Source organism: Emys orbicularis, chromosome 4 (assembly GCF_028017835.1).
Source record: "Emys orbicularis isolate rEmyOrb1 chromosome 4, rEmyOrb1.hap1, whole genome shotgun sequence".
Lineage (NCBI taxonomy): Eukaryota > Metazoa > Chordata > Testudines > Emydidae > Emys > Emys orbicularis.
Genome location: NC_088686.1, coordinates 129,200,830 through 129,271,035, shown reverse-complemented (window position 1 = coordinate 129,271,035; position 70,206 = coordinate 129,200,830). Strand labels below are relative to the sequence as shown.

Below are 70,206 nucleotides of genomic sequence, written 5' to 3'. Positions count from 1 at the left end.
CACCTCCTCATCCTTGCCAGCCTCCTTGCTCCCCACACATGCTCTCCCCTCTGCTACCAGGTGATCACTCCCTGTCACATACAGACTATGCCCGTTACTGTCCCCCTACGCCCTCTGCATCTCCTGCTCAGCAGCTCTAGCCAAAAGCAGGAGAAACCAAAGAACAGCTGGAAATGGATTCTGCGTGTGAGGGGGCAGCAGGGCCGGCTTTAGGCCGATTCCCCCGATTCCCCGGAATCGGGCCCCACAGGTAAGAGGGCCCTGCGCCTTAGGCTCACCCAGCGGTGGTCCGCTCTGGGGTCTTCGGCGGCATTTCGGCGGCGGGGGGATCCTTTAGTGCCGCAGAAGACGCAGAGCGGACCCCCTGCTGCCGAAGTGCCGCCGAAGACCCGGACCACCACCGGGTATTTGAATCGGGCCCCGCAGGTCCTAAAGCCGGCTCTGGGGGGCAGGACTTTTTATTGTGTCTGTTTAGGGAACCCCCCCCCCAGAACCTCAACTTTCTTGTTGATCAGTAACAGGAAATGGGGGGGGGGGCAGAAAAGATGTGTCCAGTGAAGATCTGAAATGAACCCAGTGCAGAGACAGGGCCAGGAGCTGCAGAGCAGAGTCCAGATGGCTCTTGCTCCAGGTGGCAGTTAGCTGCAGAGTTGGAGACTCTTGCATCAGTGCTGGGGATACTGTATGGGAGCATAGAGAGGAGAGGGGCCAGCACAGGAGTAGGAGAGAGGAGGAGCTTGGATTTAGGGGCAGGCAACCCAGGGGGTGCTGGGCTCGGGCGGCTGATTTTCTTTTTAGCGACAAAAGGGAAAAAAGAAGGTTTGAGGTGACATGTTTCAGGTGTTCCATAGGTGGAGTCATTTGTCACTAACCTCCTAGAATGTAGAATCTCATGGAACCTTCCAGACTTCGAGAACTACATTTTCCTTGAACCTCCTAGAACGTCGCAGGTAGATAAGGGGTGGGGCGTCGCCAGCCAGTGAGATGTAAGAATGAAGAGACATGAAGTGAGAGCCCCGCTGTGATATTGTGTGAACCTTGTTTGATTGTGCAATTGTGAAAGTGTACTTGTGTTTTAAGACTTGGTGTAAATAGTGACTAATAAAGGACATATTTAATGAGATGCCAGAGATCCCTATCGAACCCCTGTCTACACAACAATATAAAAGAAATACTGTTACTTCTTTTGCCCTGCTTAACACATAATGTATGATGACTCTCTAAGACTGCGGAGGAGTGTGTGTGTGTAAGATGTTCCTCGCCTGGGGTGCCATTTAGTCTAGGGCCGGCCTTGGCCGCTCTAGTCATATTGATGCTGATGAAGTCACATCCATTTACCTCAGCTGAAGATCTGGCCCCAGGTCTGGGAGGTGGGCTGGAGTGAGTCCATGAAGGGGTTTAAACAACAGGGGGCCAAAATTACTGCCTGGTGAAACTCCACTGAAGACAGTGTTGTCACCCCTGAGAGAAGAATGGCAACTCTGAATAGGGCCCTGCAATGACGTAGGGGAGGGGCATTTGGGGAGGCCAAGAATTACTCATGGGGGGAGGGGGCTGAAAATTGCAAGATCCTGCTATTAATGTCTGTAGTATAATGAGCTCACTGGTGTGTCACCGCTGTTCTCTGCTGGATGGATTCAGAACTGCTCAGCTGGGGGTCATAAGCACTATACTGCTAACAGCTAATGGAGATTCTCCTTTAGCTCCCCTGCTTAGCATTAGAGCTAAAGTTCCAGGCACAGACAGAGCTACAGCTGAAGGGGTGGGAGGGGGTCCTGCCTGCAGTAAACTGGCCTCCGGCAGTAGCCCAGAGCCTCCCCTGGCAGGACTCCATGGCAGGCAGAGCGCCCTGGCTAGGACAGCCTGTCTCCGTGACTGTATTTTCTACCAGCAGGAGCATTTAGTCCGGGCCTTGCTCCATTCCTAGATTTAACACAAAGCCTGCTTTCTTCTCCCCACGCAGTGGGAGGCTCATCCGCTGCTTCCCAGGCAGCCTGCCCCTGCTAGCCTCCTGCCTCCCGGGCAGCGACAGGGCAGGATCAGCATGGCCTCAGGTAGGGCGAGGGGTGCTCGGGCTGGGAGAGAGCAGGGCGGGGGCTGAGACCTTCTGTATCAGTGTCTCCCCCACCCCCGCTTTACTTCCCTTTCCGCTCTGTGTTACTCTGAAGCTGCCATTGGTGGCCCCCCTTCCTCCTCTCTTAATCGACCAGATGATCCGCCCTCCCTGTCTCTCTCTGCTCACGGGGCTTGCTGCTGTTCGATCCCCTCCCACGCAGGGCGCATAGGTTGCAGAGCCCAGCGGCGGCTTTGCAGCCCGGGGGGGCGCTGCCGCGGGGGCCGGGCTGCGGTCGGACTCCCCTCCGGAGGAAGATCCGGCGCTCGGCTCCTGTAGCACAAAGGCTGATTGTTTGGTTCCTCTTTGTCTTTCCGCCTCGCTTGTTCGCTGACCCCCCCCCCCCCCCTGGTTATCTGCAGCTCCCCGGTTAAGAATTGAGGCGCTAACATCCTGGGCCCTGGGGGGAGGGGCGGGGGCAGGGAAAGGGTCTGTGCGGGGGGAGGGGCCGTGTTAATCCCACTGACTCCGCTGGGACCTTGGTTTGGATCCAGCTCAACCCATGCGGTAACGGTTCCCTTTGGAGGCACAGCTGGTGTTTACTACACACGCTATGCAGCATAACATGCAGGGACATTACAGGCAGCCGGGGGGGCAGGGCTCTCACCCGGGGCAAGGGTAGGGGGCTGCCCAGTACCCAGGGGTTTGTGTGTCACGTTTCCTGCTCCTCGATCACACTTCGCTGGGAATAATCTGCAATTCTCCTGCAACTGGTTGGAAATCGCAGGCGCTCTTTGCTCCAGCCAAAGGCCCTGGCCTGACTCCGCCCCTGCTCGGGGTTTAACACAAGGGCTGCGAAGGTTTTCTTTTCTGAAATGTGCAAATAGAAACATTTCCCCCTGGGGCACCAAGGTTCCTAGTACAGCTGAGCAGAGCCTAGCTACTGGCAATTCCCCAAGCCAAAGGTGACGCAACCAGCTGTTGTGAAATCTCCAAGCCCCAGGCTGGAGCCAGAATCAGCATCTAGAGGGAGCTCCGGATTCTTCCTTTTATTGTTATTTCTGTGAGGGCAGCGTGACGCTTTTTGGGGTGACCTGAGGTGTCTGGGGCAAATCACTGCCCTCTGCTTACAGGGGGTGAGGGCCTTGTCTGTGCCCACCAGGGGAAAGTCTCCCAGTTCTGGTGGCTACTGGTACCGCAAGCAGTGGGCTGTGGGCTCTGGGCTCCCTGAGCCCCACTCCGTCAATGGGCTAGCAATTAACATATCCCACTCCGTTACACTTGAGAGCCCGATTCCTTTGCCTTCTGGATACCCGCAAGGCACATCGATCCACTGCCTCCTTGGATGCAGGATGCCTGGTTCCCCAGCTGCTCCTCAGCTCAGTACTCTCCTTAACTCACAGCACTTAGATGTGTAGAACCAAACAGGTTTATTTAACAGAACTTGAGTTAAAGATTCAAATAAAAGGACACATGGGGTAAAAGGAAAAGGTAATGTGCAGTCTAGAGCCCACATGTATTAACAACTAACAAGCCCCTTTCCTGGAATAAGGTATTCCTCAACCAATGCTCAGTGCTTGTTCAGTTCACAAAGCTGAGATCCACCTTTCATAAGATGCTCCAGCTGGCAGAGTGTCTCCTCCATAATGGATAACCACTGGGGCTCTTCATCTCCAGCACAGTTACAGACTGTCTCTTCCCCCAGAGGTCCCCTGTTCAGAGACATTTCTTGGGGTTCTTTTGTCTCTGTAAAGCTTCAAGCTTGCACCCGGTCCAGACAGTAAACACAGGGCTGGCTCCCCTGATGTCCATTGTTCTCAGTGTTGTTGATTGAGTTTGCCCCGAGACCCGCCTCACCTCAGGTGACAAGTTTCATTTCAACAGGCCTGAAACCCAGCACCCTGCAGGTTACATGCTCTAAAACTCTCTCCCATACAAACATCCTGCAATAACCCAGAAATCAGCCAGTGCTCGGCACCCGATCCCCTTCAGTGAAATAGCGAGAGGATGGTCAGACCCAGGGGTAATATATCTGCCTGGGCATGTCTGTGTCACAGGTGGTGCCAGGTGCAGCACACACACAGCAACAGACAGTCCTTGCTTGCCCCAAAGAGCCGACAGTCTAAATCAGTGGTCCCCAAACTTTTAAGGATCGCACCCCCCCTTGCCCCTGTCCACACCCATTCGGACAGAGGTAAGGGGGCTGCAGCTGGGGGTGGGTCTAGGGCTGGGGGCGGAGCTGCAGCTGGGCTGTGGTGGGGACCTGCGGCCAGCGGTGAGGCTTGGGGCTGGTGCAGGGCCATTAATGGAGCTGCACTGAGGCTGGGGATGCAGCTGTGAGCAGGACTGGAGCACAGCTGGGGGTGGAGAAGGGATAGGTGGCACTCCCCCCCTACCCTTGTGGGGGCTGACCCGGGTCCTGCTGCACTCCCCCAGACTTTCCTCTGCACCCCCTTAGGGGAGTGTGCCACACACTTGGGGGACCTCTGGTCTAAATAGATATGACAGGCAAAGTGTGTGTGGGGGGGGGGGGGGGGAGGGGAGACTGAGGCAGAAATTGGTGAAGTGTTGCCCGAGGTCACCCAGCAGCAGAGTCAGCAATTTAACTCCTAGTTCAGTGCTTTCTCCACTAGGCCATGCTGCCTTTTTCAGAGTATTTTTACTGATGATAATGCAGGTGGGGAGGACCTGTCCCAGCTGTGCTGTTCCTATTCCACAGTGGATCCCCTTTTCATGACTCTTGTTCTAGCACTGCTCGGAGCAGAATGTGTGGGACAGGGCTGACGCCCTCTGAAAATACTGTTTGGGGGAAAGTAGAACGTAAAGCAGTGTAAAGCTTTGCCTGGCCTGCAGATCAGGATGGGAGTGCGACTCTGTGGTTAGCGCAGGGGGTGGAGGTGGCAGGATGACTGGGTTCTGATTCCGGCTCTGATACCGATGTACTGCTGTGTGTGACCTCTCTGCTTCCCCAGGGAACAGAGCCTAGCAGGGTGGGTTGGAAAGCGCAATGGCTGTGGAGCACACCAGGATCCTTAGAGGAAACATGCTGTGCAGCACAGCATGGGATCATCACCCGGTGCCTGTTCTGTGGGGAGACCCCTGGCAGGGGGGCCTGGATTGCTCCTCTCCTGCTCCAATCCCTGTCTAAATGCAGAGGTGAGAGGGTAGATCTGCCTGTAAGTGCCACTGTGGGCACAGATACATCCCTGAGGCATGTGTTTGTGGAGGTGGGCAGGCACCAGGGTGGGGTGGGAGGCAGGTCTGTCTGTCTGCCCCATCTTGTGCCAGGAGCCCCCATATTCCATAACTGCCCCTTGCAGGGTTCTTTCTCCTCTCCTCTGAAGCTGCTGGCCCTGGCTTCTGGCAAAGACCGGAGACTGGGCTACAGGGACCCCTGGCCTCAGGGGGTCTGGAAACAGCTGTGATTAGACAGGCCTGGTTGGGGAAGCTAGGGTGAGCCCCCCCCAAGGGTGCTGCTGATGGAAACCCTGTATTTGGTGTCTGTTATTACTACTTCAGCACCCCTAGTTCCAGCACCAGTGCCCCCCCCCATTTCTATCCATGCATTGCTCCAGCCCATGCACCTCCCCGCCCCTTCGCCTGGGAGCAGGGGGTCGCCCTTTCTCGGTCCCCGGGGCCTGAGGCGCGCGGGTTTGCCACCAGGGCAGGCAGCCTGGGACTTCGGTCCAGCCCCGAGCTCGCTGCATCAATCATCAACCAGGGGAGGGGCCGAGCGGGCCGCGCAAGCTCTAGGACTCTGCTGCAGGAAGAGCCCCCGGCCGCCGCCGGCTCCTTAGCTCCGAGTCCCCGGCCGCACACGGAAGCGAAATGTCAGCGGGCGCCGCGGCCCCCCGGGGCAAGCACCCCTTCCAGAAGCGGGGCAGCCTGCAGGCCCCCGGCGCCGCAGGTGAACGCCGGCCGGCCCCCAAGCTCGCGGGTGGCGCTGCCTTTGCTCCGCGCGGGGGGCCGGGGCTCTCCGCTCGCCCCGCGCCCAGGGGCCCCGGGGACGGGCGGACTATGGGGGGGGGGCGGGTTGCTGGTTCCCCTCGTGGCCATGTGGGCCCAGGCGGCGCCGCTGTGCGGGATGCTGGTGATCGCGGGCGTCTGGCTGGGGGCGCTGCTGCGGGGAGGGGAGCAGCGGTGGCAAAGGCAAGGGATGGATCGGGCTGGGGGGAGGAAAAGGGGACCCCCCGCACCCCGCCTTGCACGCGAGTGTGAGGCCGGGAGCTCTGCACGCGAGTGTGTACCATGGACATGTGGCACTGCATGCGGGGGGAGCGAGCAGGAGAAGGCAGTGACTTTAGTGGTTAGAGCTGGGGGCTGGGGTGCCTGGGTTCCCTGCCTGGCTCTGGGCAGGAGTGTGTTGTCATCGTTAGAGCTGGGGTCTGGGGTGCCTCGGTTCTTTCCGTTCCTAGCTTTGAGCCACCCCCAATGAATTAATGGCTGTTTCCCCATTTGTGAAATGGGGGTGATGCTCCTCGCCTGCCTTCAGCGAGTGCTTTGAGATCCCGGGCTGAAAGCTGCTGTGGAAGAGCCACATGTTGTTATATCCCTGTGTGCCCTAGCTGGTCGGGGGGGGGGGGGCATGGATCTGTGGGCACAGAATGCATGGACCAAACCAAAATTTGGGGTCATCTCCCAGGCCTGGAACACAGCCGCCACCCCCTTTGAGGGCCACACAACATTCTCCCTCCACTGTATTCTAGGTCCCCCAGCATGCAAAGGCAGGTTGCTGCAGAGATGCCAAGCCTTGGGGGACCTGGTCACTGGCTTTGATGTCAGCTCTGCAGGCCAGGTAACCCGGGGCCCTGTTCTCTGGCCACAGGATACTAGTGATGCCTGTTCTAGTCAGTGGGGGCTGCTTGTATCTTGCGGTGTGAGAATCATGCCACTTAAGCACAGACTTCAAAACTTGACCTCTAGGGGGGCTGTGAATGTTGGGTGGGTCTCTGACACCTTTGGGGGTGCTGTGCACCCGGCTCGTCAGGTGTGGGTGCATGTGCCCCACAGCGAATGCCATACTAGGTTAGATGGAATCCCGCTTAATACTGGATCTGGCCACTGTGCCATCTATTCACTGTCCAATATCAGTCTCGGGCACTGTGGTATCTGAGCATCTAGGCAGCTGGTACCCTGATGTGTCAGAGGCAGGCGGGGAGGGAAAAGCCCATAATGCACCTAGCTAATCTGCGTGTGGGTGTTGTGTTGTGCACTCATGGAGCTGTGTTGCATGGACACATTATTCTTATTCATTTATTTATCATCCGTGTTACCATAGAGCAGGGGTCGGCAACCTTTCAGAAGTGGTGTGCCGAGTCTTCATTTAGTCTCTCTAATTTAAGGTTTCGCGTGCCAGTAATACATTTTAACGTTTTTAGAAGGTCTCTTTCTCTAAGTCTATAATATATAACTAAACTATTGTTGTATGTAAAGTAAATAAGGTTTTTAAAATGTTTAAGAAGCTTCATTTAAAATTAAATTAAAATGCAGAGCCCCGCGGACCGGTGGCCAGGACCCGGGCAGTGTGAGTGCCACTGAAAATCAGCTTACGTGCCGCAGGTTGCCTACCCCTGCCATAGAGCCTAGAAGCCCAGCTGATGCTGATAAGCATGCTGTGTACTTGGGGAAGTGTGTATTTGTGTGGCTGTGTCGGATGGACATGCTGATGCTAACGTGTGTGTGTGTGTGTGCCCTGGACACATGGGGATAAAGGGGTGTGCAATTCTGCATGTGGCTCAATATCTTGTTTTTCTTGCCTGCAATTATAATTCCTGAAATGGGTAGCAGACTCCTTAGTAACCTGCCTGGCGGGCCCCAGCTCGACAGTGCTTGGTGAGGCACGTCACTGCATTCCCCGCTGTGCGCTCCTTCGCATGGGGAGGTCAGGTTACAGAACCCACACGGCTCCCGCAAGGCAGAGCCACCTGGGCCAAGGGAGTGGAGAGGCCGACTAGAGGAGGAGGAGGAGGTCAGGGCAGACAGGATTCCAGCAGAGTAAGAGTCACTGGGTTGCACCATCCCTCTAGGGTGTGAGATGAGGAAGGTGGTGAAATCAGCATCTCTGTGTGATGCAGCTGGTTCCGGGAGTCAGAGCTGATATTGACAGGGCACTGCTCACGCTGCCGAGAGCCTACTGCCAAGGACACACTTTGCCTCATGCAGATAGCTGAGGTGGGTGCTGTGAGTCCCAGGGGCTGTGGGAGGCATCCTGCAGACAGGCAGCTGACTCGGGCTTGCTGGGTTGTAGATGTTCAGGCTTGGGCTGGAGCCCAGGCTCTAGGACCCTGTGAAGTGGTCCTGTGTCTACACTACAGTTAAACAGCCCTTTAGCCTGAACCCTGTGAGCCTGGAGTCAGCTGGCACAGGCCAGCTACCGGTGTCCAACTGCAGTGTAGACACACCCCGAGGGGATTACAGCTTGGCTACACCTTGGTGTGAAGCTGAGACCTGCAGCCCAGGGATGCTGGGCTTGGGCAGAAGTCACATGAGCTCCAGGGTAACTGAGAAGATGGGGTGAGGGCTGATCACTGACCCAGGTCCTTGGGGCACCCATTTGATATTTGCCGGCAGGGTTCCCGGAGAGTCAGTGCCCAGGTGCTATTTGTTCCCGTGCATTGCTGCGTGGATCTGTGGCCCCTGCTCCCCAAGGACGTAGAAGTAGAGCTGTGTCACCTGCTGCCTGGACTCTGCCCTACGCCCACCCCAGCCTGGGGAAGTGTGGGTTTGAGCAGGGCCTGCACAGCCAGGGCCCAGGGAGCCTGCTGGTTTCTGCTGAGCAGATGGTGGGGTCTAGCCCCACATTTGTGGTTGTTCTTAAATACAGGCTTCTTGGGGCCAATTCACCCTTCAGGACCCTAAATCTGACCCTCCCCCACCTCCAAGCCGAGCATCTCCTTGTCCTGCCCCTGTGCTCCCCTGAGATCCCTTCCCTGCCACCCACCTGCCATACTGCAGTCTCTGGCAAGCATTGCTCCTTGCCAGATTCCATCCCCTCCCCTCCCTTCACTGCCACTGCTGCTTCCCAGCATGAGATCTGAGGCAGGGTGGGGTGGGGGAAGATGCAGCAGGGAGTACATGGGTGGGGGCAGGTATGAGGGGATGGGAGCTGCACTGTTGCCCACTGGTCAGAGATGCCAGCCCTCACCCTAGGACAATGACTGCCCTTTGAGGTGTACAATGCCTTAGGCAAAGGCATTTTACGAAGGGTTAAGGCCATTGGTTACTGACACAGCCTGGATTAGTAGAGAATTCTTTGCCGCATTCCCAGTAAGCGAACCCCGCTGGATGGTAATTATTCCAGGAACTGTTAATCAGATGCTGCCAGCGTTCTAGAAAGCGTGGGCTCCCGAGAGCAGGAGCACGCTAATATCACAGCTACCTGCTCGCCAGCTTGGGTTAAAGGTGCCGATGGGAAGCTCCCATGAGAAGACATCCTGGGGTTTCTGGGACTTGAATCCTGTAACCATAAGAATGTTTAGCACTTATCCACTTCTCAGATGCAGATCTCAAAGCACTATGCAAATAGTAGGCAAGTAGCACTGCCCCCATGTTTTCCCGGTAGGGAAACTGAGGCACGGGGAAGCAATTCACCCTAGGACTCACAGGTAGTTTGGAGCAGGGCCAGGAGTTGAACCCAGGGACCTGATTCTTGGTTGCCCTACAGATCATGCAGACACTGGCTGTAGAACATTACTGTTCTGATTCACACTTATGTTACACTGGTATAAATGATGGCACAAGGGAAGTGGGAATAATTGGGCAGATGGTCTTGTGACTAGTAGTGGATAGGGTGTGGGCTAGTCACATCCTGTGATACCCGAATGCTGCAGAGATGCTTTCAAGAGTCCCATAAACCCATCACAGGCAATTCCAGCTATCCCAGATCAGCCTACTGGGGAAATCTCATATCTTACACACACGGTGCATGGGGACCCTACTGAAAGGCCTGTGGTGAACTTGCTCTGGTACAATAAGCCTTTTGACTTGATTGGCCTATTGCTACGCTTCTGTGTTAGAAGGTTTTTCTCCCTGTCAGGAGGGCACATTAGTAGCTACATAGGCAGTGCAGCCCAACAGTTAGTAACAAGGAACTGGAATCCAGGACTCCCGGCTCTGTCACTGGCTTGCGATGTGACTGGGCGAGTCGCTCATCTGTGCCTCAATTTCTCCATGTGTTCAGTGACTTGCCTACCTCCCAATGATGATGTCATCGAGGAAGAAAACAATTGGAAAATGAAAAAAAAAAGTCTATCTGACAATGTCACTTGCAATGCTGCCAAAGGGAGACAGAACATTAAGACCTGGGGTCAGGTCCTGGTTTGTTTGTGAAGTGGGCAGTGAAAGTTTGATGATCACACTTCAGTTCCGCTTGCAGCCATTTACTTGGCCAATGTTTTTCCACTGACTCTAGGGCTGGAAAAGACCTCCTCAGGCTTCCCTGCTCCAGGATAGTCTTCTATAGCCTAGGTTTCAGAGTGGTAGCTGTGTTAGTCTGTATCAGCAAAAAGAACGAGGAGTCCTTATGGCACCTTACAGATTAAGCTTTTGTGGGCTTTTGTCGTCAGATGAAGTGGGTTTTAGCCCACGAAAACTTATGCTCAAATAAATTTGTTCGTCTCTAAGATGCCACAAAGACTCCTCGTTCTTTTTCCTATGGCCTAGCCGCCCAGTGGGCTGGAAGGGGAAGGGGAGGGGTAATTAGCTGTGTAGGATTTGGACTGTAGAAATGCAGCTACAGCCCTGGCCGCCAGCAGAGGTGTTAAGGGCAACGGCTGACTGCACCTGAAAGGGGACTAGATTTTAGTTCTTTTAGGATTGGGGGGATTATTGGATATTCTCCCCATCCCCAGCTGTGAAAGCTACAATGGTTCACAGCTGCCCCCTTTGTCCCCTCTAGCCCTTTTCTGAGACAAGGTGGGATTCAATCTTGGGATGTTGAGCAAGTCACGTCCCTCCTCTGGGCCTCAGTTTCCCCATCTGTGCCATGGGGATGGCTACACTGGCTCTTCTTTGTAAAGGGCTGTGGGACCACTGGCTGAAAGACCCTGTAGAAAGGCAAAATATACATGGAGCCTTCCTGGTTGTTGCTAGCACAGTGTCAACTGTAGCATGGATAGGAGGCAGGAAGGGGATAATTCTGACTCCCTGAGCCGGAGCACTGCAGAGCGGCCTTTGAGGAACCCGACCTTGTGCAAGGGGCTGTAGCAGGAGGTTGCAGCCGGGTTGCTTAAGCGGGCTCCTTCCCCACGCTCTTTCGCAGGGGAAGATTTACGTGTGTGCTGCAAGCAGCCGCTCCGGAGCTTGGGGCCCCTGCCGGCTGGGCCCAGAGGCCAGTGAAAGAATCTGCTGAGAGAGGAAGAGGGGAATAGCGCAGGGGGACTGGGGTGGGGAGGGAGAGTGGGCATCTCCCATCAGGGGAACCCTCCTGGAAAGGAGGGCTTGGAGGGTGCCCCAAGGTGACTCTCATAAGGAGACGGGTTTGGCTCGAGGACACTAACAGGGTCAGAATGGGAGCAGGGTTCAGCTGTAGGTTGGAGCGAGAGGGAGGAGCTGGCAACTGAGGGCTCCTGGTGCAGCAGAGAGGCGTAGGATTTGTGATGCGCCCCTTTGCTGGTGGTGCGCTGCGGCCCCGCGGCTAGGCTCCAGGCAGGCTGCTCCTCAGCGCCAGCCTGTTCCGTCTCTGGGGACAGAAGCTGTTGTCTTTAATCCCCTGCATGGAGTAGGAAATAAACCAGCCATCTGGGAGCAGAGCCGAGGCCGCGATTGCAGCGACGCGGTCCCAGCCAGGGCTCCAAACGGCGGTGCTGGGTCCGGAGGGCCTCAGGAGCTGGGAGCCCAACTGCAGTCACCAGAAAAGGGCCCGATCGTCACAAAAGCTGAACACCTGCAACTCCGGTGCTCACTCCCTGGGACACCTGGGCCCTTTATGGTGTCCCCAGCTGGGCACCCCAAATACATTGGGGGAGCTGTGTTAGCAGTGGCTGCCACCCGCTTCCAGCTATCAGGGTCCCCCCAGACCTCTGTTTGTTCTGTGAAGCTATGGCTAGAGCTGGGGCGTGGCTGCCAGGGTCCAGGGTGGGGAGGGGAGGGGGAATTCCCATCTGTGACTCATTTCTTGCACCCCAATGCCGATGGCCAAACTTGTTTGCCAGGATGTGAGGCACTAATCTCACCTCACAGGTGCTGAGCCTGGGGTTATCCCAGCTGGTGCTTCCTCAGGGCTGCCCATTCTCTCTGGCATGTCTGCCTCAGTTTCCCCATGTGTTCAGTGACTTGCCTACCTCCCAGTGAAGGCTGCAATGAATGAATGTTTATGAAACCGTGTGAGAGCCTTGCAGTAGTTAAGAGAAGGGCAGAGTATTATTTTAATAGCATCTTTTCGCACAAAATGATGATGCCATTTTGATGATGTCATTGTCAGGGGTGCCAGGTCCCCTGACCTGAGGGCAGTATCTTGGCATGGCTGCCACCTCCCGCTCTCCCAGCCCTGGCTGCCTCCCCTCCCCGCTGTCTTGTTAATAAGCAAGCAACAGTGGCATGCTTGAGGGACAAACCTAAAGGCAGGGCCTGAGGCCAAGTGCAACCTGATCTAGGGCGTTCAGACCCCACTCAGGGTGCAGAGAGCGAAGGGATGAATCTGTCCTGATATTTATTTGCCCTGGATATTGGGTGGATCATCTGATCCCAGCCCAGCCACTTCTCACCAATCCCCTGCCCCCTGCTTGGCTCAATAGATGCTAAATTAGAGCCAAATGCTGAGCACCTGAGACTCCCATCAGCTGAGCCTGAGCTCCCCGGAGCTGAGCCTCCATTCTTCCCTGGCTGTAACAGGTGGGGGGTCCAGCCAGGCTTAGGAGCTGTTGCCAGGTGCTGGGAGCAAGCAGTGGTGGGGTGCTGTGTCATTGGGGTGCCCCTGAGGCCTCCCTCTCGCCATCCGGGGTCCCTCTCGCCATCCGGAGTCCAGCCTGGCTGCGGGTGAGCATGGAGCTGTGTAATGAAAGGCCTGTCACTAGCTCCTCTGTAGCTTTCCATCTCAGGGATGGGGAGTGTGGGCTGGGCACGTCCATTCCCTCCACAGGGAGGGAGGAAGCAGCTGCTCCTTCTAGGTCAGTGTGAGTGTCTCATTGATCCGGGGCTGCAGCACCAAGAGCCAGCCCTGGTAGCCAACCTCACCCAGCAGTAGCCCCCACCCCCTTCAGCTGCTGGGCCTCAGCCCTGCAAGGAGAGCATTAAACCACACAACCAGAGTGAGATTTAACCTCCTTCCTCACCCTAGCCCTGCCCTTGGCTTGTCCACCACTTCCCTCAGTAACTCCAAGCCCCCCAGGGGCAGGGGGGAGCCAGTGAGGTCAGACTTTGCCTTCTTCTGACTTGGGAGGGGAGTGGAGTCTAATGGTGGGGGGGCTGGGAGCCAGGACTCCTGGGTTCTGTTCCCAGCTCTGGGCAGAGGAGGGTCTAATGGTCAGAGCAGGGCGGGGCTGGGAGCCAGGACTTCTGGATGCTGCTCCCAGCTCTGGGAGAGAGGTGGGGTCTAGTGCATCAGAGCAAGGGAGCTGGGAGTCAGGATTCCTGGCTCTTTGCTCTGGCTACAGGTAGGGTTTGGGGGTCAGATCATGCTGTGAGTTGCACACCCACCACTGGAAGAGAGATGCTCAGGCCGGCATGTGTGTCTGTGCTGGAGTAGCATGTTCTTGTGCGCCAGGCCTGGCTCTGGCCGAGGCCTGGCCCAGCCCTCCCGCCTGGGTAGCCTTGGCCAAATGGGGACGCAGAGCCGCACAGGCTGAGCCAGATGCTCCGGCGCTGGGTGCTGCTGGGCTGGTGATAGATGAGCTGAGCTGGTGCCATGGGCTCAGGGCAGCAACCTTGGCGCTGGCAGGAGGGCTCCCTGGGCATTGATGCTACCTTGTGGGTGAGCCTGGCCCTGCGTGCTGGCTCTGTGCCCAGTTCACGATCCAGTGCTTCCACCGCCTCGGGAGATGATGTCTCAGGGCTTTGTCTGCCTCTTGTATGGGGCTGAAATATTTCTGGTCTCCGCCCCCCGGCGCGTGGCTACGGTTGGTACAGCCCAAGCCGGCTTCAGAGCTGGAATCCTGTGGGATTGCAGCTGCACGGAGGAGGCTGTGAAACGCCGGCAGCAGCCACGGCCAGAGCCGTGTCCAGCCTATCGCCCCTCGTCTGTGCAAGGCTCCCCCTGGGGCCCGCGCTTGCTGCAGCCGCGCCTGATTGGCCCCCCGGGGGCTGTCCCCCGTGAGCCGTGCTCAGGTAGGAGACAATGGGATGCTCTGTTGGGAAGCAGTGGCTCAGAGAGGCCCTGACGTCGCAGCTCTGGGTTGCGTCTGAGCAGAGGAGCCTGCAGGTTTTGGGGGGTACCAGGTGTGAGGAGGGATGGGAGATGAAGCCCTGCGGGGGCACTGTGCCGTGGATGCTAGGGAGGAAGCCCTTCTAGCAGACCCAGCAATATTGGCAAAGGGGCGCGGGTGGGGGGCTGGGGTCTAGGAGTGGGGTATTTGCAGGGGCAGTAAGTCCCATGTGGGGGAGAGGCTCTGTTCAGTGTCATTGCATGGGTGGTGTCAGGCTTCTGGAGCTGGACAATTATTTTTGGAGGGTGGTGGGGGCAGCCCGTCCTTCCCAAGGGGTGGGGGTGGAGCAGGCAGCAGCTGACAGACCCAGCAGCATTGGCTGCTGGAAGCCAGGGGCGCTTCTTGCGTGGAGCAGGTCTGGGCTGGGGGAGGCCTGCACCCCGCAGCCGTGAGGGCCGAAGGACTCTAGAGGTGCTCAGCAAAGGCAGCTCCTCTCACCCCCCCCCCCCCCGATGGAGGTCGGGAGAGGGGAGCACGGGTGGGGAGATGCAGCTGCAGAGGGCAGGACTGGCTGAGGGAAGAGGGAGCAGTGCAGGAGCATTCAGGTGTGTTTGGAGCCATGGCGGGGGGAAGGAGTTTGGGCTGCTGCAGCACTGCAGGGCCTCCCAGGCGAGGTGGCTGCACTAGGATTTGGGATCCCCAAAGACTGATGGTGGTGATTTGAGGGAGTCCAGGTGGATCTGGAGGCCCTTGCCTGGAGGCTCGCTGAGCTGCAGCCCCTACCTGGCCCAGTGGCACACTCATTAGCTAACGACACATTTGCTCTCGCTGGGCTTCCCAAGTGGGCGCTCGCAGCCCGACGCAGGCACTGTCCACCTGCCATTGCCCTGGGAGGCAGAGCCAGGGGCTGCTGGGGGTCCGGAGAGCCTGGCCCTCATTGGCTTGGATTAGCCAAACCCTGTCCTTGGGGCTGGCCCCGTTGTGGCTGCCCAGCACCATCTGCTTCACCTAATGAATTGATGGTGTGCGCGGTGCATGGAGACCATTAGGAGACACGTGAGGCCATTGACAGCTGGAAAAGGAGCTTTTCCTTTCAGCCAGTGCCAGGGCTTGGCCATGGGGCCTGAAAGGAGAGCTCCAGTGGGGTCCTTTGCAAACACCCCTTACCCACCCCGGTCAGCATTCAGCTGAAGCCCAGGGAGCACTCTGGGTTGGAGGTCTGATTTAACCTCTTCAGCAGCCCAAAATGGGCATCTCCAGGGCTGCCCCATGCAGCAAATACACCTCCATTGAGTGATAACCTTGTTATGAAGCAGAGTCCAGGCACAAAGGGGTTAATGCGTCTAAGGGCTCAGCCTTTTGGCATGAGAGAGCCTAGTTTCCCAATGAGACCTGACTTATATCCAGAGCGGTGATCTCAGGAGGTGAGTAACTTCAAAGGGATTAAACCGGTCCTCGTCTCCCCACCCAGACTTGCTAAATGAGTGCAGTGGTTTCAAAACCCACTGGATAGTTAAGAGGGGTAGGAAGTGTCCCTGGCTTCGGAGTGAGACACAGTGAGCCAGTAGCCAAGGGGGACGCGGGCTATTGCCTGCATGCTAATAGCAGCACCTTCCGTCCCCAAGGACCCCACAGCACTTGACATGCAGTATACACAAGAATTGCTCCCCGCGGCGCTGCAATGCAGCCACCTCTTGGGTGGCTCACAGCAGCTGTTTCATGGTGCAGGGCAATGTTACACAGCTGCTGAGGACAGGAAATGAAGAAGAGTTGAAACTCAGAAGGGGGGAAGGGCAATGGAGCTCCAGTCAGCCAGGATTTCAGCTTCAATTTGTATCTGAAAGATGTTGCCCTCAGAGCACAGCACCCCCTGCTGTAGGTGTGGATTCCTCAGTTTGACAGGGGTGGGGAGGGGAGGGAATCTCTTCCCAGTGGCAGCGTCTCTCCCTGCACACTTCTGCATACTGTGTTGACTTTTTTTCTTAACTCCCTCCCATCCATCTTCTCTGTTTAGCAGTTAAGCATCCTTTGAGAAGCTCCCCAGCAGCGTTGGGAGAGCAAATTAATCTGCGCCTCAGCAGTGAGTAGGAGTTTCCCCAGAGAGCTTGGAGAAGAAACCAACTTCTGTAGAATTTAAGCATTCATTTTGTGTGTGTGTGTGTGTGTGTTTTGCTTCTAGCTATGGAACAAACCCCTCTTGAGTGGAACGTGGATGCACGGACAGAGGTGGAAGGCTCCAGCTTCTCTGCCCCTGCTCAGAACTTTGCCTACCAGCTGCAGAGTGAAATTAACAAGATGTTGGTCAGTTCCACGACTGCCCTTCAGAGTCCTATGCAGGGGGAGAATCAGGGTCATTCTGTGCTGCTGTTTGGGGAAGCTCTGAGCAGAGGCAGGTACTGGAGTGGATCAGCTGAGGGCTGGGTAGAGTAAAACAGTAGCTGTCTCTCTCATCTTCCCTGCTCCCCCCACCTACACCTCACTGGCCACAGGGAAAATAGCAGAGCCACCTCAGCAGTCAGGAGGTTCTCAGGTGAGGGTGGAAAAGAAGTAATACACTTCTCTCCCACTTGTCTGCCCCTCTAGTGAGAGATTGGAAAGAAAGAGGAGGCTCCATGGGGGAACCTGGGACAGCCTCTCCGGTAGGGCTCTGGCCAGTCTCAGGTGATGGGGTTCCCATTCCTTTCCTTGGGGATACTGTGCTGTTTTTCTTACTCTGTTGTGTGACAGTCCTTCTGCCTTTTGCAGGTGGGCATGTGATTCCAAGTGGCAGCAGTCACGTGAGGAAGCCAGCACCTGGCCGCTGCTGCACTAGTAGTATTATCCGTTCCTTCTCCCTGTGCTGCGTGCCTGACGTTTGGCACCTTCATGTTCAAGGAATTTAGGGTTTGATCCATGAGATCAGCCCATTAGCCGATGGAGCTCAGCATCCCACTGCCTAGCAGCAGTACACCTGGCTAATTAACACAGCGCTGTAGATTAGGAGTAGGGGGATGGGTGAGAAAACCTTCCTGTCTGGAATTGTTTATAGCTTTCCTCTGCACTGCCCTCTCTGCCTGTGGAGTGGGAGCTAGAGGTGGCTGTGCTATCTGAGCCCAGGACGCAGGGAGGTGACTTCTATTCCCAGGAAATCCCAAGGCCAGGGAGTTTTAGCCAGTTCACCCATTAAAACAGACCCTCAGGTTTCTCTGTGGTCCTGTGCCTGCTTTCCCCTGGTGTGAGCTGACCGCTGGGTTTATATTCATTCGGACAGGCTGAGACAGAATCATAGAATATCAGGGTTGGAAGGGACCTCAGGAGGTCATCTAGTCCAACCCCCTGCTCAAAGCAGGACCAATTCCCAACTAAATCATCCCAGCCAGGGCTTTGTCAAGCCGGGCCTTAAAATCCTCCAAGGAAGGAGATTGCACCACCTCCCTAGGTAAAGCATTCCAGTGCTTCACCACCCTCCTAGTGAAATAGTGTTTCCTAATATCCAACCTAGACCTCTCCCACTGCAACTTGAGACCATTGCTCCTTGTTCTGTCAACTGCCACCACTGAGAACAGCCGAGCTCCATCCTCTTTGGAACCCCCCTTCAGGTAGTTGAAAGCAGCTATCAAATCCCCCCTCATTCTTCTCTTCTGGAGACTAAACAATCCCAGTTCCCTCAGCCTCTCCTCATAAGTCATGTGCTCCAGACCCCTAATCATTTTTGTTGCCCTCCGCTGGACTCTTTCCAATATTTCCACATCCTTCTTGTAGTGTGGGGCCCAAAACTGGACACAGTACTCCAGATGAGGCCTCACCAATGTCGCATAAAGGGGAACGATCACGTCCCTCGATCTGCTGGCAATGCCCCTACTTATACAGTCCAAAATGCCATTAGCCTTCTTGGCAACAAGAGCACACTGTTGACTCATATCTAGCTTCTCGTCCACTGTGACCACTAGGTCCTTTTCTGCAGAACTGCTACCTAGCCATTCAGTCCCTACTCTGTAGCAGTGCATAGGATTCTTCCGTCCTAAGTGCAGGACTCTGCACTTGTCCTTGTTGAACCTCATCAGGTTTCTTTTGGCCCAATCCTCCAATTTGTCTAGGTCCCTCTGTATCTGATCCCTACCCTCCAGCGTATCTACCACGCCTCCCAGTTTAGTGTCATCTGCAAACTTGCTGAGAGTGCAGTCCACACCATCCTCCAGATCATTAATAAAGATATTAAACAAAACCGGCCCCAGGACCGACTCTTGGGGCACTCCGCTTGAAACTGGCTGCCAACTAGACATGGAGCCATTGATCACTACCCGTTGAGCCCGACGATCTAGCCAGCTTTCTATCCACCTTACAGTCCATTCATCCAGCCCATACTTCTTTAACTTGGCGGCAAGAATACTGTGGGAGACCGTATCAAAAGCTTTGCTAAAGTCAAGGAATAACGCATCCAATGCTTTCCCCTCATCCACAGAGCCAGTTATCTCCTCATAGAAGGCAATTAGGTTAGTCAGGCACGACTTCCCCTTGGTGAATCCATGCTGACTGTTCCTGATCACTTTCCTCTCCTCTAAGTGTTTCATAATTGATTCCTTGAGGACCTGCTCCATGATTTTTCCAGGGACTGAGGTGAGGCTGACTGGCCTGTAGTTCCCCGGATCCTCCTTCTTCCCTTTTTTAAAGATGGGCACTACATTAGCCTTTTTCCAGTCATCCGGGACCTCCCCCGATCGCCATGAGTTTTCAAAGATGATGGCCAATGGCTCCGCAATCACATCCGCCAACTCCTTTAGCACCCTCGGATGCAGCGCATCTGGCCCCATGGATTTGTGCTCATCCAGTTTTTCTAAATAGTCCCGAACCACTTCTTTCTCCACGGAGGGCTGGTCACCTCCTCCCCATACTGTGCTGCCCAGTCCAGCAGTCTGGGAGCTGACCTTGTTTGTGAAGACAGAGGCAAAAAAATCATTGAGTACATTAGCTTTTTCCACATCCTCTGTCACTAGGTTGCCTCCCTCATTCAGTAAGGGGCCCACACTTTCCTTGACTTTCTTCTTGTTGCTAACATACCTGAAGAAACCCTTCTTGTTACTCTTAACATCCCTTGCTAGCTGCAACTCCAAGTGCGATTTGGCCTTCCTGATTTCACTCTTGCATGCCTGAGCAATATTTTTATATTCCTCCCTGGTCATTTGTCCAATCTTCTACTTCTTGTAAGCTTCTTTTTTGCGTTTAAGGTCAGCAAGGATTTCACTGTTAAGCCAAGCTGGTCGCCTGCCATATTTACTATTCTTTCTACACGTCGGGATGGTTTGTTCCTGCAACCACAATAAGGATTCTTTAAAATACAGCCAGCTCTCCTGGACCCCTTTGCCCTTCATGTTATTCTCCCAGGGGATCCTGCCCATCTGTTCCCTGAGGGAGTCCAAGTCTGCTTTTCTGAAGTCCAGGGTCCGTATTCTGCTGCTCTCCTTTCTTCCTTGTGTCAGGATCCTGAACTCGACCATCTCATGGTCACTGCCTCCCAGGTTCCCATCCACTTTTGCTTCCCCTACTAATTCTTCCCTGTTTGTGAGTAGCAGGTCAAGAAAAGCTCTGCCCCTAGTTGGTTCCTCCAGCACTTGGACCAGGAAATTGTCCCCTACACTTTCCAAAAAAACTTCCTGGATTGTCTGTGCACCGCTGTATTGCTCTCCCAGCAGATATCAGGGTGATTAAAGTCTCCCATGAGAACCAGGGCCTGTGATCTAGCAACTTCAGTTAGTTGATGGAAGAACGCCTCGTCTACCTCATCCCCCTGGTCTGGTGGTCTATAGCAGACTCCGACCATGACATCACCCAGGTGAGAGACAGGAGAGAGTTCTCTCCCTGGGCCTCTCCTGGGTAGAAGAACAGAGACCACGTTGTTCTTGTTACACTCGCATTCTCTCCAGAGACCCTTACAGTGAGCTCAGTGCCGGCTCAACAGCCCTGGGGTCTGAAGGTCTGGCGTAGGCCCAAAATAGACAGCACAGGACAAGCTTCCTCCTCCACGAGATCTAAACTGTGACCTGGTGGGACCAGCTGTAGGGAAGAGAGGGGAGTTCGCTCTCAGTGCGCCGCTCAGTTCCTGGCCTCTCTGGGAGACGTTAGATGGTCTGGTGGGTTTGGCAGTGGTCTGGCCCTGGGCCCTATTCCTGCCTCTGCCACAGAGTCCCTGTGTGACCTTGGGCCAGTCACCTCTCTGCTCTAGCCAGTGGTCTCCAAAGGGCCCATCCCTCACGGGAACTCAGTACACCAGGTGCCCGCTGGGCTCTGGAATCACTCACCCGTATTGACATCCCTAACTGGGAGCGGAGCACTGGAGAATGTGGCCCTCTGCCTCGGGCTCTCCATTTGTGAGACAGGAGCGACGCTGAACTAGCTTGAGGAGGCTGTGAGGTTAAATAGATGCTGCGATCCTGGTGCTGATTGCTATTGCAGCCTGTAAATGACCATTGTCAGCATGGGGGCGGTTAGTGCTGGTTAATGTGCTGTGGGCGTCTGTTCTCCCTAGGGGCTGGGCCAAGACCCACCACCCATTTCATTCTGGCCACTAACCCAGCCATTAGAAGATAACATTGTCCCATTCCTGCCAGGCTGGACTGGATTTGGAGCAGCAGCGAGAGCCTCCTTCTCCTATTACCCCTCTGTCTTAGGTTTTTATATAGCCTCTATTACCATGGTGTCTGAACTGCCAATCCTCTGAGCTATTCAGTGCCCTGGAACCGTCCTGCTGTTTACTGCTGAGGGAAGGGAATGGCTTTAGGAAAAGCACCAGCTCCTCTGACAACGGGGCGGGGGACAGCATGTGCTGAGATATTTCTGGGTGCTTTGTTGCTCACTCACACACCTCGGCCTGGATGCTTTAGATGTCTGAATTGCTGCCTCACATGGGAGGTCAGAGTGAGGGACTAGGAATCAGGCCTCCTGGGTTCTCCTTTGCTGTGTGATCTGGAGCAAGCCACTCCATGCCTCAGTTTTCCCAGCTGTAAAATGAAGATGAGACTTCCCTCTTTCTCTTTCTTGCCCGCTGAGTGGCTGTGAAGTGCATTGAGGCCTGAAAAAGCTAAGGAAGTGAAGGGTAGTACCATTGTTATTGACCTCCCATTGACCTAAATGCCTCCTCCCCTCCCCCCATCCACCCCAGCAAAGAAACCAAACCAAACCCTGAAACAAAGAAATAAAATCCCATCCTTACCCCAGCCGAGCTGTTACCCCAAAATAGGGAGGCATGCCAGAGACTCCATGACATCTGCTAGGGGCTTCGCTGGTGCTGTTGATTTGATGTGGAAGGTGCCCAGATGCCATGGTGATGAGAATGGAAGCTCACATTACACCGATAAGAGACCGGATTGCAGTGACAGCAGGCAAAGGATCAAAGGGAACCGGGCAGTGTTGTAGCACTATCGGTTATCTATTATTACAGTAGCGCTTAGAAGCTGTGACCGGGACCCCGCTGTGCCAGGCGCTGTACAAACACAGACACCCTCCTCGCTGATCCCCACTGTGCTAACTCCGGGGTTGGTTCTTTCCCCCCCCCATTGTTAAATGTATTTTTCCTCCACTTCCCCCTCCCCCCCCCCCCCTTTTTTTTTTTTTTAAACTCTGGCTAAAGTCTGCCCCTTTGTGTGGCTGGCGTCTGCTGCTCGCTGGGCCGTGCAGCCCACACTCTCCCTTCCCTGGCTGACTGGTCTGAACTGTGTTTCCACAGAGATCCATGGTGGGCTGGGGCCTCGATCACTGCAGTCTGCCCACTCCCTGCCAGGGACTCTGCATTGCCTGAAGCACTTCCCTGTCGACCTGCGCACCTCCATGGATGGCAAGTACAAGGAAATCGCTGAGGTAGCTGTCTGTCCGTCCTGTTCCATCTCATGCAAACTCCCCATCTATTTATCCATCCACCCATCCCATCCCATGCATCTCTCCCTCTCCCATCCCATGCACACTCATCCATTCATCTATCCCTCTGTCATCCACCCCACCCCATTCTCCAGGCCTTCTCACCCACCCATCTATCCCACCCTATTCTCCAGGTCCAGCCATCCATTCCACCCCATTCTACAGGCCTTTCTATCTATCCATCCCTATACACCTTCATCCATCATCTTTTTGTGTTCTCTTTCTCTTCCCTTCCATCCCACTGTTTCCCATTTGTAGTCCCCTTAAAGCAAAGCCAGGGAGGGGTCCCCAAATCAGTGGAATGAGCAGGAGCCCACTTTCCCTCAGCATCTGTCTCCCAGTGTCTCGGTGCATTGAGTTTGCCAGTGCTCAGCCTGACGGATCAGGTTTTCAGAACGGTGGGTGACTCCTCAGCAGCCACGAGCTGTTGGGACATTTCTGCCCGTCTCCTGTCAGGAATGTTTGGTACGAGCACCTTGGGCACATCAGAGCCCACTAGCCCCATGCTGGCTCAGCCAAAACAGTCGCCTGACCCGAATGGCTTCTGGGAAACGGTGGCGGAGCGTGAGGCGGCGCTCACAGCCTGGCCCCCTCTCCCTCCTGAATGGAGCCAGTGCAGGCAGACATCATCTGGCTGTTTAGAAGGAGAGTTAGACCTAGGGCTCTTCGGGGGATGTTTGCAAACTGCGGGGCCGCTGGCCTCTGTGGATGTTGCTGTGACTGAGGGCTCTGGTGCTAGTGGCTGCCCCGGGAAGAGAGCAGTAAGGAAGCAGGGGAAGGCAGCAGCTCCAGGCCTGTGGGCTCCTGGCTGGCCAGCCTGAGGATTGCTCCAGCTTGGACACTGCGCTGGTCTTTGATGTGTTCTCGGAGACCTTACGCTTTAACGGAAATGATCGGTCTGTGTGCCCAGGCTTAGGGAAGAGCCTTGTTAGTGCTCCAGCCAATATCTGCCCATCTCTTTTCTGGATGAGGCCGAGTGTGTCCCAAGGAGCCCGGCATCTCCCCGCCCCAAAGCATTTCTGAGGCACCAGGGAGATCCCTGCAGAGCAGGCCCGACTCAGCCTGGAGCTGCATTTCTCTCCGCTCAGGGCACCACGCGGCGGCCTCAGGGCGCTCTCAGTGGGGAGACTGGTCCCTAAGCGAGCGCTCTTGTGGCATCGATCACTGACCACGCTCCCTCGCCGCCAGGTCCTGACACTGGGCCGGGAATCCGCTGAGGCACGTCCCTGGGGCTCTGCACCTCATGGCCAGGGCGCTAAAAGCCATTGATCAGCAACACCCTGACTCCCGGGGGCAGATTTATCATCATCCAATTGAGAGGGATCAATTATCCTGTCAGGAGCATGGAGCCTGAGGCAGCTGGTCTGGGCAGGCCGCAGTGGGGGAGGAGGAGGGGAATGCTGAGAGCTGTCCGATCAGGCCCTGCCCCACCCCCATCCCCTCCGTGTGTATTGAGCCTCCCGGGCAAACCACACCGACTCCTCTCTGCTTTGAACAAGCGTCCTGAGCAGGTTTAGTGCCAGCCTGTGACCCGCGCTGGATTGGCAGCCCTGGGCTCTGAAGGGGCGGCAGCAGCAGCTGGTGCCTTTCTCTGTGCTGCCCCACTCCAGAGAGGCCACTTTTTGGGGTAGAGGGGCTACCTGTGGCTCTTCTGCCAACAGACAGACATTCATTCCCCGGCACCTGCACTGAGGCTCCCAGTCAGTGCTGGCCTGCCTTGGCTTCGAGCTGCTCTCCTGTGGCCAGTTCCCATTGCTCTGAGCCAGGCAATCTCTGCTTGCTCATCTATTTCCTTCCCCACCTTTTGCGGACTGTCTGCCCTGCTGCTGGGAAATCTGGCGACCCCTGGGAGCCTCCGGCGGCTTCCCTGCGCCAGCTGAGGATGGGAGGAACTCGTCACGCTGATGCATGCCAGCGATCGGCCACGGCGTGCCGGGCGGGGATGATTTGAAGGCTGCGCTGGCAGCTCCCTTCACGGCTTGTCCTGTGCTGCTTTGCCCCCAGGAGCTGTTCTCCCGCTCGCTGGTGGAGAGCGACATGCGTAGCGCCCCCTACGAGTTCCCCGAGGACAGCCCCATTGAGCAGCTGGAGGAGAGGCGCCAGCGGCTGGAGCGGCAGATCAGCCAGGACGTGAAGTAAGGCGATGCCCCCGCTCTGTCCCCATCTCCCCACATTTCTCTAGGTCCTGACCTCATTATGCCCCGCTTGGGGCAGAGCGGAGGGAGTATCATTGAATTAACGGCTAACCGGCTCCACCAGGGAGCTGGGATTAGACAAGGGGGGAGGGTCCCTTCAGGGTCAACTGTGAGCTGTGGCTGGTCAGGGGCCTGAGAAACTCACTGCACCCCAGCCAGGAGCACTCATACACCCCCAGGGCCCTCAGGATTGTTCTTAGACCCGCCTGCTCGGTCTTCAGGCCGGGTCTGCTGCCATGGAGCCCAGCAGGGCAGCTTATGGGCAACCCAGCAGCAGGCTGAGCCTCTGGCTGGAGCGGGTGTTTGTGCAGGCCTGGCAGCGCCAGGCTGACCCATCCTGCCTGGAGTTTGTGCAGCTGGAAGCATCCTGGGGTTCCTTGGGGGTCCCCGCTGGGGGGTTAGCTGAACACACTGTCCCCACCCTGTCCGTCAGGCAGAGCAGGCTCTGTCTCTCCTGCCTCGCTCGGGCCTCAGGATCAGCAGCACCCCAAAGAACAGAGCTGGGCGGAGTTTGGGGGAGGAGGGGCTGGGTTCTCAGGTTGCTATGGCTCTCCTGGGTCCCCCAGCCCTGGTCCTTCTCTGGTCCCCCAGGCATCCCGGACTCTCTTGGGTCTCTTTGCTCTGGGGTCCCCTTTCCCATCCTGGTGAGTTTCACTTGGTCTGTGGTGCCTGGTGTTGGTTTCTGTATTAACACCCATGTTTTCTTTCTTCCTCTCTCCTCCCTGTCTGTCTCCATCCGTCCATCCGTCTGCCCCTGCCCCTGCCTCTGCCTCTGCTTCCCGTTTGTCCTCAGACTAGAACCCGACATTTTACTCAGAGCCAAACAGGACTTCTTGAAAATTGACAGTGCTGCTGACTTACAGTGAGTGTCTGGCTTTTCCCCCTCTGCCAGCAACTTGGGGTGAGCTGGGAGCGCCCTGGGGGCTGGGGCTCCACCCGATCCCAGCCCGGCTGGGGAGCAGCATTCTCTAGGGCAGGGGTCGGCAACCTTTCAGAAGTGGTGTGCTGAGTCTTCATTTATTCACTTTAATTTAAGGTTTTGCGTGCCAGTAATACATTTTAACGTTTTTAGAAGGTCTCTTTCTATAAGTCTATAATATATAACTAAATGATTGTTGTATGTAAAGTAAATAAGGTTTTAAAAATGTTTAAGAAGCTTCATTTAAAATTACATTAAAATGCAGAGCCCCCCGGACCTGTGGCCAGGACCCGGGCAGTGTGAGTGCCACTAAAAATCAGCTCGCGTGCCGCCTTTGGCACACGTGCCATAGGTTGCCTACCCCTGCTGTAGGGGATCCACCAGGATTGTGGGGGACATCACAAATGAGCTCAGGTCCCTCCTGCAGTAGCTGGTGCCAAAGGAGCCAACCTGGGGGCTTTCCTGCACCCCCTCCCATTCCTGAGTGATGGTGTGTACTGGAGGCTCTGCAGGTAGCCAGGCGTGGATGGGGGAAGGGATGGGGCCATGCATATCCTTCTGGGGAGCCGCTAAGTAGGGCGCTTCCTCTAGGGGTGGGGAAGAAGGGACGCAGTTAGGGGAGAAGGAGTGTGAGTTGGAGGAGAAAGGGGAGGAGTGGGGTGTCCCCTTTGGGGAGCGGCTAAGCAGGGCCTGCTCTCTAGGGTGGGGATGGCAGGCAGAGCTGGCATCCCTGTGATGAAAGCTGGTAATCCTACAGCTCTAGCAGCAGCCAGGCCCGCTGGTGCAGTGGGGTGGGTTTTGCTCCCGTGCCCTCTAGGGAAAGTGCCTGCCTCAGGGAGGCCGGGCTGGAGAGCTGGTGCTGGCTGGATCGCTCGTCCTGCTGGGCACTCTCCCTCGCTCTGAGCTCCCTTTCCCACCTGCCTTTGCTTTCAGATGCCACGGACGGTGCTGGCACTGCCTCTTGTCTCTGTTGCGGTTTGTTTATGTCCCCTTCGTTGCTCGTGTGTTCCTGGGCTGAGCTGCCCAGGGCAGGGCTCTCAGTCCAGTGCCAGGTTCCCAGTAACCCAACCTCCAGCAGCCAAGCTGAGCCCTGATGCCTGGTGAATGGGACCTTCTTGAGTGCCATCTTCGCTACAGACTGCTGCCCAGGAGGTGGCACTCAGCTGGGGATTGGCTTCTCTCTTCAGCTGAGCGCCAGCCCCCCGGTGCACAGAGCGGCTGAGCTGTGAATCTGGTTACTGGGTCACAGTGGGCACATCATTGCTGCTGTGTGGCTGCTGAGATCCCAGGGGAGCTCCCCCTGCCCAGCTGTCCCCACACAGTGCGGGCCGAGTCTGTGTTTGCACGTCTCCCTGTGCCGTGTGTGTCTGTCTCTGGATAGCGCCACGGGCCGTGGAAGTGACGGGGAGCTGGGGCAAGGCCAGGGCAAAACACCCGCCGTTGACCCCTGACCCATCTCTTCCCCCATCCCTCCCCCAGGCTATACAAGGAGCAGAACGAGGACCTGGTGGATCATCTCCCCAAGGAGAGGGATGTGCTGCTGGAGAGAGAGTTCCAGAGGGTCACCATCTCTGGGGAAGAGACATGTGGGGTGAGTTTGCCTGGCACAAGGGGCTGCCTGCGTGGAGTGGGAACTAAGGGTTACTTGGGTTACCCTCCCTCTCTCTCAAAGACCCCAGGAGCCAGTCACTCCCCTCTGACTTGACACTAAACTGGGAGGAGTGGTAGATAGGCTGGAGGGTAGGGATAGGATACAGAGGGACCTAGACAAATTAGAGGATTGGGCCAAAAGAAATCTGATGAGGTTCAACAAGAACAAGTGCAGAGTCCTGCATTTAGGACGGAAGAATCCCATGCACTGCTACAGACTAGGGACCGAGTGGCTAGACAGCAGTTCTGCAGAAAAGGACCTAGAGGTTACAGTGGACGAGAAGCTGGATATGAGTCAACAGTGTGCCCTTGTTGCCAAGAAGACTAACGGCATTTTGGGCTGTATAAGTAGGGGCATTGCCAGCAGATCGAGGGACGTGATCGTTCCCCTCTATTCGGCATTGGTGAGGCCTCATCTGGAGTATTGCATCCAGTTTTGGGCCCCACACTACAAGAAGGATGTGGAAAAATTTGAAAGTCCAATGGAGGGCAACAAAAATGATTAGGGGTCTGGAGCACATGACTTATGAGGAGAGGCTGAGGGAACTGGGATTATTTAGTCTGCAGAAGAGAAGAATGAGGGGGGGATTTGATAGCTGCTTTCAACTACCTGAAAGAGGGTTCCAAAGAGGATGGATCTAGACTGTTCTCAGTGGTACCAGATGACAGAACAAGGAGTAATAGTCTCAAGTTGCAGTGGGGGAGGTCTAGGTTGGATATTAGGAAAAACTTTTTCACTAGGAGGGTGGTGAAGCACTGGAATGGGTTACCTAGGGAGGTGGTGGAATCTCCTTCCTTAGAGGTTTTTAAGGTTAGGCTTGACAAAGCCCTGGCTGGGATGATTTAGTTGGGGATTGGTCCTGCTTTGAGCAGGGGGTTGGATTATATGACCTCCTGAGGTCCCTTCCAACCCTGAGATTCTATGGTTCTATGACTTGGGGCTGGATCAGAGCCAGTGCCCCCTAGAGGGGAAAGGCACCTTGTGATAGGGATTGGCTGGCTACAGGGACCTGGGGTGGGATTGGAACTGACACCCCCTGTGTGCTGTGTTGCATTCTCTGGTCTCCCTGAGCCCGCCAGTGCCCCTCCCCTCTCTAAGGTACGTCTGTGCTGCAGGTGAAGGTCTGACCACACCTGTGATCTAGCGTGGGTAACAATGAAGAGCCAACAGCACAGACCCTGACACGGGCCAGCAACCCGAGTACATCCCCCGAGTCTCTGGTGGGCTTTTACTGGTAGCTAGCCCGCACCACCATGTCCTCGCTGCGCTGTTAGCGCTAATCCAGCTGGTGCAGGTAGTGCAGGTATGCCGGCCTGTGCCACACTGACACCTTCCCTTGTGGTATGGACGTGCCCTGAGACACCTCTGCCCATGTCATTGGGCACCTCGCTGTACCCGATCTCGAGGGCTGGGCCACAGCATCTATCCCCAAATCCCCTCGTCTTGGGTGATGGGCAGTACATCTGCCCCTGAGTACCCGAGCCAGGGGCTGGCCCTCCCATCTCCAGAACCAGCAGGATCCAGTGAGATCCTCGTGGGATCCTCTTGAACCCCATTTGGGGCCACCAATCCCTGGGCCACATCCCCAGCTGATGTAAATTGGCACAGCCCCATTGGAATCAACAGAGTGATGCCAGTTTACATCAGTTGAGGATGTGGCCCATTCTGCTCTCTCCCTGTCCCCTTTCCCTCTGGATCAAGGTGACATCTAAAAGTAGTTCCTAGCACAGTTCTCCTTGCTGAAATAGCAATGGGTACCCGTCGTCCGAGCGTCTTCCCTTCCGCGGCATATCGCTGTGCAGCAGTGTGATTTGGCTAAGGAGTTCTGACCTGTACGGTGCCAGCTGCTTTCATCACATGGCTGGGAGAATTCATTGCTCCTTTATTAGCCTGTTAGTATTGCGGAAAGGGACCTGGCCCCCACTGTAACGGGCTTTACCAAACCTGGTCTAGATTGGATGTGTTCCTGTATTTAAAAGGTGAGGGGTTATTTGTGCATAATTTAACCCGTCGCAGGCAGGACAGGGAACCTGACTACAGCCCATGAGGATCAGAGAGCAAAGCTGATTGATCTAGGGAGGGAAATGCAAAGAGAAAACTGATAGCAAATGTAAATAAGCAGGTGACACTCGAATCCTCTATAAAGTATTGTTAGGAGCAAGAGGAAGTTTTAAAATATGAGGGGTTGGCTTCTCCGCTGGTGGAAATTGGTGTCGCTACACTGACTGACCACCAGCTCAGGATCTGGCCCATGATTTTCATCTGGACAATGTCTCTAGAAACCCAGCCCACTGTGAGCCTGTTCCAACACCCGCTGGAGTCAGCAGGGCCCGGATCCTCAGAGGAATTTAGGTAACTCCCCAATGGGAATCAAATGCCTAAATACCTTTGAGGATCTGGACCTGGGAGCCTTTAATTTCTGTGGGCTTTGGATCAGATCCTATGCGTGCAAGCGCGTGCACACACTAGTAACAGGAGCTCGCCAGGCACGGGGGGGGGGGGGGGCGGGCGGCCGGAGCACGGGGGGGGGGGGGGCGGCTCTCCCGCCGGGGGGAGGGCGGCCGGAGCCCCGGGGCGAGGGCGGCGAGCCCCGGCGGGGGCTCCGCTCTCCCCCCGGCGGCCGGGGGGAGGGCGCCGGAGGGGAGGGCGGCCGGAGCCCTGGGAGGAGGGCGGCGAGCCCCGGCGGGGGCTCGGCTCTTCCCCCCCCCCCTCCCCCCGGCGGCCAGAGCGCCGGGGGCAGGGCGGCGAGCCCCGGCGGGGGCAGGGCGGCGAGCCCCGGCGGGGGCTCGGCTCTCCCCCCGGCGGCCAGAGCGCCGGGGGCAGGGTGGCGAGCCCCGGCTGTGGCCCCGCTCTCCCCGGCGGCCCGAGCGCCGCGCCGCCCCCCTCCAGGTGCCGCCCCAAGCACCAGCTTGGTTGCCTGGTGCCTGGAGCCGGCCCTGTCGCCAGGCCATGCAGCCCGTGCCAGTGCATCAGAGTCCCGGTCGGCAGGGTTCGCCGGGCCCATGCTATTGCCCTAAAGCATCTGGGTAGAGATTTGGGCTCTGAAGCCTAGGGAGGGGGGTGGGTTTCAGAGCCTGAGCGCCAGCCCAAATGTCTACACAGCTAGTTTTTGTTAGGGGGCTTATTCCTTCACCCTCTCACTTCCCTGGTCCTTCTCGCATGAACAGAGAGCAACAATACCCGAAGTCCAAAGGCGCAAACAATTCAATGTTTATTGGGGTGAACTTCCAGCAAGCATGATTCCAGTTTCCTTCCTCAGTGTCCCCCTTCCCAGCTCTGACACCACAGAGCCATCCCTGTTCCCATTTCCCCCCTTAGCAAAACATGATTCCAATTTCCCCACCCCCATTCCCTGTTCCCATTCCCCCCTTACTTCCTGACTGACTGCAGACTATATAGTAAAACTTGAGTTCTGCTTAGCTATACCTTAACCAATCATTTTACTGAAATTTAACTAACCAATCCTAACATACTGTAACATGGTTATTTAACCAATTATATTCCACCACCTTAATTGGTTTACACCTAACAAAATTAATTATACAGCAGACAGAAACAATTACAGAACCAGACAGAGACCATGCAAATAAACATACAAAACAATACAGAAGTGAGAATTTTACATCCCAGCTGTTGATAAGTGAGTTCTTACCAGACAGAAAACTATCAACCTAAGTTTGCTTTTACATCTTCCTTTCTCTGGAGGTGATAGGAATATCAGGACAGAATTGTATTCCTAACAGCCCAATAGCACCTTATTTCCAGGTGACTAGTTTGGAATGTGAGGATGTGACCGTTCACTTCTCAGCTTATGGCTGCCTCTGCTGCTTAGCCAAAGGCCTTACTTAGTCTAAGAACAGAGCCTCAGACTGTCACAGTACGAGAAGGCCCTTTCACAGAGAGTGATTTTGATTCTTTCTTTTATACCTCTATAACTAGCTAAGTGATAAGAATACACCTAAATTCTTAAAGTATACGCCTTTACAGACAGGCCTGAATATCTATATCCTAACAGTTTTAGCACTGGAGTGTGAACCCCGTGGACCCAAGCCCGTGGACCTGAGCTCTGAGACTTGCTGCTCACTGTGTAGATGGACCCTAAGAGACTTTGCAATGGTACGCTCCAGGAAGTGAAACGGCTAGTGGGCCTATTGCCCTGGCCTTTCTCTAGCCCTTTTCCCTCTCCTCCCCTGCGAGGCTCAATGTACTAATGCTGGTAAAGCACGGGCACCGTGGGTAGAAAAGAGCTATGTATTGTGATTTGTGTAGCCAGTACAATCCCTCCGCTACTCAGCGTCCTGCAGGGCTGCATGATTCCTGTTTCTCTTCCTGATCCTCTAATTCCTTATCTCCCATCACCTTTGGCTTGTTGGCTGTGGGCTCGATCTGCCTCTGAACGTGCCAGGCAGAAAACATGGACAGTGAGCTGAAAAGGACAGCGGATAGGAAGTTAGAGCATCCAGGGAGAGTCTGCAAAGCCCCAGGGGCCAGAACATCTCCTGGCGGCACGTCTATAACGTACACAGTCTCTGCAAGGGAGATCGCCCGCCCGCCCGCCCAGCAGCGCGTCTGTAACGTGTACGCTCTCTGCATCAGAGATCAGCCGCCCGCCCGGCAGCATGTCTGTAACGTGTATGCTTTCTGCGTGGGAGATCGCCCGACTCCTGGCAGTGCATCTGTAACGTGTACGCTCTCGGTGTGGGAGATCGCACGCCTGTCTGGCAGCGCGTCTGTAACATGTACGATCTCTGCGTGGGAGATCGCATGCCTGTCCAGCAGCACGTTTATAACATGTACGCTCTTAGCGTGGGAGATCGCCCAGCAGCGCGTCTGTAACATGTACGCTCTCTGCGTGGGAGATCGGCCGCACCCCGGCAGCACGACTGTAATGTGTACACTCTCCACGTGGGAGCTCGCACGCCTGTCCGGCAGCGTGTCTATAACGTGTACGCTCTCAGCGTGGGAGATCGCACGCACGCCAAGCAGCGCATCTGTAATGTGTACGCTCTCTGCGTGGGAGATCGCCCGGCTCCCCGCAGCGTGTCTATAACGTGTATGCTCTCTGTGTGGGAAATCGCCCGGCTCCCCGCAGCGTGTCTATAACATGTACGCTCTCTGTGTGGGAGATCACTTGCTTGCACACACCTCCACGATGGGGACGTTAAACTGCCAAGGCAGCGTCGCCGTTGCAGCCTCAGCCACGCGCCTTCCTGCTCGTTCACAAGATTCTTGGTGCCTGTCCAGATGACTCCCCAGCCAGCGATAGACGTGGCGGCAGCGTTTCCCTCTGTGTGGGTGTGTTACACGCTCGGAAGGATGTGGCTGTACACAGATCCTCACGTGCAGCAGAGACGGAGTGGGCGTGTGTGCCCAGCTGGCTGCAATAATACAAGGAGTGGAGCGGCGTCTTGGGGGAGGGGAAGAAAGCTCCCCCTGCACGTCTCTCTCCCACTTGCTGCTGGCCTAGGGCTGGGACTGATGTCTCCTGGGCCAGGCAGGCTTTGGTCTTACGCCTCCAGCAGGCTCCCCTGCTACAGGAGAAGAGTAGATGGTGATTGGAGCTGAGGATGTGGAGACGCGCCCTCTCTCCTCTCTGCCCCCAAGTCTCCCCTTCGGGGGATCCTTAGCCCCCTCTCATCTCCTTGGTTGAGGCCCGAAGAAGAGAGTTCATTTTCAGGCCACAGCCCCCTGTACATCCTCCCAGGCTGGCTCAGCACCAGCATCCAAGGAAGGGACCCAGGCAGGGGGAGGCACCGCTTCCCAGCACGACTCCTGCAATAGGGAGGCTGATGGCTTCTGTCTAGGGTGGCCGAGGAAAACCCTAAGATAGGAAATGAAGAGGTGACCAGTTGGGTCTGGTAGCTCCGAAAATCCTTGACAAGGACGTGTGTATGTGTGTGTGTGTGAGAGAGAGAGAGAGAGAGAGAGAGAGATCGGTGAAATTAAAAGGTAACATTTAAAAAGGATGAAACTCTTACTATGTTAAAAATATTATTATTTTAAATCCACCATGTATGTTAACCTGCGGAACTTGCTGCTGCAGGATATTACTGAAGAAAACCTGCTTCCAGATCCCAAACCTGCTGATCATTTTTTAACCCTTTACATATGAGCAAGATTTTCCCTCCTCCCCATGGGGAAAACCCAGGCCCTATTCTAACCCCTTAAAGCACTGGCATTCACATCTTTCCGCATGCCCCATAGGATGGATCCTCCCAGACCTCAGTTTGGGGCATGGATCATGTTCATCCATGGAAACCAGCCCAGGCTGGTTCCAAGCCGTGGGCCTGACCCTGGCTAGAGCCCGTGTCTCCTCTTTGCCATCCAGGTGCCCTTCACAGACCTGCTAGATGCAGCCAAGAGCGTGGTGAAGGCACTGTTCATCCGGGAGAAGTACATGGGGCTCTCCCTGCAGAGCTTCTGCAAGACCACCACCCGCTTCTTGGAGGAGCTCTCCGGGAAACCACTGGAGACCCGGTTCTATGAGGAGATCCCAGAGACCCCCGTGGCTGCAGGTGAGGCCAGGGCTGCGGTGGGCAGAGGAGCAATGAGTGGCGGGGTAAACCCCGAGGTGCCTCAGGGTGGGAGCGCGATGGATGGCTAGGAGAGGGTGGGCCGGTGGGGAGCTGAGCAGGGCTCCGTGGATCAGTTCCCATGAGGCTGCAGAATGGACTCCCGGAGGGGTGGGGGAGAGGGGAAGAAGCCTCATCCCTTGGAACAGGGGTCCCCAACGCGGTGCCCACAGGCGCCATGGCGCCCACCGGGGCATCTAAGTACGCCCGCGTACTGGCGGCGGACGAGCATCAGCCGAAATGCTGCCGAGAAGCAGCGTCATCCAGAGGCGTCGCTGCCAAAATGCTGCCGATTTTCAGAGGCATTTCGGCGGCGACACCTCTGGATGACGCTGCTTGGCGGCATTTCGGCGGCGACACCTATTGATGTTGCCGCTTGGTGGCAGCATTTCGGCGGATGCTCGTCTGCTGCCACAGTCCTCCGTGGCTCGTTGTCTGGCGCCCGCCAGACTAAAAAGGTTGGGGACCACTGCCTTGGAACAATCCTGCCCAGGAGTGGGGGAGCGGGGTGTCGAGCTAGCTTTCGGCTCACTGGGTGACCCGCCCCTTCCCCACCTGCTGGCACTTGCATCCTGGTCATGCTCCCCCTGCCCCTGTTCATTCAAAGGGGGTGGTCGGAGGGGGCATTGTGTGAGGGGAGTCGGATGGGGGGCCCTGAGGGAGGAGGGTCCCTGGTGGGGGGGAAGGGGCAAAAGTCTGGATTGCGAGATGGAAGGAGTCCCGGGGGGAGGGGGCGGCATTGAGCAGGCGAGTGACATATCTGGACTGGGGAGTCCTGCTCTCGGGGCCCCCCCGCCTTTGCCGAAGACTCTGATGCCTTGCCCTGGGGCTCCACGAGGGACCTAGTCCCAGGCTAGCGCTAGGTGCTGTCCAGACCCCAACCCAGTATGAACGCTCCCTGCGCTGCTTCTCCTCCTGTTTGCAGATGCTCCTGTGCACCCCCCATTCACAGACCAGCACCCCTACGAGACCTGCCTCCCTGAGGCCATGCCGGCCGACCTGGGCTTCGGCCTCAGGATGGTCAGCGGCGTGATCCACGTCTACACCAAGCGCGATGTCGTGGACAGGTGAGGGGGGGGAAGCGCAGGTGGGAGGGCTTCTGGGCATGAACCCAGGTGTAACCTGGGTGCCTGGCACGGCAAGGAGCAAGGGCTGGGGGGTCTGAAAGGAGCCAGGTCTGTACTGGAGAAGCAGCCTCTTTGGGGCACGTGGAATGAGAGTCCTGCCCATGGGGCCCAATCCCGTCCCTTCCCAGCAGGCTCTCCGAGGCACTGCATTGCGTGGCACATGCAGTGCCCATTTTGTGTCTGGCTACCAAGTGCCCTTTGCCTTCTGCCTTCCTGGGGCTAGCCTGGGGCCAGCAGGGTGGCCTTCCCTGGCCATCTCTTTGGGGTTTCTTCCTCTCATTCGCCCCACTTCTGCAAGCCTGGCTGGCCGGCTTTCCTCAGGTCACACAGAGAGCCAGGGACAGAGCCCAGCCCCTGGTCCTAGCCCAGGCTCTAAGCACCGAGCGGCACTGCCTCTCGTGGGAGGAATAATATTATTCAGAGGAGGTTTTTTATTACATTGCATCGAAAGATCCCAGGGAGCCCTATGAACTGTCACTTCACTTAGCATCTAAGGGCAGCCACCTCTGGGGTGGGTGTAGCTGCTGCTCAACAGCCTCCAGCAATACTACCCAATGGGGGCTGGGAGGGAAGGTGACAAATAACACTACCACTTGAAATGGCTTGAGGGTTTGGGGAGATGGTTGGAAGCAACCCCTGTGAATGGGGCTTGGGCACTGGATTAACTCCCCTGCCCTTGTGAAAGAGATCTGAATTGCAGGGCAGTGCCCTAGCCATGGAGCTATGGGGTACTCTGGGTGGGGCTTTCTCTATCTCTCCTCTGGAGCTTGGCCACCTTGTAAATAGTTCCTGGAGCAGGGACTTGACCTTGGGTCTCCCACATGCCAGCTGGGTGCCCTGTCCTGGGCTGCTCCCTTTCCCTGCCCCCATGACTGTGCATGACATGTCGGTGTGACCGACCCTGTGCTGTCTCCTCCCACAGGAGCACAGAGCTGGACCTGCCGTACCCTGACCTGCAGGAGTTCATCGCCGACATGAATGTCTTGATGGCTCTGATCATCAATGGCCCCATGTAAGCAGAGCAGCTTCCCTTCCTGCCCGCTTCCCTGGGGCTGCACAGCGTAGGCAGCTGCTCCCACCCATGAGGCTGCCTGGCCCCTCTGCTGGGCTGGCTGCTGCACCGTTACAGCTACAGAGCTGAATCGAGGGCCACCTAGTGTGTGAATGGGACTGGTCCAGCCTCAGGCTGCAGGCGGTACAAGATGCCCCCTCTTCAGACTACAGCCCGAGAGTTGCAGTTAATAACACCAAGGCCACAGAGTGGCAGAGCCAGGGATCAAACCCAGGGCTCCTGGGTCCTAGTCCACTGCTCTACCCACTAGGCAACCACTGCACTGCAGTGAAGGGGGTTTAGGCCCAGGGGCTTGTGAACAGAGACCCCAGATCCATCACCTGTTCCCTTGTCCAGAAAATCCTTCTGCTACCGGCGGCTGCAGTACCTGAGCTCCAAGTTCCAGATGCACGTCCTACTCAACGAGATGAAGGAGCTGGCGGCTCAGAAGAAGGTCCCCCACCGGGACTTCTACAACATCCGCAAGGTACTATCAGGGCCGGAGCCTACCCCAGCCCTGTGTTCCCCGAGGCATCATCCCATGCAGCCAAGCAAATTCCTCGCTGGTCTGATTGCCCTAGGGAGGGAGGTCCTCTGTCCCCCGGGCTTGGGCAGCAGCACTGCCAGCTCCTCCCAGCTTGCAGGGACCACCTGCATCAGCCCCCGTGGCCCAGTTGGTTCCTGTCCTCTCTGCTGTGCTGGGGCCATGAGCACCTCCCCACTGAGACTGAGACCCATCAGGCAGTGACGGCTTTCAGGTCCTGCTGACCTCGGCTTGGGTTCCAACCTAGTGGTCAAGGGCTTCTGCTCCCGGCCCGTGCTTGTGGGAGGCTGGGGTCTTGGGCCCTGGGCCTTGGTCACGTGTGTCCCTCCCCCCCGCGCAGGTGGACACGCACATCCACGCCTCATCCTGCATGAACCAGAAGCACCTGCTGCGCTTCATCAAGCGCACCATGAAGAAGCACCTGGACGAGATCGTGCACGTGGAGAAGGGCAAGGAGCAGACCCTGAAGGAGGTCTTCGAGACCATGAACCTCACGGCCTACGACCTCAGCGTGGACACACTGGACGTCCATGCGGTACGCTGCCCTCGGGAGGTGCTCCAGCTCTGCTGCCCTCTGGGGATGGCCTCCTTTGCTCTGGGCAGGACTGTGGCTCCCACCTGGGATGTCGGGAAAAGGTGCAGCACAGGAAAGCAAACCCATTCTGGGTAGAACCTGCCCCACTGTGCTCCCCAAGGGACCCGGCTCTTGAGCTGAGGCTCCCGCACCCCATGCCTGCTCAGGCCAGCTCCCCCGCTGTCCCAGCACTGGCCTGCAGGGACGTCCTGCAGCTGAGGCAAGAGGATGCTCCAGCCCCATGGCCTTTGCTGAGCTGAATGATGGATCCTCTCTGTGAGACCTGGGCAGCAGGGGCCCCTTGGGAGGAGAAGATGTCAGGTCTGGGGGAGAAGGCGCTGGAGGCAGGGGATGCTCGCCCCTGCCATGGGATGGGCACTCAGAGGATGGGTCTTTGCAGACTTGCTCTGGTGGGAGCCAGGGAAGGACAGTGGGGTCACTGGGCTGGGACTGCACGTGCTCCTCTCCTGGCTGCCTGTGCGCTGACGTGTCCCTCTGCCCCGGCGGCAGGACCGTAACACCTTCCACCGCTTTGACAAGTTCAACACCAAGTACAACCCCATCGGGGAGTCCATCCTGCGCGAGATCTTCATCAAGACGGACAACCAGGTCTCGGGAAAGTACTTCGCTCACATCATCAAGGTGAGAGCCTCCTCTGGGCCTGTGCTCCCAGAAGGGGCATCCTCCGGGCCCTGGCACCTTTGCCACCCTGCTGTGGAGACCGGCCCCGCTTGCCTTCACCTGCCAAGCCCCCCTGAGCAGGCAGCATGGGAAGGAAGCCAAAGGCCAATTCTGTCAGGGGGGCAGGGTCACCAAGGGCTAGTGCAGCCTGGCAACGGTGCCTCCTTCTGTTTCTTGTTGATCCCGCTGGTGAACAGCGAGTGGATTTAGTGTCCGGGCTGCTCAGTCTTGTTGACAAGTTTGCAAAGCCGGGTGTCAGGGAACAGCAGTGTAGAGATGGGGGTCTCAGGGTGGAAACAGAGCTAAACAGAGACTGTTTGAGGGAGCGGGGAGTGGGGGATCCAGAGAAGAGAACCTCCTGGGGGTGAAAATGTGTGCGCGCGGAGGGTGAGGGGCATATAGGATGTGCCCAATTTGGGGCTGGCTGTCTCCCCTATCAGGGGGTAGCCGTGTTAGTCTGTATCTACAAAAACAACAAGGAGTCTGGTGGCACCTTAAAGACTAACAGATTTATTTGGGCATAAGCTTTCGTGGGTAAAAACCTCACTTCTTCGGATGCATAGAGTGAAAGTTACAGATGCAGGCATTATATACTGACACATGGAGAGCAGGGAGTTACTTCGCAAGTGGAGAACCAGTGTTGACAGGGCCAATTCAATCAGGGTGGATGTAGTCCACTCCCAATAATAGATGAGGAGGTGTCAATTCTAGGAGAGGAAAAGCTGCTTCTGTAATGAGCCAGCCACTCCCAGTCCCTATTCAAGCCCAGATTAATGGTGTTAAATTTGCAAATGAATTTTAGTTCTGCTGTTTCTCTTTGAAGTCTGTTTCTGAAGTTTTTTTGTTCAATGATAGTGACTTTTAAATCTGTAATAGAATGACCAGGGAGATTGAAGTGTTCACTTACTGGCTTATGTATGTTACCATTCCTGATGTCCGATTTGTGTCCATTTATTCTTTTGCGGAAGGACTGTACGGTTTGGCCAATGTACATGGCAGAGGGGCATTGCTGGCACATGATGGCATATATAACATTAGTGGATGTGCAGGTGAATGAGCCCTTGATGGTGTGGCTGATGTGGTTGGGTCCTCTGATGGTGTCACCAGAGTAGATATGGGGACAGTGTAGGCAACGAGGTTTGCTACAGGGATTGGTTCCTGGGTTGGTGTTTCTGTGGTGTGGTGTGTAGTTGCTGGTGAGTATTTGCTTCAGGTTGGGGGGTTGTCTGTAAGCGAGGACTGGCCTGCCTCCCAAGGTCTGTGAGAGTGAAGGATCATTTTCCAGGATAGGTTGTAGATCGTGGATAATGCGCTGGAGAGGTTTTAGCTGGGGGCTGTATGTGATGGCCAGTGGTGTTCTGTTATTGTCCTTGTTGGACCTGTCCTGTAGTAGGTGATTTCTAGGTACCCGTCTTGCTCTGTCAATCTGTTTCCTCACTTCCCCAGGTGGGTATTGTAGTTTTACGAATGCTTGATAAAGATCTTGTAGGTGTTTGTCTCTGTCTGAGGGGTTGGAGCAAATTCGGTTGTATCTTAGGGCTTGGCTGTAGACAATGGATCGTGTGATGTGTCTTGGATGGAAGCTGGGGCATGTAGGTACGTATAGCGGTCAGTAGGTTTCCGGTATAGGGTGGTGTTTATGTGACCATCACTTATTTGCACTGTAGTGTCCAGGAAGTGGATTTCTTGTGTGGGCTGGTCCAGGCTGAGGTTGATGGTGGGGTGGAAATTGTTGAAGTCCAGGTGGAATTCTTCAAGGGCCTCCTTTCCGTGGGTCCATATGATGAAGATGTCATCAATGTAGCGCAAGTAGAGGAGGGGCACTAGGGGACGAGAGCTGAGGAAGCGTTGTTCTAAGTCAGCCATAAAAATGTTGGCATACTGTGGGGCCATGCGGGTACCCATAGCAGTGCCACTGACTTGAAGGTATAAGTTGTCCCCAAATCTGAAGTGGTTGTGGGTGAGGACAAAGTCACAAAGCTCAGTCACCAGGCGTGCTCTGGCCTCATCAGGGATACTGTTCCTGACAGCTTGTAGTCCATCCTCATGTGGAATATTGGTGTAAAGTGCTTCTACATCCATGGTGGCCAGGATGGTGTTTTCAGGAAGAACACCAATGCATTGTAGTTTCCTCAGGAAGTCGGTGGTGTCTCGAAGATAGCTGGGAGTGCTGGTAGCGTAGGGTCTGAGGAGAGAGTCCAAATAGCCAGATAATCCTGCTGTAAGAGTGCCAATGCCTGAGATGATGGGGCGTCCAGGGTTTCCGGGTTTATGGATCTTGGGTAGCAGATAGAATACCTGGTCGGGGTTCTGGGGGTGTGTCCATGTAGATTTGTTCCCGTACTGTAGCTGAGAATTTCTTGAGCAGATGGTGTAGTTTCTTTTGGTATTCCTCAGTGGGATCAGAGGATAGTGGCCTGTAGAATGTGGTCTTGGAGAGTTCCAAACTTCCACGTGGCTGGACTTTACAAAAATGAGACAAGCCATTTACAATGCACACTTCACTTCTCTACAGAGGAAAAAGGACAGTAAGCTATCTAAACTCCTACCTGCCACAGGGGGCTACAACAGTGGTACCCTCAACTCATCTAACAACATTGTCAATCTTTCCAACCACACACTTAGCCCAGCAGAAGTGTCTGTCCTATCTTGGGGACTCTTTCTGTCCCACCATCCCCACGAACACGATACAGTTCTGCGGTGATCTGGAAGCCTACTTTCGTCGTCTCCGACTCAAGGAATATTTTCAACGCACCACTGAACAGTGCACTGACCCACAGGAACCCTCCTACCAACACTACAAGAAGAAGAACTCTGCGTGGACTCCTCCTGACGGTCGAAATGACAGACTGGACCTCTACATAGAGTGCTTCCGCAGACGTCCACAGGCTGAAATTGTGGACAAACAACATCACTTGTCCCATAACCTCAGCCGTACAGAACGCAATGCCATCCTCAGAAACAGCCTCAGAAACAACTCTGACATTATCATCAAAGGGGCTGACAAAGGAGGTGCTGTAGTCATAATGAACAGGTCGGATTATGAACAGGAGGCTGCCAGGCAACTCTCCAAGACCACATTCTACAGGCCACTATCCTCTGATCCCACTGAGGAATACCAAAAGAAACTACACCATCTGCTCAAGAAATTCCCAGCTACAGTACGGGAACAAATCTACATGGACACACCCCCAGAACCCCGACCAGGGGTATTCTATCTGCTACCCAAGATCCATAAACCCGGAAACCCTGGACGCCCCATCATCTCAGGCATTGGCACTCTTACAGCAGGATTATCTGGCTATTTGGACTCTCTCCTCAGACCCTACGCTACCAGCACTCCCAGCTATCTTCGAGACACCACCGACTTCCTGAGGAAACTACAATGCATTGGTGTTCTTCCTGAAAACACCATCCTGGCCACCATGGATGTAGAAGCACTTTACACCAATATTCCACATGAGGATGGACTACAAGCTGTAAGGAACAGTATCCCTGATGAGGCCAGAGCATGCCTGGTGGCTGAGCTTTGTGACTTTGTCCTCACCCACAACCACTTCAGATTTGGGGACAACTTATACCTTCAAGTCAGTGGCACTGCTATGGGTACCCGCATGGCCCCACAGTATGCCAACATTTTTATGGCTGACTTAGAACAACGCTTCCTCAGCTCTCGTCCCCTAGTGCCCCTCCTCTACTTGCGCTACATTGATGACATCTTCATCATATGGACCCACGGAAAGGAGGCCCTTGAAGAATTCCACCTGGACTTCAACAATTTCCACCCCACCATCAACCTCAGCCTGGACCAGTCCACACAAGAGATCCACTTCCTGGACACTACAGTGCAAATAAGTGATGGTCACATAAACACCACCCTATACCGGAAACCTACTGACCGCTATACTTACCTACATGCCTCCAGCTTCCATCCAAGACACATCACACGATCCATTGTCTACAGCCAAGCCCTAAGATACAACCGAATTTGCTCCAACCCCTCAGACAGAGACAAACACCTACAAGATCTTTATCAAGCATTCGTAAAACTACAATACCCACCTGGGGAAGTGAGGAAACAGATTGACAGCAAGACGGGTACCCAGAAATCACCTACTACAGGACAGGCCCAACAAGGACAATAACAGAACACCACTGGCCATCACATACAGCCCCCAGCTAAAACCTCTCCAGCGCATTATCCACAATCTACAACCTATCCTGGAAAATGATCCTTCACTCTCACAGACCTTGGGAGGCAGGCCAGTCCTCGCTTACAGACAACCCCCCAACCTGAAGCAAATACTCACCAGCAACTACACACCACACCACAGAAACACCAACCCAGGAACCAATCCCTGTAGCAAACCTCGTTGCCTACACTATCCCCATATCTACTCTGGCGACACCATCAGAGGACCCAACCACATCAGCCACACCATCAAGGGCTCATTCACCTGCACATCCACTAATGTTATATATGCCATCATGTGCCAGCAATGCCCCTCTGCCATGTACATTGGCCAAACCGGACAGTCCCTCCGCAAAAGAATAAATGGACACAAATCGGACATCAGGAATGGTAACATACATAAGCCAGTAAGTGAACACTTCAATCTCCCTGGTCATTCTATTACAGATTTAAAAGTCACTATCATTGAACAAAAAAACTTCAGAAACAGACTTCAAAGAGAAACAGCAGAACTAAAATTCATTTGCAAATTTAACACCATTAATCTGGGCTTGAATAGGGACTGGGAGTGGCTGGCTCATTACAGAAGCAGCTTTTCCTCTCCTGGAATTGACACCTCCTCATCTATTATTGGGAGTGGACTACATCCACCCTGATTGAATTGGCCCTGTCAACACTGGTTCTCCACTGGCGAAGTAACTCCCTGCTCTCCATGTGTCAGTATATAATGCCTGCATCTGTAACTTTCACTCTATGCATCCGAAGAAGTGAGGTTTTTACCCACGAAAGCTTATGCCCAAATAAATCTTAGTCTTTAAGGTGCCACCAGACTCCTTGTTGTTTTTGTGTCCCCTAGTGAGGCCTGTTTGTGTGTGTGTGTGTGTGGGGGGGGAGAGTCTCGTGTTTCACGAGAGGCACGTGGGGGTCTTACATCACTGTAACAAGCATGTGTGTCTCCCTGTGTCACATGTGCGTGTCTCTCCTTGTGTCTCACGAGCCAAGGCGTGCGTTTCCCGAGCCAGCCCGCTGGCTGGGAGGGCACTTCTCACGGCGAACGTGCGTGTTATCCTCTCCGCAGGAGGTGATGTCCGACCTGGAGGAGAGCAAGTATCAGAATGCGGAGCTGCGGCTCTCCATATACGGCCGGTCACGGGACGAGTGGGACAAGCTGGCCAAGTGGGCCGTGAGCCACAAGGTGCATTCCAACAACGTGCGCTGGCTGGTGCAGGTGCCACGCCTCTTGTGAGTAGTCTCTGTCTGCAGGGCTGGAGCAGCAGGGGGGGGCCTCCAGACAGAGCTGGTCACGTGGGCTTCGTGCCAGGGACCGACCCTTCCAACCAAGGATGACAACGATGATTCTTTGTATTCCAGTAGCCCTGCTCTGGGGCCTGGGCTTGGCTAAACCTGGACAGTCCAGGAGCTCCCTAGTGGGGCAGTGTCCTGACCCAAGTGGGAAGGGATCCAGCTGGAGGGGGAGCCATCCTGCATCTCCAGGCAGGCGTCAGGCTCATTGGGAAGCCTGATTCCAGGGCCCAGGAGCTGGGTGAACCCAGCAGAGGAAGGGATGGGACTGGGGGAGGCAGCAGGATGAGGGAGCCTGGAAGGGAGGGAACTGACAACTGAGTGTGGGGCAGGGAGAGGAGGAATCAGGCTCCAGGGTCTAGAGGAATCCTACGACCATTGGCCCAGGGCTAGTGGCCTGATGCCCTGCCCTGTGTAAATCAGGACTAGCCCCATTGAATTCGGGAGCAGGATCTGGTCCCAAGAAGCGAGCTGCCGAGCTGGCCATGGTGGGGAGGAGTCCCGGTCTGAGCCTGCCCTCGGGGGGGGGGCCCTCTCTGTCTCTCACAGTGATGTGTACCGCACCAAGAAGCAGCTAGCCAACTTTCAGGAGATGCTGGAGAATATTTTCCTGCCCCTCTTCGAAGCCACCATCCATCCTGCCAGCCACCCGGAGCTACACCTCTTCCTGGAGCACGTGCGTGCCACCCACAGGGCTTGGGGACTGGGTTGGATTGAGCTGGGGGCGGCAGGGCGAGCAGGGAATGGCCGGCACAAGCCCATGTGTGTGGCATAGTTGAGTGCTTCTGTGGGGCGACAGGAGCCTTCTTGGGGAGGGTAACATGCCAGATCTGAAATCCATCAAGCTCCTGCTTCTGTGGTGCCCTGCCCCTGACCTGGGCACGTCAGTCCTTCTTCTGCCAGCTGGGGCGTGGGGTCTATAGTCACCCGGGAGGGGACAGTACCACCTCCAGTGGGGGTGCCTTGGGAAGGAGCCCTGGGAAGGTCCTCCTGCCCTGAACCGTGCGCTCCTCCTCCGACTTCTCACGCTCCCCTCCCCACGGCAGGTGGACGGCTTTGACAGCGTGGATGACGAATCCAAGCCAGAGCATCGCATCTTCAACCAGGACAGCCCCCTGCCCGGGACCTGGGTCGAAGAAGACAATCCACCCTACTCGTACTACCTGTACTACATGTACGCCAACATGACGGTGCTGAACCACCTGCGCAGGTAGGAGACCCCCCGAGTGGGGGAGGAGTCATCTGTGCAGGTAGAGGGAGCCCTCTCGCCCCGCCTGGCCCATCCCCATGGCACTGGGGGGGTCACCTGGCAATTCTGGGCAGGTTGCAGGGACCCATGGAGGACATTGCTAATCTAGCTGTTCGTGTCCTGCCAGGGGGCTGTCTGTTACACCATTTTGGCTGTGGAGTGCCCCCTTGTGGCTGGGGAATTACACAGCAGGGTATCGGACACCCTTTAGAGTGCAGGGTCTGTCTGGGGATTCCCTATCCAGGAGAGCCCGCTCCTGGTGGTTGCGTTCGGGTGGTGCGGTTCCCGGCATCCCCTGCCCTCGTGGCTCCCTGGCTCACGTGCTGTGGGTCCGTGCCCACCACAGGCAGTGGCCAGTCGCTGACCTGCCTTTGGCAACCTCTCTGCAGGAAGAGGGGCTTCCACACCTTTGTCCTGCGCCCTCACTGCGGGGAGGCGGGCCCGATCCACCACCTGGTGTCAGCCTTCATGCTGTCAGAGAACATCTCGCATGGGCTGCTGCTCCGCAAGGTAAGAACCCAGAGAGCTGCGCCCAGGGGGAACTTGGCAGTTGGTTCTGTCGGGTACTGTGTGACCGGCGACCCTGACACAACAGCGGAGCACGGGACAGGAGCAGGCAGGGGGCTGTGATATTACCGGTACAGATGGCTGCATCTCCATCATGGCAGGTCTTGGGGAAGGCCCTTGGCTGGTGGGGAGCCCGGATACCATGGTGATGGGCACGTTAAGAGAACTTAGCTTGGTTAGGGTGCTAAAAGTGCCAGGACAGAGGGACAGCCCTGGAATTCTAGCATGCCAGCGGGAGAGCTTCCTAGCCACCATGGGGGGTCTGATCCTGGGGCTCCGAGGTGGGGTGGGGAAAAGTCGGGTTCTGAAGGGACCCTGTTAACCACGCTGTCTCCCGGCTCGTCCTGGCCAGGCGCCTGTGTTGCAGTACCTCTACTACCTAGCCCAGATCGGCATCGCCATGTCCCCGCTCAGCAACAACAGTCTCTTCCTGAGCTACCACCGCAACCCACTGCCCGAGTATCTGTCCCGCGGCCTGATGGTCTCGCTCTCCACTGATGACCCCCTGCAGTTCCACTTCACCAAGGTGAGCGAGTCGCGGCGCGCAGGGCCGAGACCCCAGCCGCCCCAGGCAGCTCTGCAAAGCGCAATCTGGGGGCCCTGTGTAGCACTCAGGGAGACACCAGCAGCCTGGGGAGGGGCTGGGAGGAGAACAGCAGCCAACGATCGGGGGGTGGAAGACACTGACCTTTGGGGAAAGATGGAAAGAGCTGCATGTGTCTAGCTTGGCCCAGGGTGGTAGCTGGGGGCATGAGACCAGCCTTGGTGTGCCTGTAGGCTGTGACACCAAGACTCGGGAGGGGTTGGGGGTGGCACAAGGATTCATCGCTAGGGTGAAAGAGGCGAGGGGACCCTTCCTGCCAGGGAATGGGCTGGGGCCCCTGTTTTGTGTCAGGAGCCAGAGGGTCCTAGAGCAGTGGCGGCGCTGCTGACTGGACCCCACAGCTCTCTGCCGGCTCCGGCCTGGGAATGCGCTGACCCCGCAGACAGGGCCGGGCACTGGGGGAGGTTGGGGTGTTTAAAGCACGGCGTAGGTTTTGTTGCAGCTGCTGGAGGGGAAGCCGGAGGTCCCCAGCAATGTTGCTTTAATGTAAGCCGGCCCAGCTGGTGAGATCGCACCTTTCTGCAGCAGGGCTAAGGGACTCCTGCAGGTGCTGCAGTGAGAGCAGAGACTGGGCCGCGCCGCTGAGGCTGGGGGAAAGGTGGGGAGCTGACCTGGGTTTTGGTTCAGGCCCCTGTCAGGCTGGAGGGGGCCTGGCTGCAAGCAGCTCCCTGTGCTGTAATGGGGGAGACGCTGCTCCCAGGCCCCCCACTCGTTCCCAGATTTCTGTCTGCCCTGCCTTTGGCAGCAAGTCCAGCTCCAGCCAGCTGGGGGACTGTGCCCTGCCCCCAGGCCGGGATTCCTTTGGCTCCAGTGGCAGTCCCCGGCGGGTGAAATGCCAGGGAAACTGGGACTATCGCTGCCCTTTCCCCTCCATTGTGGGCCCATTCAGGGTCAGGACTCCCCCCAGTCTCCTGGCCACTGGGCTCGGTTGTGCAGGCCGCGCGGTGCGTGCAAACAGGAGATGCACGCGCCGAGGCCCCCGGGGAGAGGCGTGTGGGGTGGAGGCGGGTGCAGAACTCTCCCCGCCTGGAACCGGCTGTGCTCACCAACCGCATCTTTGGGCACGAGGAGCCCTCCTGCTGCCCCCTTGTGGGAAGCGTCTGCACTGCGGCTTCCCTTTCAGGGCCCAGTCACCGCTGGTGCTAACTGGGCCACCAGCCCCAGCAGAGAGGCCAGGGACTGAGCTGCTGCCCCTGGGCCCTGGAGGGGCCCCGGGCAGGGGCTCACAGGGCAGGGCAGTGTGGGGGAAGCATGCCGGGGTGCCGCCCGTGCTGGCTGTTGGCCGCAGCGATCAGCAGCCCCCCCTCCCATGCTCTCCTGCCCAGCTGCAGGTGGGTATGGGGTGAGAGGCTGCTCCGGGGAGCTGGCTGCTGGGGGGGGGGCAGCGTGGGCTGGTCTGACGCGGCCGTGCCGTTGCAGGAGCCCCTGATGGAGGAGTACAGCATCGCCACGCAGGTGTGGAAGCTCAGCTCCTGCGACATGTGCGAACTCGCTCGCAACAGCGTGCTCATGAGCGGCTTCTCCCACAAGGTAACGCTGGGGTCCCTCGCTCCCAGCAGGGCCCCTTCTGCTCCGAGAGCCCAGCATGCATTCAAAACCTGGGCCGCTCAATACTGTGCAGGCCACGCTGAGGAACCTCGGCAGGTTCCTGCGCCCAGCCTGGCGTTAGGGGGTGCTGTGCTCTGTACCCTACACCCCCCATCTCCCATCGCCCCCGCCTGACGATAGGGGCGCTGGCTCTGTACCCCGCCCACGCCCCATCTCCCAGCCTGGCGATAGGGGCGCTGGCTCTGTACCCCGCCCACGCCCCGTCTCCTGCACTGCCGCAGAGGGGACTGTGGTGCTGGAGGGGAGGTCCTGTCGAGCGGCACACGCTGCTTCTGTCAGAGTCAGTGCCGCAGCGCGGTGCCAGGGGCTCTCTGCTTCCGGAGCTGCACTGCCTTTCAGGCGAGACACAAACCAGAGGCTGGGACCTTTAGTGCCTGTTACAGAGCCGTTGGCCAGATTCCAGCTCTGGCTATTCCGTGCCTGCGCCATGAATCCCCCCCGTCTGTTGGGAGTCTTGTTCACTCCCCAGCCATGACTGTTGCATAGCATTGCTGCGCTCCGTTATACGACTGCTGCTCCCCACCCCAGAGGTGACTGCATTTCAGCAGCCAGCATGTGATCCAGCATGCTGAAAGTTCCATCCTGAGACCTCCTGACCATCCGTCTCTGCCCTCTTTCCCAGGTGAAGAGCTACTGGCTGGGACCCAATTACCTGAAGGAAGGGTCTGAGGGGAACGACATCAGACGCACCAACGTGCCGGACATCCGGGTGAGCTACCGCTTTGAGACGCTGTGCCAGGAGCTGACGCTCATCACACAGGCTGTGCAGACGGCAGAGCTGGAGACCATCCAGGAAGAGGACTCCCTGATCATGAGCTCCAACCTGGGCACACAGTGAAGGACACTGGTCTGGGCATTCCCCCCCCAGGTGCTCTCCCCCTGGGGGGCTGGCTTGGCGCATGAGAATCCCCTGCTGCCTTTCGTAGCATCTGCGCTCCTGGCCCTGGGGATCCTGTCCGTTCCCTGGCGTTGGGTTCGCTGCATTCCCCTTTGCTTGGTGTTTCCCCGAAGAAGGGGCTCGTTCTCTTTCCTTAGTGGCTGCCCTTGGGAACGGGCTGGGGCCGTTTTAGTTGGTTGCTTTGGGTTGTTAGTTTTCTTTTGGGTTTGTTTGTTCTGCCCCCCCCTTTTTTTTTTTAAACTCCTGCTGGACTCTAGCGTGAGGGTCTGCGGGGCCGTTTGGGGGCACTAGTGCAGAGGGAGCTGGGTGGCAGGCCAGGAGCGTGGATCCTGGCACCATGGGGAGAGGAGACACAAGGGGGTTGGCGTGCAACTGCACAAGCTCGGTGAGAGGCTTGGAGGCACTAGTGTGCTGGCATGAACGCACACGTGCTCTGGTACGCGTTGAGGGCTGGCGCCCCTCTCTCTTGGTGGGGTGCGCGTGTGGGGGGTGGCTGGAGCATGGTACTCTGGGCAGGTGCCACTCTCAGCGTGGCTTGTGTTATGCCGGGAAAGGTGTGGCCTTGAGATTGTCAGTCCGGTGAGTTCTGTGGCTGGATATCTCTGTGGCTGGAGCTGTAGCCATGAGGGCAGGTGGCTGAGAGCTGGGCTTTCCCCTTGCCCAGTACTCCAGCCTGCCGCAGCCGTGCCCCCTACCCCACGCGGCTGTGCTCTATGGGGCTGCCTGGGCCACGGACTTTTTAAATAAAGGAGGATCCACCCTCCAAATTCCTCAAACTGTGATGCCTGAAGCCTCAGCCCCAGGTGAGTGGCTTGGGCCTGTGCCCGGCCTGCGGGTCCTGCCCTGGGTTGGCATGGGGGGGAAGGCCAGGGGGCAGGGCCAGAGGTATTTTTAACTCCGCATGCATCTGGTGTCAGTCTGAGCATTTCTCTGTCAGCGGCAAGGGAGGGCCCTGGGCATCTTTATTAACCCTCTAGCTCCTGGGAACCGCCCAGTCAGGGCAGTCACAGCCAGCCTAGTCTCTCGGGGGCAGTTCCCTTGGGAGACCCCGGGAGCTCCCCGGCGGCAGTAGGGAGCAAGGCGCCAGTTGTCTGTGCCTGGTGCCCAATTTTGTCTGTGCGCATCAGGCTGCAGAACCGTCCTCCCCAACGCGCTGCTTCATGGCCGTCCCCATCGCCTGCTTAGCCACCACGGCGCCACCCACTCCCCCCCTGCTCTGCTCCCGTGCATCAGGGCCCGGCCGTGGGCTTGCAGAGCGCTCTGTGGCCGAGTCTGCGTGGCATTACCCAGAGGGGTCCTAGATCTGACGGGCTCCTCCCCCGCCACCTCTGTTCTAGCCTCCTGGACTACCGAGAGGGATGTTGGCAGTGTCCTGGGGTTGTGGGAGGAACCATCTCTGGCTCCCATGGAACCGATCCAGACCATGTACCCCCCACCCCGTGATGGCTGTGGGGAAGGGAGGCCCTGCCTGCTCTGCTGGGGTCGGCGAGGAGCTCAGCCCCACAGGTCCCCTTGAAGTGAAGTTTTTATGGGTGGGAAGTGACTCCTTCACTGGGGAGGGGCTGGCTGTACGCGGCAGGGGCCAAAGCTGTCGGGAGCAGAGTAGGTCAGCGCTGCCCACCCTGCCCTAGGAACAGGCCCCTGGACTCTGTGCCCTTGTGTCTCCCCTCTGCATTCGGGTCCCATGTAGCCAGTACAGCTAGGGAGCCCTGGCACCATGCCCATCTCACTGACATGATGAAAGATCAGGGTGTCGCGCATGGGCGGGAGGTTCCCTGCTCCCAGTGGCTCCTGGGAGCAGCCCACCATGCTGGGGTAAAGCTCAGCTCCCTCCCCTCTTAATTCTGGTCATAATCACTGCCTGGGCCTGTATGGGTGAGGTGCTCCCCTCCTCCGTCCATTCTCGTCCCCTTGCTCCTCCCCCCATGCCCGCCCAGCCCAGGGGACAGTCCTCACCCAGCTCCCTCCAGGGCTGTTGGGTCAGCTGGATGTGTTCCCCCAGAGCGCTGGTCACAGCAGGCTGCTCCCATTCTGACCTATGAGGGGCTGTCAGCCAATTCTAGCAGCCATACCCTAGCCACTGGCCTAGCTGATGGCACCCTGGGCAGAGCGAATGTCTTGGGGGGCCCAGGCCCTGTCCCAGAGCACTCATAGTGGGGCTGGTCTATGGGGGATAGGAGCTCTCCATCCATGTTAGTCCCGCCCCTGTGCCCCTTACCTGGGGTCCTGGTGCTGGAAGCTCTGAGGAGCCGTCGCTGCACTGCAGGCTCTGGCCAGTGCTGGTGCACAGAGCACTGCGGATCAGAGCCACAAGCAGGGTCCAAAGCCGAGGGACTCTGCAGATCCTGGCTAAGGAGTGGGGGCGGGGACCATACGCCCAGTGGCCGGGTTTATCGGTAGGGGATTATCCGCCATACTCACCCTGCCTCACCGGAGCCTGTCCCGGTTCTCCGTGCTGCCTAGGCCGAGAAAGTTTTGATTTCTGTGTACCTTAGAGCTGTCTCTTACCCTCCACTCACCCTGTGGTGTCGCCATGTCGTTCGATGAAACAGCTGACGCACGGTCGTTGTTCTCCGGTGTCATGTCAAAAAAGAGCATGATCAATAAATACAAACTATTTAAGTAAACTCCCGGGGTGTGTGTGACTCCCTGAGCCGGGTGGGGACATGGGAGCTGCCTTCAGACCCAGGTTTCACTGCTTATCACTGTGCTGATTTCTACGTGCAAATGGCTGCAGGGGCTGTGAATCACTAATAATGCTCAGGCCTCGCTGTGGCTCTGGCTCCCAATTGCCTTCCAAACCTGAGATTAATGCCCAGTGCCTGTGGGATGGGTTATTACCCCTCATCTTACAGATCAGAAAACAGCACCCAGGCATCCCAGCTCCCGCTGCTCTGCTCAATTCAGCTCATGCTCATGCGTGGTCCTTGGAGAGCTCAGAGGTTTCCCTGAGAGAGCAGCAAACGGGGGACGGTAGGTACTAAAGGTGAAAGCACCAGGCTCCTGCCTCTTTCTAATATGCAGGACACAGTGAGTTAGTGGATTTTGACCCTAAGGAACAGTTCACACCGTGATAGGGAAGCGAAAGGATCTGTCCGAAGATCGCCTGCGGCTGACCGTCAGTCACCATCAGCAGCTGTGTCCCGGCAGTGGTGTTAAAGGGAACCAGCACAAGACAGTAGGTTTATGGCCCTTGTGTGGCATCTGTGCAATGGTGAAAGGTCCAAGGGCTCCAGCAAAGCCAGACGCATCCAGCCTTCAGCTCTCAGAAGACACCATGCAGGAGAAAATGAAACCCCAAGTCCTTCAAGCCTTAATGGAAAACCACAAAAAGGGGCATAATCCCAGTTTGTTAACTCTGGTGCAGGCTCCCTCTAAGCTGGTTTGGCCTTTGGAGTAAATGGGTCCAAATCATTGCAGCACTGCTCAGGGGTGTGACTGAGCTGGGAGAATAAGGGCTCAGGTGGAAGCCATTGCTGGCAGCTCTTTTCTGGGGGCATCATTTCCTAGTGTAGCTGGGGCTTGCGAGAGTCTGTCTGCACTGCCATGCCAGGCTGGGATTACAGCACAGGCAGACTTGCCCAGCGTTAGGGGGTGCTGTGCTCTGTATCCTGCATATTCCCCCAGCTTCCAGGCCCCCTGCCAGGTGTTAGAGGCACTGTGCTCTGTACCCTACACCCCCATCTGTCAGCCCCCCTGCCTGGTGTTAGGGGGTGCTGTGCTCTGTACCCTACACATCCCCTGTCTCCCAGCCCCCCTGCCCGGTGTTAGGGGACGCTGTGCTCTCTACCCTACACATCTCCCAGCTCCTCTGCCTGGTGTTAGGGGGCACTCTTCTCTGTACCCTACACATCCCCCATCTCCCAGCCCCTCTGCCCGGCGTTAGGGGCGCTGTGCTCTGTACCCTACACAGCCCCAGCCCCCCTGCCCGGTGTTAGGCAGTTTCCAGTGTCTGTGAATTTACTGGATATTCCGGAGTCTATCAGTGCACGCTGGGTGCAACACGCTGTGGGTATCGTCAGGGCCTGATGCTGGAACCTGACCTGAAGGTGGGATTGGCCACTGTCCTGGCGGTTAGGACACAGGCACGTAGTAGAGGGGCTCTGCTCAGGGACCCAATTCTGGCAAAGTGGCCTCGATCCCCACCGTATAGGCAGGGATTATTCAGCCGGCGATAGCCCTTCTCTCGAGCCCCGAGCGCCTGTGTGTCATGGCTGCCTGCAGGGGTTCAGGGCCAGCAACTGCCTTAGGGGAGAGAACAGGGCCTGACTAGGCAGGGGCTCAAACCAGAGTGGCAGTTTGGATCCCCAGCTAGCCGTAGGGGTGCAACACGAGGGCGGGGGATCAACCCCAGCCGGTTCATATAAACCTTGTCCCTGAGGTCTCAGTAGAAATGGGGATGTTCACCTGGCAGCACGCAGGTGTGAAGGACTTGAGAGGGAGGTGGTGAATGTGCCCTTTTGATGCCCGTGTCTGAGCGCATGGGGAGAGCGGGGGCGCAGGCACCGCTCCATGGTACTGCTGGCAAACATCTGTGACTCACGTGCCCTGGGTGCACACGCCCCTACAGTGGAACGTCTACAGGCACAGCACAGCCTGAAGAACGTCAGCTCCTGGGTAAGGGAAGTCACCGGTTTTTTACAAGAGCTGGAAACTGACATTGGATAAGCCAGGAACTCCTGATCGACACTTTCGTCCCTCCAGTAGACCAACCCATCTAGCACAGCGTAGGGGGGGGGGGGGCGAGGGGGGGAACAAAGGCTGATCTGAAGCTAGATTCATGCTCTCTGGGATGCCGGGGCGCCCTCATGCTCTAGCTGAAGACGGCCTGGGAGTTCCCAGCATTGCCCTCCTGCCATTTCTCTCTGGGAGCCCTTGCCCCGCAGCCTGGCCTGTCTGTTCTCAGGGGCCGTGTGCTCCCAGGTACACATCCCCAGCACGGAGTCCCTTGCTTAATGCCAGGGGACAGCGACTGGGAAGGAAATGTACTGCCATGCCAAGCCTGGGAATGGACTGGTGATAAGGCCCTGGGGCACCTGGCATGTCAGTACCCAGCGGGGCCAGGAGCCAAGCGCCCCCGGGATTCATCTGTGAGGGTATGTCTACACTACGAAATTAGGTCGAATTTATAGAAGTCGATTTTTTAGAAATCGATTTTATACATGCGATTGTGTGTGTCCCCACTCCAAGACCATTAAGACCATTAACTCAGTGGAGTGCGTCCACAGTACTGAGGCTAGTGTCGACTTCCAGAGCGTTGCACTGTGGTAGCTATCCCACAGTTCCTGCAGTCTCCGCCGACCATTGGAATTCTGGGTTGAGCTCCCAATGCCTGATGGGTCAAAAACATTGTCGCGGGTGGTTCTGGGTACATGTCGTCAGGACCTCCCCCCGTGACAATCGTTTCGAGCCTTATTTCCTGGGTTACCCATGCAGACGCCATACCACGGCAAGCATGGAGCCCGCTCAGCTCACAGTCACCGTACGTCTCCTGGGTGCTGGCAGACATGGTACTGCATTGCTACACAGCAGCAGCTCATTGCCTTTTGGCAGCAGACGGTGCATTACGACTGGTAGCCATCGTTGTCATGCTCCTGAGTGCTCTTTTAGCTGACCACGGTGAGGACATAAATGGGAGTGACTCCAAGTCATTCTCTTTTTAAGTTTCATCTCATGGAGATTCAGTCCTGCCTGCAGTTGTACTGTACCGTCTTCTGGCGAGCAGCCAGGAGACGACGATGGCTAGCAGTCGTACTGCACTGTCTGCTGCTAGCCTAAGATGTATAAGAGAGATGGAGTGGATCAAAACAAGAAAGAGAGCAGATTTGTTTTGTATTCATTTGCTCCCTCTCCCTCCCTGACTAGTGGGGGAAGGGATAGCTCAGTGGTTTGAGCATTGGCCTGCTAAACCCAGGGTTTTGAGTTCAATCCTTGAGGGGACAGTTGTGTGTTTCTCCTTAATGCAAACCCACCCCCTTTGTTGATTTTAATTCCCTGTAAGCCAAGTTGCCCCTCCCTACGGCAGACAATCGTTTCGTGCATTTTTTTCAGCGCAGACGCCATAGCACGGCAAGCATGGAGCCCGCTCAGATCACCACCGCAATTATGAGCACTGTAAACACCACGTGCATTATCCTGCAGTTTATGCAGAACCAGAACCTGCAAAAGCAAAACCAGGTGAGGAGGCAATGGCAGCACAGTGACGAGAGTGATGAGGATATGGACACAGACTTCTCTCAAAGTACGGGCCCCGGCAATGTGGACATCATGGTGTTAATGGGGAGGGTTCATGCCGTGGAACGCTGATTCTGGGCCCGGGAAACAAGCACAGACTTGTGGGACCGCATAGTGTTGCATGTCTGGTCAGGGCCGGCTCCAGGGTTTTGGCCGCCCCAAGCAGACAAAAAAAAAAAAAAAAAAAAGCCGCTATCGCAATCTGCGGCGGCAATTCGGCGGGAGGTCCTTTGCTCCGAGCGGGACTGAGGGACCATCCGCCGAATTGCCGCCGAATAGCTGGAGGCGCCGCCCCGCTCCGGAGTGGCCGCCTCAAGCACCTGCTTGCCAGGCTGGTGCCTGGAGCCGGCCCTGTGTCTGGGACAATTCCCAGTGGCTGCGAAACTTTCGCATGCGTAAGGGCACTTCATGGAACTTCGTGACTTGCTTTCCCCTGCCCTGAAGTGCAAGAATACCAAGATGAGAGCAGCCCTCACAGTTCACAAGCGAGTGGCGATAGCCCTGTGGAAGCTTGCAATGCCAGACAGCTACCGGTCAGTCGGGCATCAATTTGGAGTGGGCAAATCTACTGTGGGGGCTGCTGTGATCCAAGTAGCCAACACAATCAAAGAGCTGCTGATATCAAGGGTAGTGACTCTGGGAAATGTGCAGGTCATAGTGGATGGCTTTGCTGCAATGGGATTCCCTAACTGTGGTGGGGCGATAGACGGAACCCATATCCCTATGTTGGCACTGGAGCACCAAGGCAGCCAGTACATAAACCGCAAGGGGTACTTTTCAATGGTGCTGCAAGCCCTGGTGATCACAAGGGACGTTTCACCAACATCAACGTGGGATGGCCGGGAAAGGTACATGATGCCCGCATCTTCAGGAACTCTGGTCTGTTTCAGCTGCCCCTTCACCCTGTAGGTGCCTGCGTGTGTGGGCATGTCCCCAGGCACCTGAGTCCTGACCTCAGAGCCTGCGGCCTGGCAGATCCCCAAACTGGGCCGCAGCTGCTTGGCCTTTGCAGACAATTGGGTCCCCCCAAAACACAGCCAAGGTGGGGTGCTGCCTCCCCCCTTTGCACTCACTAGCCCAGTGGTTGGAGCAGTCAACCATGACCTGAGGCACCTGGGTTCAAGCCGCTGCTCCAAATTAGGCCAAGGTGACGTCTGATCTCCCACCTCCCTTCTGCGTGCCCAGACCCCTGGGCCAGCGTCTCCTCACATGTTGGGGGGAATCGGGGGGGGTGACATTGCTCAGTCTCCTCACTCCCTGAGCAGGTTCACAGCTGGGCCTCCCAACTGGAGCTAGATAAGGGCTGAGCTCCCTGGGCAGGCCGGGCTTAGCGCATGCCCTCTCCTTGGCATTTCCGAGGGGTGGCTCAGCAGGCTGGCCTCCAGGGAGCCTGGGTGGCAGCAGGAGGGCACCTACAGTTAGGTGCAGCCTAACAACACCTGAGCCCCCTTTGTGGATCTCCCCCTCCCTGGGCCTAAGTGCCCATCTGTGCACTGGGGGGGCAGGGTGAGGGTATGTAACCCACACACCTTCTGGGTGTGGTGTTCTGTCCCGTCTTGTGGCACTGAGCCAAGTGAGTGAGTGGAACTTTGGGGCATGGCAGGGAGGGGTGGAAGGATCCCTGCTCTGGGTCAGTCCCAGTGCCAATGGCCCACTGCCTTTGCAGAGGCACGAGACCACTGATGAAGGCCATTCGTTCTACTCCCCTGGGTCTCGCAACCCAGCTCCCCCAGGAGAGAAGCTTTGCCCAGGAACCTTAAAGCAAGCGACTTTGTTGTTAGGGCTGAAAGGGGCGAGAAGGGAAGGGGAGATGCTGACCATATGAAAGAAATCTGACCCTAGCTCTCTTTGGGGGAATCGTACCTGAAACGGGGGTCAGCGGGAGGCATGGTGGGAATGCGTCCGGCAGTGCGAGGGGGTGGAAGGGCTGAGTGTAAAGGACCAGGAAGGAAGCAGGCTCCTGGGAGAGGGTCAGTGCCAGGACACAGCCCTATTGCTCATGAAAATCCACCTTCCAAGTAGAGCAGCTCCAGGCAGCTCCAGGTCTGTAACCCTTATACTGGGGAGCACTGCCAAGCGAAGTCCCCCACTGCAGGCGCACGGCCCTGCCCAACATAAGGGTTGCAGAACAAGGCCCTCAGAAGGGGGGTTACTACTGTGTCCTGAGGAGCATGAGGGATGGGACCTGTCGGAACCACAGGCTTCCCCCAAGGCTTTGGGGGCTAAAGGGGTCAGCTTCTGAACTGGACACTGTGCCCTGTCACCAATGATTAGTGGGAACGGGGCTAGCACTCTGGCTCTGCGGTGCTAACAGCTAATCGGGGGCCTGAAAGGGGTGAGCCGTGGGGTGCTAGACCTTAGTCAGCCCTGCCCCTGCAGCACAAACGGTAGCAGATAGGGCGGAGTGAGTCCCAGCTCCAGGAGGGTACCACAGCCAGTGCTGCAAACGGAGCTGCACGGCCCCGGCCGGGAGAGGACAAGGGTGGAGGAGTTGGGGGGCGGGGGGAGGTGGGGAGAGCCTGGCAGGAGTCTAGAGAGAAAGCAGAGCAAATAGTGCAGCTTCCGCGAGTTCAGTTGTCTCCATTGTCAGTTAGGGCATCCTCCCTGGGCCTGGCCCCCCTGGAGAGCTGCATGAGCAGGGGCTGCACCGACAGCAGGTGAGAGAACAGGGCCCCTGGGTGCCACACTAGGGGTACATGCAGTGCCCACAGCCATTCCAGGCAGCTCAGACTTTAACTTACATCTCCCCACTGGTCAATTTCACCATCGGTCTGCAGGAGGCGCCATTGCTGCAGCGGCCTTGAGGGCTACCTGCGCTGACCTGTCCCTCCCACCGAAGGCCAGTGGAGCCACTCCCTGAATTCAAACCCCCTTCATGTGCAGTGCATAGGGGAAGGCAGCCACTGGCCTGTCTAGTCTTGGATGGTTTCAGGGCCAGAAAGGGGGATGGAGAGAGACGAGGTGGGAGCAGGTTGGGGAGAGGTTGGTGGTCAGATGCAGATGCCATTTGTAAGGGTCTAGGTTACACATCCATAAATGAGTGTGTGTCTATGGGCCTGACTCTCGCGGCCCCACAGACACTGCAGTGACAGGGCAGGATCAGAATCAGGGCTAGGAAGACACAGCTCACTGCAGTTCCCAGGCCTGCATCCACCTTGGGCTCCTTTCAGCCCCTGAGTAACTGGGCTACAGCCCCCCCCGAGCGCTGGTGCCAACACCACGGAGACTCGTGGGGGTGAATTTATCTCCTGAGCCCTCACTGTCCTGCCCTGTTACTTGCTTCCCATAATAGACGCACCCAATTAAACTCTCCCAGCTCACACACTGTCACGGTTACTGTCACCCACTGCCCCTGCATGGAGGCATTTGTTCCCCATCTCCCCACCTTACATGGTAACATCAGGATGACTGTACCCAAAGGGACCTCTTGATTTCTGCTGTCCTTTTGCCTGTGCTGCTGCCTGAAAGCACAATCACGTGCAATCACTAGCAGACAGATTTTGAAGCCAAGGAACAAATATGACTCCTTAGTTCTTCCAAGAGGCTAACGCGCCCAGCTACCAACAACAGCAGGGGTACATCAGGGGATGTGCTTTGAGTTACGGCCCCCAGAAGGGGTGCAGCATATATAGTTTAGAGCAGAGGTTCCCAAACTTATTTGGCCTACCGCCCCCTTTTCAGAAAAAAAATTACTCAGCGCCCCCCTGGAAATCTACCTTCTTTAAGCGAACAAACAGAAAGATGCAGTGACAAATTTGCGTTCTTTTATGTATCTATATTTCTACCTACGTCCTACAATATAGTAAAGAAAGATGTGTTATTAGAATATCGCCCACGACATCAGGTATACAGTGGTTTTTGCGTAAGACGGCAAAAGACAACCAAACTAAAATACTAATGAAACTAATAAACTGGGTTTTGTTCTTTGCTCAGCATTAGATATATGTATTTGATATTAAATTGTCAAATATCAAACTAAATTTATCAAGAAATAATTAATTTTAAAAATAATCAATATGCAATTAAAAATCAGTTAGTTTTAATTTAGTTTGCCCTTATTTAAATAATTGTTCCTTATTAACACACGCCTTATTTACCAATTAACACAGATGATTCGCTAGATATAAATAAATGTTAATAGTTAACAGTTTTTTTACTATTTCATTCCCCTGTTTTCGTTAATATTGTAATAAAAAATATGACAAATATATTGACTGTACACTTCAAATAGTACTGTACCGACACAAGCCTGCTACGATTTTATTATTAGTAAGCACTAGAGACACAGAAACGTACGGTAGATATGTAAGAAAATGTATAAAAATACTCATGTGTAAATAGCTGTTTTATTGAAACAACAATAATACAATTTGCTTTGTATGTGATCCGTAATCCATAAAGATCGAAGGTATCGAATATGAATAAAAAATTTTAAATACTTATTGCACTATTGTTAACTGCTTTTTACACAATTCAGAAACAATCTAAATTAGATTTCATACATGTCGCCTATTTATAGTATCGTATTGTAAACAAGTCATTACACGCACATATTCCTGCCGATGCATGCTGGACTTCCCGACAATGCGCGACACGCTCGCCTGCCAACACTTGCTTGTTAAGAGCTGTTGGCGGACTTGACACCTGATCGGTTATAATTTGTGAATTTATTTGGAAAATAAAGTAATCACTACAACTTTAACTCTATGTTACACAACAGATGAAACATGTACGAACAGTTTTTCAAAATTTTCTTATATTCTCTTCTTTCTTTATGCTTCCACCGCCCCCTTATTTTTATTCAACGCCCCCCAATTGCACCCGAGGCTACTACTGCCCCCCTGGATCATTCCAGCGCCCCACAGGGGGCGATATCGCCCACTTTGGGAACCTCTGGTTTAGAGGCATATGCTTCCCCTTTGATTGTACATTACAAGGCTGCCCCTTATTCCCACAATTAAGCGGGATTGTGCTTTCAGCTGGGGCTGTTCCAGAATTTGTTCCCTGGTTAGGAGGAAGGATAGTTTTGTGGCTAAAAGTCCAGGGAGCAGATCCTCAGCTGGTGTAAACCATCCTCGCTCCATCCATGAAGCTGTGACCATTTTCACCAGCTGAGAATTTGGCCCGAGGGCATTTGGATTCAGAAAGAGATGGACATTAACCCGGCGGCTGGGAGGGAGACCCTGTTAGGGGCCGTTTCAGCCAAACACAAGCTGTATACAATATGAGCTTAGGGGAAACTCCATACCCCTGCTCTCACATGGGTCCTGAATATGATGCCACAGGAGGCTCTTGTTAAATTAGGGTTAAGTGCAGCCAGATCATGGTAAAATCGGTCACTGCATGATTCCAGACAAGGAGCCATTCCCAGGTGGCCACAGCCAGCGTCAGGACCAGGAGGGTCAGGGGGACGCACACCGATTTCACTAAATCTCAGAGGGCCCCACTTCCCAGCTTCAGCTGAATCAGCGTCAGGCTACGTCAGTGCTTTCAAGAACAGGCAGCCGGGGGGTTGGCCTGGGCCCTTCTGGGCTCGCAGCAGGATTATTGTGGGCTTGAGCAGCATTCCGATGTCCGCCCGGCCCACGCTGGCTCAGGGTGGCATTCGGACTCCTCTTGACAACCTGCAGACAAGGTCCCCATGTAAGAGTCAGGGTCATGATTTTCAAGAGTGGCTAGTTGTTTCAGGGGCCCAGCCCATGACCCCTTAAAGAGAAAGCTCTGAGCACCCCCTGTCTGGAGGTCAGGCCCCTTTAACGTGTCAAGTTGGGCCTTCAAGAACCACGGGCCCTTTTTTAAAGGCTAAGGGGAGCATTTTTCAAGCAGAGCAAGGTGCGGTATGTCACACTGCAACGCTAAGGCAGGACAAGCCCTCAGGACCCGAGCAGTTCAGCAACGCAGGTGTCAGCAGACTGTGCGTTTCCAGGACAAATTCAAGTTTCAAAATCATTTTTAAAAATGACTCAGACTGTGAGGTAGCTTAACCAAAAGAACCCCCCGAAATGACACCCCCCCACAAATGAAAAAAGACTGCACGTGCACACACACTGCTACAGTACAACACAGCCCCTGCCTGCTCTCCCTGCCACACAGGGAGAGGAGCCGGCAGGGGCACCTCAAGGGAAGCTGCTCGGGGTTTGTGCCAGGGCAGCTGCCCCCGGTGCCAGTCCTGGCTGTGGCCCTTCACCTTGTCTATGCTAGAGGCCACCCTCCTGCTCCCCCTCCACCGGGATTATGGCTCTGGGGTCCCTCTGAAGAGCCTTGGCACTGAGGCCAATGATCCTAGGCCAAATCTGCCCCTGCCTCAATAACAGAGCTTCCAGCTGGGAGGGAGCAGGCCCCTGCCCAGCACATAACAGCTGCTCCCTCTGCCTACACAGCACCCGTCTCCCTCCCCACAAGAGCTGCCCTCACCTGGGGGCCTGAGCTAGCCCCATCCAGGCCCCAGCACTGCCCCGACCTGTTGAGCTCCCAGATGCGGATGGAGTTCCCAGCGGCGCCGTAGAGCATGGTGCGGGCAGGGTTGAGCGCGATCATAGAATCATAGAATATCAGGGTTGGAAGGGACCTCAGGAGGTCATCTAGTCCAACCCCCTGCTCAAAGCAGGACCAATTCCCAACTAAATCATCCCAGCCAGGGCTTTGTCAAGCCGGGCCTTAAAAACCTCCAAGGAAGGAGATTCCACCACCTCCCTAGGTAAAGCATTCCAGTGCTTCACCACCCTCCTAGTGAAATAGTGTTTCCTAATATCCAACCTAGACCTCCCCCACTGCAACTTGAGACCATTGCTCCTTGTTCTGTCATCTGCCACCACTGAGAACAGCTGAGCTCCATCCTCTTTGGAACCCCCCCTCAGGTAGTTGGAGCAGCTATCAAATCCCCCCTCATTCTTCTCTTCTGGAGACTAAACAATCCCAGTTCCCTCAGCCTCTCCTCATAAGTCATGTGCTCCAGACCCCTAATCATTTTTGTTGCCCTCCGCTGGACTCTTTCCAATATTTCCACATCCTTCTTGTAGTGTGGGGCCCAAAACTGGACACAGTACTCCAGATGAGGCCTCACCAATGTCGCATAAAGGGGAACGATCACGTCCCTCGATCTGCTGGCAATGCCCCTACTTATACAGCCCAAAATGCCATTAGCCTTCTTGGCAACAAGAGCACACTGTTGACTCATATCCAGCTTCTCGTCCACTGTGACCCCTAGGTCCTTTTCTACAGAACTGCTACCTAGCCATTCGGTCCCTAGTCTGTAGCAGTGCATAGGATTCTTCCGTCCTAAGTGCAGGACTCTGCACTTGTCCTTGTTGAACCTCATCAGGTTTCTTTTGGCCCAATCCTCCAATTTGTCTAGGTCCCTCTGTATCTGATCCCTACCCTCCAGCGTATCTACCACACCTCCCAGTTTAGTGTCATCTGCAAACTTGCTGAGAGTGCAGTCCACACCATCCTCCAGATCATTAATAAAGATATTAAACAAAACCGGCCCCAGGACCGACCCTTGGGGCACTCCGCTTGAAATCGGCTGCCAACTAGACATGGAGCCATTGATCACTACCCGTTGAGCCCGACGATCTAGCCAGCTTTCTATCCACCTTACAGTCCATTCATCCAGCCCATACTTCTTTAACTTGGCGGCAAGAATACTGTGGGAGACCGTATCAAAAGCTTTGCTAAAGTCAAGGAATAACACATCCACTGCTTTCCCCTCATCCACAGAGCCAGTTATCTCCCCATAGAAGGCAATTAGGTTAGTCAGGCACGACTTCCCCTTGGTGAATCCATGCTGACTGTTCCTGATCTCTTTCCTCTCCTCTAAGTGTTTCATAATTGATTCCTTGAGGACCTGCTCCATGATTTTTCCAGGGACTGAGGTGAGGCTGACTGGCCTGTAGTTCCCCGGATCCTCCTTCTTCCCTTTTTTAAAGATGGGCACTACATTAGCCTTTTTCCAGTCATCCAGGACCTCCCCCGATCGCCATGAGTTTTCAAAGATGATGGCCAATGGCTCCGCGATCTGACTGAGCTGGTGCTCGCACTGCACGCTGGCAATGGTGCGGGTCGTGGTCCTGGCACAGGCATCCCCGTAGATCACCTGACCTAAAGAGCTAAGCCAAAGAGACAGCAAAAGGTGAGCCTCAAGACAGAGACCCTCGGGGCGGTGGGGGCAGTTGAAATGAGAGGGGGGGATTTACACAGTGTGGAATGAAAGATCTAGTCCATTGTGGACTGATTAGAAGGCTGGAGAGCGCCTGTTCCCAGCTATCTGGAGGGCGAAGCAATGGCACTTCCTGGCCACATGCAGTGCCAGTGGTGCCAGAATGGGACCCCCTCTCAGCCCCACATCCCCTCAAACCAGGAGCAACAGCACAGCAAGGGTAACCTGGGCAGCAGCTTTCAGGGGTGTGTGCCCAAGGGAGGTGTCTTGCCAAGCAGCCAGCCAGACCCACGCCAGCAGGCGTGCCAGCTCCATGCCCAGGGGCGGAGCAACAGAAACTCCGCCCCTTGCCTGGAGTTGATGTTGACAGGCAGCCCAGGCACATTCCCACCAGTCAGTTTTTATGTCTGGGGAAGGACTGCAGGCAAAGAGACGTCTCAGTCTGTGGCTGGGCACCAGAGAGAGGGGCTGATTCGCTGGGGGTCTGGAAATGGTGTTGGCAGCTGCAGATGGGTCATTACCCATCCCTGATCAAAGCAATCATAGGAAGTAGGGTGCACAATGCCCCCTGAAACAGACTAAAGGAGCAACTGTGGATAGACTTTGCAGAAGGGATCAGCACCCACCCTCAGGGGCCTGAGTTTCAGAAGAACTCAGCATGGTGGGTGCATGATGGGTGCGGAGTAGGGTGGAAAATCTGCCCCTGGGAGCAGCTGGGAGTTGAGTGCTTTGGAAAATCTACCAAACACAGGATGGGAAGCGGTTTCAAACGAAAAAAAGTGAGACAAACAGAAGTCAGGGGGATGCAAATACTCATGCCGGGAGCGTCACAGGGTGCTCATGGTGAGAGCATAGTTACTCCAAGAATTTTTGCTGACGTCTTTGCTGTACCCCGCCTGCTCAGTTTCACAAGGTCCCTTCTGTTTTTCATTGTAAGGCCTGATGCTGAGAGTCCACTGACCAGAGCCAAGAATAGAGCAAAACACAAGCGCTGCATCAACTTTCCCAGCCAGCTCTGTCAACGCATCTTACTCCTGACCTGCACCCCCTCGGCTAGCCCAGACTGGAGCTTGCCCCCACAGCTATTCCAATCTTGAGTGGACCCCCCACCCACAGATCTGACATCTCAGCCCTGGCCTGCAGCCCCATTCCGCCATCCATTATCCCAGTCTTAAAGGCCCAGGTAACCCTGTAGAACACACAAGAGCACTAAGTGAAAAGATACAGAACATAGCAAGATTGTGAATGGCAGAGCCTTACCTTGCTGTGGTCTGCCGGGGCTGTGCAGGTCACGGGACTTGTATATTCGCTGCTGGTGGGAACTAGGGTCTCTCTTCAAATGTGGTTGGACTGAACTCTGGGGTAGGAGAATCTAGCTAGTCCCCAGACAGGGTCAATATACGTAAAGACATTTCAAGGAGTGTTCAATTCCCCCGAGGCCTCCAGAAGTGTAATGTAGTGACATGAGAGCAGAGTGAGCCGAGAGCAGCATCCATCCAGGAGGACAAGTGGGGAGACTAGGCACATTCAGAACTAATATGACGAAAGCCTTCCTTGCATGGCATGAGTCGGCTTGTGCAGGGCCGCCCGGGGGGGGGGGGGGGGGGGCAAGTGGGGCAATTTGCCCCAGGCCCGGGTCCTGCAGGGGCCTCCACGAGAATGTTGGAGGCTCCCCCCTGCCTTCCCCCATCCCACGGCACCTCAGCGCGCCGCGTCCAGGAGCGGCCCTGGACAGCGCTGCAGCCGCGTGGCCTGGGCTCCACCTGCTCAGAGCCGCGTGGTAAGGGGGCGGGGCTCCGAGCTCCGGGCCGAGCGGCGGGAGCTCAGGTCCCATGGAGCCATGCCGCTGCAGCAATGTCCAGGGCTGCTCCTGGACGCGACGCGCTGAGGCTCCGGGAGAAGGGGGAGGTGGGAGTAAGCAGCATGGTAAGCCCCTCTGAGCTGGACACCCCCCTGACCCCCAGCTCCGAGCCCAGCCCCTCTGAGTTGGACACCTCCCTGACCCCACTCCACCCACAGCCCTGACCCCCAGCTCCGAGCCCAGCCCCTCTGACCTGGACACCCCCTGACCCCATCCCCCGCAGCCCCGACCCCCAGCTCCGAGCCCAGCCCCTCTGAGCCGGGCACCCCCCGACCCCATCCCCCCACAGCCCTGACCCCCAGCTCTGAGCACAGCCCCTCTGAGCCGGGCACCCCCTGACCCCATCCCCCCACAGCCCTGACCCCCAGCTCTGAGCCCAGCCCCTCTGAGCCGGGCACCCCCCAACCCAGAGCCCAGCTCCCCACCCAGCCCTGGGCAATAGCAGCGCCACCCCCAGGCAGCGACAGCCCATTGGCACCAACCATCACCATCACCCAGCAACAGCCCATTATGTAATTGCAAATGTATACATACCATTAAAGCATTTCATGTTTTTAAATAATGTATTTAGTGTATTTTCAAATTATTAAAAATTAATTTTTGAATGTATTTCACTGGTTATTTTTTACATTTCCAAATACATGTTACTATAGTATTGCAACTTTTTTTATGGAAAGGGCCCCCAAAATTGCTTTGCCCCAGGCCCCCTGAATCCTCTGAGAGGGCCCTGGGAGATTTAAACAAGGGCTGGAGGATTCCATGACCAACAATATCTGGAGCTAGGCCAAGCTAAAGGAAAGCCAGTATCATGCTGGGGGGCCCAAGCTGATCAGTGGGGGCACAGGTAGGAATCACCCCCCTCCCCCCCACACACACACAGAGCCTGGGGAGAGGAACTGGTCCAGAGCTCAGAGGCCTTTTTTATGAAGAGCCCCTAAAGCATACCAGGCCCCCTGAACTGTGACCCCGCCCCCACTCCACCCCTTCCCCCAAGGCCCCGCCCCCAGCTCGCTCCTCTTCATCCCATTGCTCGCCCTTAATGCAGGTAAAAAGTGATGGGGCCGTGGCTCCCTCTATTCAGGTGCCCCTGGGCCCCGCAAACATTGCCCCTGCCTGCTGGCCAGTCAGGGTAATGCATAGAGTGTGTTTCCCATAGAAGAGCAGTGCCACCCAGTGGCCAGCAGTAGCAGTGCCAGCCTCTTCCCACTGCGGGGGCTGAGGTAGGCTGAGATAGGCTAGAGGAAAATTGTGGGGGCTGTGCCCCTCCTCACTCCACCCATCTCCATGACCCCACCTCCTTCCCCCACCCCCTATGCAGGTCAGAGGCTGGAAGCTAGAGCTGGGCAGTGCGGGGCAGCTGCTGTGCTGGCTGGTGCTCACACCACTTTCTCCCAGCACCCTCACTCCCAGGACCCAGTATGATTCTCTTCCACTCCTCCCCATCCTCCCTGGAGGGAGATGCACGGGGCTGTGGCACAGTGTCCCTCGGGAGGGGCTGGGAGTGATCAGACTGGGCAGAGTAGGGTTGCCAGGTCTCTGGTTGTCGACCGGAACACCCGGTTGAAAAGAGACCCTGGCGGCTCCGGTCAGCACTGCCGACAGGGCCGTTAAAAGTCTGGTCGTGCTGCGGGGCTAAGGCAGGCTGGTCCCTACCTGTCCTGACCCTGCGCTGCACCCTGGAAGCACCCAGCAAGTCCAGCTCCTAGGTGGGGGAGCCACGGGGCTCTGCGCTGCCCCCACCCTGAGCACCAGCTCTGCACTCCCATTGGCAGCATCCTTTAAAAATTGGAAGACAAATACTACTGAGGAAAATAGAAAGGAACATACAGTCCAGCAAGTTAAGTGTAGAAGTATAATTAGGCAAGCCAAAAGAGAATTTGAAGAGCAACTAGCAAAGACACAAAAACTAACAGCAATTTTTTTTTTAAGTACATCAGAAGCAGGAAGCCTGCCAAACAACCAGTGGGGCGACTGTAAGATCAAGGTGCTAAGGGAGCACTCAAGGAAGACAAGGCCATTGTGGAGAAGCTACATTAATTCTTTTGTCGGTCTTCACTGCAGAGGATGTGAGGGAGATTCCCACACCTGAGCCATTCTTTTTAGGTGACAAATTTGAGGAACTGTCCCAGTTTGAGGTGTCAGTAGAGGAGCTTTTGGAACAAATTGATAAATTAAATAGTAATAAGTTACCAGGAACTCAAATATGAAATTGCAGAACTACTAACCATTGTATGTAACATATAGTCAGCAGTGCAAGTACGGTACAGTGTGCCGTACCAGCAATAAATTTATAGCCTGTACGGTGTACCGGAAAGACACAGGAGGAGCCAGTGGTCCCACGCCAGCAGCTCCTCTGGCATGGCTGCACCACCCCCAACCCCGCCCCCTGCCATTCCACGGAGCTGCATCTCCTCAGTTTAAATCAGTCCCTGGACCAGATGACTGGAAGATAACTCAAGTAGCACTGATTTTTAAAACAGGCTCCAGCGGAGATGCTGGCGATTACAGGCTGGTAAGCCTAACTTCAATACCAGGCAAATTGGTTGAAACTGTAGTAAAGAACAGAATTACCAGACACAGAGATGAACATGACATGTGGGAAAGAGTTAACATGGCTTTTGTAAAGGGAAATCATGCCACATCAATCTTTTAGAATTCGTTGAGGGGGGTCAACAAACATGTGGACTAGAGCGATCCAGTGCATATAATGTACTTAAAGTTTCAGAAAGCTTTTGACAAGTTCCCTCACCAAAGACGCTTAAGTAAGCAGTCATGGAATCATGGAATCATAGAACTGGAAGTGACCTCGAGAGGTCATCTAGTCCAGTCCTCTGCACTCAAGGCGGGGCTAAGTATTATCTAGACCATCCCTGACAGGTGTTTGTCCAACCTGCTCTTAAAAATCTCCAATGACGGAGATTCCACCACTTCCCTAGGCAATTTATTCCAGTGCTTAACCACTCTGACAGTTAGGAAGTTTTTCCTAATGTCCAACCTAAACTGCCCTTGCTGCAGTTTAAGCCCATTGCTTCTTGTCCTATCCTCAGAGGTTAAGAAGAACAATTTTTCTCCCTCCTTCTTGTAACAACCTTCTATGTACTTAAAAACTATCATGTCCCCTCTTAGTCTTCTCTTCTCCAGACTAAACAAACCCAATTTTTTCAATCTTCCCTCATAGGTCATGTTTTCTAGACCTTTAATCATTTTTGTTGCTCTTCTCTGGACTTTCTCCAATTTGTCCACGTCTTTCCTGAAATGTGATGCCCAGAACTGGACACAATACTCCATTTGAGGCCTAATCAGTGCAGAGTAGAACGGAAAAATTACTTCTCGTGTCTTGCTTACAACACTCCTGCTAATACATCCCAGAATTATGTTTTTACAAGAGTGTTACGCTCTTGACTCATATTTAGCTTGTGATCCACTATGACCCCCAGATCCCTTTCTGCAGTACTCCTTCCTAGGCAGTCATTTCCCATTTTGTATGTGTGCAACTGATTGGTCCTTCCTAAGTGGAGTACTTTGCATTTGTCCTTATTGAATTTCATCCTATTTATCTCAGACCATTTCTCCAGTTTGTCCAGATCATTTTGAATTTTAATCCTATCCTCCAAAGCACGTACAACCCCTCTCAGCTTGGTATCATCCGCAAACTTTATACGTGTACACTCTATGCCATTATCTAAATTATTGATGAAGATATTGAACAGAATTAGACACAGAACTGAGCCCTGTGGGACCCCACTAGTTATGCCCTTCCAGCATGACTGTGAACCACTGATAACTACTCTCTAAGAATGGTTTTCCAACCAGTTCTGCACCCACCTTATAGTAGCTCCGACTAGGTTGTATTTCTCTAGTTTTTTTATGAGAAGGTTATGGGAGACATTATCAAAAGCCTTACTAAAGTCAAGATATACCACAGCTACTGCTTCTCCCTAGCCACAAGGCTTGTTACCATGTCAAAGAAAGCTATCAGGTTGGTTTGACACAATTTTTTCTTGACAAATCCATGCTTATCACCTTATTATCTTCTAGGAGTTTGTAAATTGATTGCTTAATTATTTGCTCCATTATCTTTCTGAGTATTGAAGTTAAGCTGACTGGTCGGTAATTCCCCAGGTTGCCCTTATTTCCCTTTTTATAGATTGGCACTAGATTTACCCTTTTCCAGTCCTCTGGAATCTCTCTCGTCTTCCATGACTTTTCAAAGACAATTGCTAATGGCTCAGATATCTCCTCAGTCAACTCCTTGAGTATTCTAGGATGTATTACATCAGGTCCTGATGACTTGAAGACATCTAACTTAAGTAATTTTTAACTTGTTCTTTCTCTGTTTTAGCCTCTGATCCTACCTCATTTTCACTGGCATTCACTATGTTAGATGTCCAATCACTGCTAACCTTTCTGGTGAAAACTGAAACAAAAATGTAATTTAGCAATTCTGCCATTTCCACATTTTCTGTTATTGTTTCCCCCCGTCATTGAATAACAGGCCTACCCTGTCCTTGGTCTTCCTCTTGCTTCTAATGTATTTGTAGAATGTTTTCTTGTTACCCTTTATGTCTCTAGCTAGTTGGATATCTTTTTGTGCCTTGGCCTTTCTAATTTTGTCCCTACATACTTGTGTTATTTGTTCATATTAATCCTTTGTAATTTGACCTAAAATAAGTTTCCACTTTTTCTAGGACTCTTTTTTTGAGTTTCAGATAATTGAAGATCTTAAGATAGGTCTCCTGCTATACTGCCTATCTTTCCTCCTGATCCATGAGGGAATATCCTTTCACAGATCAGTAACCAGTTAAAAGACTGGAAACAAAGGGTAGGAATAAATGGTCAGTTTTCAGAATGGAGAGAGGTAAATAGTGGTGTTCCCCATGGGTCTGTACTGGCATCAGTGCTGTTCAACATATTCATAAATGATCTGGAAAAAGAGGTAAACCGTGAGGTGGCAAAGTCTGCAGACAATTCACTCCAGATAGTTGAGTCCAAAGCTGACTGTGAAGAGTTACAAAGGGATTTCACAAAACTGGGTAACTGGGCAAGAAAATGGGAGATGAAATTCAATGTTGCTAAATACAAAATAATGCATATTGGATATCATAATCCCAATTTTACATACAAAATTATGGGAACTAAATTAGCTGTTACCACTAAAGAAAGATTTTGGAGTCATCATGGATAGTTCTCTGAAAACATCCACTCAATGTGTAGCAGCAGTCAAAAAAGTGAACAGAATGTTAGGAACCATTAAGAAAGAGATAGATAATAAGACAGAAAATATCATAATGCTACTATATAAATCCATGGTATGCTCACATCTTGAATACTGCATGCAGTTCTGGTCACCCCATCTCAAAAAGGATGTATTAGAATTGAAAAAGATACAGAGTCGGGCAACAAAAACGATAAAGGGTGTGGGAGAGATTTAAAAGACTGGGACTGTTCAGCTTGGAAAAGAGATGCTTAAGGGAAGATATGATAGACGTCTATAAAATCATGACTGTTATGGAGAAAGTGAATAAGGAAGTATTATTTACTCCTTCACATAACACAAGAACCTGGGTTGACCCGACAAAATTAATAGGCAGAAGGTTTAAAACAAACAAAAGGAAGTATTTCTTCACACTATGCACAGTCAAACCGTGGAACTCATTGCCAGGGGATATTGTGCAGGCCAATAGTATCACTAGGTTCAAAAAACAATTAGATAAATTCATGGAGGATAAGTCCATCAATGGCTATTAGCCAGGGAGGGCAGGGATGCGACACCTTGCTCTAAGTGTCCCTAAACCTCTGACTGCCAGAAGCTGGGAGAGGATGAAAGGGGATGGATCACTCAATAATTGCCCTTTTCTGCTCATTCCCTCTGAAGCACCTGGCACTGGCCACTCTCAGAAGGCAGAATAATGGGCTAGCTGGACTATAGGTTCTGGCTCAGTGTGGCTGTTCTGATGCTGAAGCCAATGAGTGTCTGACA

At 55.2% G+C, this 70,206-nt stretch overlaps 1 protein-coding gene across 1 annotated transcript; it reads left to right on the top strand.

Annotated features, from left to right (window-relative positions):
• The first annotated feature begins 22,137 nt into the window (after positions 1-22,137).
• On the top strand, positions 22,138-47,913 carry AMPD2 (adenosine monophosphate deaminase 2). Its single transcript, XM_065403070.1, has 17 exons — positions 22,138-22,182; positions 24,244-24,374; positions 25,228-25,296; positions 26,833-26,944; positions 33,333-33,519; positions 34,502-34,643; positions 35,626-35,715; positions 36,112-36,241; positions 36,639-36,833; positions 37,383-37,514; positions 42,824-42,987; positions 43,597-43,723; positions 44,094-44,257; positions 44,686-44,806; positions 45,216-45,389; positions 46,887-46,997; positions 47,698-47,913. The coding sequence occupies exons 1-17, from the start codon at positions 22,153-22,155 to the stop codon at positions 47,911-47,913; spliced, it is 2,295 nt and encodes a 764-aa protein (XP_065259142.1). The 5' UTR covers positions 22,138-22,152.
• The last annotated feature ends 22,293 nt before the right edge of the window (positions 47,914-70,206 follow it).

Bases quoted from the DNA above. Each gene is read 5' to 3' on its own strand.
- AMPD2 (XM_065403070.1), top strand. From the start codon at position 22,153: ATGGATGGCAAGTACAAGGAAATCGCTGAG. The intron at 24,375-25,227 runs GTAAGGCGATGC...GTTTGTCCTCAG, and splicing joins CAGATCAGCCAGGACGTGAA to ACTAGAACCCGACATTTTAC. The intron at 46,998-47,697 runs GTAACGCTGGGG...CCTCTTTCCCAG, and splicing joins TGAGCGGCTTCTCCCACAAG to GTGAAGAGCTACTGGCTGGG.